The sequence below is a fragment of the Apaloderma vittatum genome, unplaced genomic scaffold (assembly GCF_000703405.1).
Source record: "Apaloderma vittatum isolate BGI_N311 unplaced genomic scaffold, ASM70340v1 scaffold20722, whole genome shotgun sequence".
Lineage (NCBI taxonomy): Eukaryota > Metazoa > Chordata > Aves > Trogoniformes > Trogonidae > Apaloderma > Apaloderma vittatum.
This window is the reverse complement of record NW_009702174.1, coordinates 5,697-66,704: the sequence shown is the minus strand read 5'-3', so window position 1 is coordinate 66,704 and position 61,008 is coordinate 5,697. Positions and strand designations below refer to the sequence as shown.

General features: G+C 36.9%; 1 protein-coding gene across 1 annotated transcript; it reads right to left on the bottom strand.

Moving 5' to 3' along the window:
- Positions 1 to 356: 356 nt before the first annotated feature.
- Positions 357 to 44,901, bottom strand: LOC104281463 (steryl-sulfatase-like; the record flags this gene model as incomplete). The annotated part of the gene is made up of 6 exons (XM_009879461.1): positions 44,756 to 44,901; positions 42,966 to 43,087; positions 40,231 to 40,353; positions 33,815 to 34,238; positions 24,416 to 24,552; positions 357 to 494 (listed from the first exon to the last, which is right to left on the bottom strand). Coding segments are annotated over exons 1-6 (1,090 nt in total), but the record flags the coding sequence as incomplete, so codon positions are not given.
- Between the last annotated feature and the right edge of the window lie 16,107 nt (positions 44,902 to 61,008).

Below are 61,008 nucleotides of genomic sequence, written 5' to 3'. Positions count from 1 at the left end.
CTGGCTCACAAATCATATTTTTTTCCTTTCTATTCTGCTATCCAGCCATTTTATTAAAGTGCTGTGAGCTGATATCCTTCCAAAGCCATATATCAACCCAGTTCAAGAGTACATTTGCTAGTGTTAGAACTCCATAGAGCCCTGGCTGAGCAGGTACTCTGATTGAGCTGCTGTATGCGACAAGTAAATCCCTATATTTACTGCCTACATCTGAATTTAGAATGACAGTCATGAAAAGTTTACTACTAAAGAATATACTTTTGACCCTGGCCACAGAGTACATTACAGTTTTGGAGCAAAACCAAGGAGACGATAGCTTCTGAAATAGTTTTTAAAAATCATCCGAGAATATTCACCTTTATATATGCCATTGTATCCTCCATGGACTTCTCCAGAACTGGAAATTTCTTCAACATGTGCCCCTTGGTCAGATGTAAAGTACACAAGAGTTTTCTTGCTCAGATTATATTTCTCCAGCACATCAAGAACCTGTCCTAAAAAAAAAAACAACAAAAAAAACCCCCACAACTTTAACGTCTTCCAATGGCTTTTTCATTAGCCTTGGCACATATAAATATTTTCACCCTTACGACTTTTCAAAATCACTTTCCATATAAACATTATTATACATAATGATTGGCACCATGTAGCATACAGGAGGGGACAATTGCACACGGCTTGTTGCAATCAGAACCGAGGTTTGATTGCTGCAGGGTTTCTTGAAGTATAAAATGAGAAGATTTGCGCACATTGGAGAAAAGGGCTGATCCACAGAGAGCCACTGACCTTTGGAAGCAGTTGCTCTCAATCAAGGAAACCCGTCAGCAAGAAGAATCAAACAGCTGAGGATATCTGAAAGAGTCTCAGCATGCAGAATAGAGGTAACAGTTTGGGGATAAAGCTTTGCTGCCTAGCAACCTATAGAGGCAGCATGGCAAAAATCTCAGTGTGAATGTTAGAATAAGACATCCTCAGAAAAAAGAAAAGAAGTTTATGGATGGAGTGCCTCTGGAGACCACATGGTTTTATTATCAGACCTACTAATTAATTCCTAATTTCTCATCATTTAAGAATAGACATTGAATAAGCTCAAAATGTTCAAGGTAATAAACACATACACAGGCACATACATAAAAGAGGACTCCACGTGGATATGCCCTGTCACTCGAAGGCACTATCGGCTCACATTTCATTTTCATGAAGGGCTCTTCCTGCTACCTTGGCATTGTGGAGAGCCTTGCAATACACAGAAATTACATTCAAATCTATTTAGACTAAGTTCTTTAAAGAGGGTTACTGTATGAATAGAGGTGAAGCCACCCCTTGTAACTTACATCAATGAATACTATACTGATTAGGAATCTAAAATCATTGGTCCTGGATACTGACCAAAGCATAAGAACATAATTCTTTGCATAAGCCTGCAAATGAGATTTAACCTTTGTCCTTTAGGGATCTCAGAATGTATAAAGATAATACTGTTTTCACAATCATTTCATTATTTATTTATTTATTTGCACTTAAAGATCCAGTCCACTAAAAATTAATTAATGCCCAATTATTGTGTCAAAGAGGATAAGGACTTTGAAATTCAGAACCTTCTTTATTGACTTTTGGATCATCTTTTTCTGTTGTCATGCTCTTTTTCTGGATCAGGAGTAACCTCACCTTATCATTACTATTGCTACTTGTCTTTTAATATTATATCATTCTAAAAGTGCCTTATTAAAAAAGGTTGACTCTCTTCATTTCTCATGGGCTCAAATGACTGGGTCATGAATAAAGGAACATCAGCAGTTAAATAAGTGATACCTGTTGGTCTTTTTTGTAAACTAGAAGCAATGAAGAAATATAAGAGTGGGAGCTATATTGTTTATGTAAATTTTGAAAGCTCGTGGGAGCTGAAATTTCCCAACAGAGCTGAGGAAAATCTGTTACAAAGGCTGACATTAAAGTTGGTGTGTTGAGGGAAAATCACACAGATACATCTGACAGGCCATTCACTTGCTATAGAAGGTGAACTTGGTGCCAGAAAAGAAAGGCGATTTCCCATCAGCTTCTGAGATTATTCGGAGAACGTACTTGCTAAGTAATTAGAATATTCCTTGGAAAGGTGGTAACGATGATAAAAAAAGTATTTAGATAAATTAAGACAGTATATGTGGGTATTCAGCAGTATAATCTCCAGAGTTCCCTTACAATCTCTAATGATCTATGTTTTAATGATTCTATGATAATAATAATAAATGGGATTGCACAAAAAAAATATGTGCAAAGACATGCGCAAATGCATTTTTCTACCTACATAGTTTTCCTTGATGAAATTGGATTTTCAAATTCTTCCTGTATATAAAGCAAAACAAAAACAAAACAAGATTTCCGCTCAGTATATCGCATTAAATGATCTCTGATGATCAGAGATATCTGCTGTTATTCTATCTTGCCCATACTGGCTTCCTAATTAATCTGAGATAAAATGAGAAGCGATGAAAAATGCCTTCGTATCACATATAATTAAAAAAATCAGTCATCATTATGAAAACTGGTTTTTTTAAACAGAGTTGAGTAGTTTGACTTGATCTGAAAAAAAATAATCTGACAGTCAAATGTCACCCATTTCAGAAAAATCGTTCCAATAAAATGCATAGAAAGTCTCATCTAAAGTTTTCTGAATTCAGTGGTAAAACTTCCTTTGCTTTCATCTGCACTTTTAAACACAAAGATGATTGGCTACATTAGGGTTAATTAACAAATGCTAAAATGACTATTATAGTAAAAACATTTTTCATTACAGATGGAGTAATAGTGGTAATTCAAATAACAATATCTTCAGAGAATGGCAGTCACAGTGCACTTGCAGAAAAGAAACAAATCTTCCATTTCTATTTTCATCTTGAACACTGATAACTTCTAGAATTAAAACTATAAATAAGCAATAAAGTATGTGCTACCAGGAGATAAGCCCCATTAAAGTTCATTTGAATGAATATGGCTACTCTTAAGTGAAGCAATACATTAACTTATTAACACTTCTAAATTGCAACCAAGACAGAAGAAAATTGCAAAGAATGCATTGTGGAGCTCTACAAACAGATATCTTTCATATGCAATATCGTATCAGTTTTGGAAACAAGTACTACAAAGTAGGCAAAATACATCCTTTACTGTTTTCATATAACAATTCAATTTCTTTTTTACTCCAACACATGCATTCTTACTATTTCTGTACATTTCACAGAGACTTCAGAATTAAGTTAAAATTAATGTATAAATGAACAAGGAGGAGTTTCATCTAAACTACTCTATTTGCCTTTGAAAGAGGTGAATCACAACTGCAAAAAGGTCTTTTTTAGGTGTTGACTAAAAAAGAGAAGACAGGAAACTAGCTCAAAACTAACTGCCATCATACTAGATAACAGTAAGATGAATCCAACCCAAAGTGCTAGACATGCACCTACATAAGCAACACACTTTAATGAGCATGGTGAACAGATAAATGATATCTGAGTAAAAGAAGATGGTAAAACTGTATTGCTTCACCCATGAAATATGATTGGAAGAATATCATACGTCACGTGTTTTTGAATTGCAAGAATGGGTCTTTGTCCTTGTTTGAAAAGAACCAATTCTGTTCAATGATTTTTACTTTTCAGCCCAGTCTCTTCCAAGAAGTTGCACTTTCTGAAGTTAGCAGCATGTTTTTTCAGACAGTGTCTGCTAACAGAAGTGATTACGCCTGATGTGCAGACTGGTGTGCAGAAAGGCTCTTGCTTGTACTTGCTTGTAGAGTGATCAAGGTCACTGCTGAGTCTTGTGTGCCATGCTGGGGGTGCCAGGAAGTGAAAGGCATCACAAGGAAGTAAAATGTTGCACCTCCAGTGAGGAACAGACAGGACGGTTGACCAACAAGAGTGTTCCCTTCCATATACGTCATATTCCGTACAAAGCTGAGGAATCATGGGAGTTAATCCCTCTTCTTCAAGGGTTGGCATCTGAGGAGGACTCTGCCCGATCTTCTGCCTCTGATCCCTGAGTTCCTGAATCCAGCTCCTGTAACCAGCTCCCCTCTGCCACTGAGCCTGGAGCTTCCCTGGGCCCACCTGCTCTGCAGCATCAGTAGTGATTGCTATCAGAGATGGAGTCAGGTTCAATATCGGATTTGTATGTATTTGTATATAGTTCATTATTTTTGTTATTTCCTTATTAGTCCTTTATTATTATTTTATTAAAGCTGTTTTAGATTTTTTTTCCAATCCATAATTCTCTCTGCCTTATTCTATTTCCCTGCCTGTTTTGGGGAGGGAAGAGGGTTAGAGACCATCTGTCAGGGTTCAGCAGGCCGCCCTGCTCTAATCTAGTCTTCAGCAGGCTTAGTATCTCCTTTGAGTTCTACTGTATTGCAGAAAGTAATACAAGGTTTAAAAGAATTTTTTGGATGTAAAAAGTTCATAACACAATATGAAACTGCAGGATAAAAAAGCCAAAACACCAGGAAAACTGTAGCTCTGTTCAATCAACTATAGCCCTCTATCCCCAGTGTAGGAAATTATCAGTAAAAATGGAAGGATTCTTGATTTAAAAGACTCACTTGAAAACCATATTCTAAAAAATTAACAGCTGCACGGCTCTCAGTGGATGGTAACATTTACATTCATTCTGATTTGAATGGAACAGATTTGGAAAGACAACATTTCTGAACAGTAAAATCAATCTAATACTGAAGGAGCTTCATAATTTCTGAAGCTATTTAGCAACTAGAATTTCAGATCAACTTTCTCCTAGTATTGCCATCCTAGGAATGTATACCCCAATGTAGGTGGCTAACGCTGTAGCAGACAAAGGCATTAGACCATTGGACACTTTTCTTTCATTTCTTTTTGTTAAGACACATAAGAGATTAAGGACAGCATTAAGACGTTACTTATTCTAATTAGAAGCCAATTTTCCAAAAGTTAAGTAAAACTTCATCCAAAGAATACTGAGGACTGCTCTCTACATTCTGCTCTCCACTCTTGCTTTGAGCTATGTTAAAGACTTGTTTAATTTCTGAAAGTGAAAACATCAATTTCCATGGAGTGATAGCCATGTGAAAATTATAAGAGCAACTGACTATTCTTTAGAAGGAAATCAAGAGTGCCGTGTCACTATTCAGACAGCATGAATGGTAGCTCAACCAGCCTCTCTGATGCTGAATGTAATTTCTGGAGCTTTGAACCATGTAAAGCACCTACTGTACTCATCTACATTAAGAAATAGGTTTCATAAAAAATGACTACTCATTTGAAAACAAGATACAAGCACTGAAAAACAATAATGTGTTTACAAATGTGTTCGTGATTTGGAAAATTGTTCAAAGGTTTAGTCAAGCTAGCATATGAACAAACGTATTTGATTCATAAATTATCCTGCTGCCATTTCAAGTTAATAGGACAGAAATGCTATTTGTATTAATTTGAAATAATTTAGAGTCTTGTTGAAATTATGAATAAAAAACTCTAGAATACAGCTCTGTGTAATCTAGGCATTAGGACAAAATAATCTATTTGTGAGGAAAGCTTTAAAACAGTTTGCCAGATTCGAACAATAGGATTCAGAAGGAGGGTTGAGGATCTGTCTCAGGACAAGACAGTTGATGATAAAGCAATTTCCTGTAAATACAACATTATTTTTCCCATTCCAGCAGAATTTCACATGCTTCTGTCATATACAGGAGGTTACAGTGGAGACAGTTACTGAACAAAGAGTTATCTAGTAAAATCAGCTATCACATCTCTGCCCAGAAGGGGCGATTTGGGGTTTGTGATGGTGGTTTTTTGTTTGGTTTTGCTTTGTTGTTTGTTTGTTTCTTTTTTTTAAAAATTCTTTTCTGTTTCAGAATTCCCTACTGACACTAATGTTCGGTTTTGAATAGCATCATTAACCAGAATCACAACTAACTTGTAGTCAGCTACAGGGTTCACCTTTGGGTGGCAAGGCATGATTGTTTTGAATACATACATAAACTGCTACAAATTAACCCTATGTGCATAAGCATCTGGAAGCCTACATTTCTACAGAAAATATACTGATGCCATTCAACTATATAGCTATTGTATAGTAAACCTCTTTGGACCCTCTTCCTGCTAAAGGAATTTAATTAAGGTAATTCCACAGTTCATAATCTCTTCAGGGATCAAAGGCTAAGATTTTCACCTTAGGAAAACTTAATGTTGCAACTTCGGCACACTAGCATTCACAAGCTAACAGTCATTTTAATCTCTGTGTTGTTTTTGTCTGATCAAAAAAGACACTTCAATCTTTAAGCAGTCAGATAGTGCTCTGATTATGAAATCCACAGGCTAAAATCTCTGTATAAAAACAAGTTTAGTAACTAAGACCAAGACATCCCTATCTTAATTTTAGCTTTTGTACATTTCAGGTTATAAATATGCAAATGTTGATGTGTTATGCTCAGAGCTATCCAGTTTACCCTTGATAAATATGCAAATCAGTTTGTCTCTGCAGTGGGGAAGTAATTATCACTTTCAGACCTAGTCATTGAGCATAACACTTGAGGTAAAGATGGAAAATAATAAAACCATTGACAGCAATACAAGAAGTGGCTGCACATACGGTGAACAGTACATAAACTCTGCATGCAATTTGTTTAACATTCAGAGCTAGAACACAGTCACTGGAAAGTGGAAATTCTAGGGCAAAGCAATAGGTTGAGGTTACAGCACATTATCTAGCCAATCAATAAAACACATCAACCTAAGAAGACAAGTGATTCTACATAGGGCATTAGCATATGAACCTCAGAGGTGAGAGTGAATACTGTCAAGTATCTTTGACCAGAGCAGAAAATAAATGCATAACTAATTAGAAAAAGTACAATAATTCCTGCAGGAAGGAAGTGGAGTGCAGATTCAGTGGGAAGTCTTAAATCAGTCCTACTGTGCTACCAATCCTATGGAAACAGCCTATACAATGAAGTCTTCTCCAAAGCACTAAGCTGGAGCTCAAATGTGCTAAGTTCCTACTACAATAGGTTAGTGGGATATTCAGTGTCAAAAGAGCATTCTGCCAAACAAGTAGCATATGGTTCTGAAAAAGCACATCTATGTTAGTGTTTTAATTCAGATCAGGAGTGCATATTTACAGTGAATCCAGTCATGGAGAGTTAATATATATATCTGTATGCATGACAAAACCCTCTTGGATTTCGTGACCTGCATTCCTTTCAGATTAAACTCAAGGATGAACGTCATGAATGCACTCACACTGCCAGTAAGCGTTCAGTCTATGGGACCACAGTGGAGCTGGTCTGAGGTGGTCTCCCTCCGCCTTCGGAGATAGCTCAAACTTGCCACTGTGGGCAGTTCAAAATATGGTAGGACTGACGAAACCTACACCAAAAGTCTGGTGCTAGCACAATTAAGCTCCACCTGTGCATATTGTAGATACGTAGAGGGTGGGATTTACATGAAGTGTACACATCTACATCTGACATAGTTACTAGGAACATTTTTTAAAGGTAATGAAGTAAAAGAAGTGTTTTCAGGCACAGCTCATCTATTTCAAGATGAATGAATTTGGCCCCAAAAATTCTGATTTTTTTTCAAAATGAAGTAAAGTTAGACAATTTTCTGGGATTTAACTACTCGCAACTACCACTCAAATCAGTAGCTGTTAGGTCCAGATAGCTTGTAGAACATCAAATGCTTTTCTGTTGGATTCCTCTAGACACAATGTGATACAAGAAAAATCACTGTAAGCTCTCGGAAACGGGAAGTCTTTTTTTAAAAAAACACAACAAAGGATTCTTGATGCAGAGTCAGCTCAGCTACCAGTGCGAATTTGCTTTCTGTTTGGATTTGGATTGCCATGTAACTGTAAACTTGTAATTGGCTTGTGACTGTTTATACAGTCTTATAAGTATAATGTGTCTTTCAGACCCTCAGGATAAATTTCCCACATAGTGCACAGCAGATTAGGTATGCACTGCTTAGCAACTATGAATAAATCAACCAAAATTTGACTTATCATTTTGTAGAAGTTTTTCCTAGAGATGACTACATCTCTTATTTTTCTTATTCTTATAGGGTTCAAATTATTTTGTAAACGTGAAATTTGGAATGATACTTTATATATATATATATGTGGATAATGAAGCACAGAGTTAAGATGTGGTTATGAAAGCTGTAAAAAACTGTAAGTATAGCTGCAATACAGACAATGCAGGATGGAAAGTTTTCTGTATTTCCATCAGTGCTGCAACACTAATGATGGATCATTAAAGGTCAAAAGTATAACTATTCGGTGGCTATCTCCTTATTACTATTTAAATTAGCTAATAAATGTATTGCTTGAAATTCATTTTTGGACCTTACATTTGTTGAACATAAGGCTCTGTATTTCTAATGTAAATTTTTAGCCTCCTTAAAATGCTAAAATATGATTCTACGGTCATGCAATTTTAGGAGGGTCCATTGCATTTGCATTTTGCATGACAGCTGTGATAACTTTTGGGGTAAATTTGCATCTTCATTCTGCACACATCTGAGAATAAGATGCCATTTCACACATACAGCTGAGATGCATAATGCAAAAAATGCTGTCTAGTTCCCTTCTCTGAGATCTCCCATGTTTTCCTTCGAATTTTAGAAGGAGGGGACCTAGGCACCCCTTAATGACAATGAAACAATGCTATTCATTTTTGAATTAAACTGTTAGGTGAAGTTGAAGCTTATCTTACTTGATTATTCCAATGTATGCTGATGGTGATCGATTCAATAATTGTGGAGTGATAAAAAACTCTTCTCTGTATCTTAAAGGTTTAAATAATTATTAAGATCAGACTCATCTTTAAACTGAATATATATATATGCTCTTAGAACCAGATGAATAATGCCAACATTTTGCCAGATTAAAGTATGAAGAAATATGAAGAATTTAAAATAGTGCAAGTAATTTAATACCACATTTTAATCCTCTGCACTTCTCTCAAAATTTCAAAGTATTTGTCAGGGTGTTTGTTTCATTTTTATAACTTGTTTTAAACAAAATTGGAACTGTGAGAAAAGTGGTTGTCGTTAAAGCATTTCTTGCCTTTGAAGAGCCAAACTTTTCTAATCTTCGCACAATTTTGGACCAGGTTATAATGTTTGATATAAATCATATACCATAAAGTTAAAAAGACTTTTACCAAGATTGAATTAATTTTCCTACTGAAATCCTAATTCTCTCAATTTCCTGTTTCTCTGATTTTAATTCTGCAAATCTAATCTTACATGGTAGTAGCTGTGCTACGTTCATCCCCCAAACTACTACGACTCACCTCCAAAACACAAGATGCCTGTTCTTCCCTTTGACGTGACCATCATCATGCACATTTGCTAGTTCATCTACTTCTCTAATTGCTTTTCAGCAACTCAGTGGCTTTTGTACCTAAGTACTACTAGACACTTGAAGCCTACTATGCAATCACCATCTCCACACCGTGCTAGCTGTGAATGCATCTCTGTACAGACACTGTTAATACGGATAAGAAAGCAAGCCTGACTGTGAAAATTGTTCTCAAGGGAATTTTCCACTAATGAATGCAAGCTTCAATCTGTCTTCTCTAGATGACATGCTGGACTTAGTAAAAAACAACAAATAAATTGAAAGCTACAAATCTTTCTTTATGATTCAAGGTGGGGTGGTGTTTTTTTCAAGTTCTTTTTTTTTTCTTTTTTTTTTTTTTACCTGGTAAGTATGTGTATTCAATATGAGAGTATCTATGCTGATTTAAACTCCAGAGGATCCTTTCAGAAGGGAAGGCAAATAATTTTTCAGGTCATCCTCACTGATGATAGACGACTAGCTCAGGAGATTGCTCACTAGCTTATGAAATGGGACTTTGATTCCTTAATTCATCTAAGTGCTCTTGAAAAAATATTCCCAGCCTATCCAGAAAGAGTTTTTATTAAAGTTTCTGAGTAGTAGTCAGTGGCACAGCAGATGTCTACAAGAAAAAAAAAAAACTGCTTTATCTGGTCCAAGGCCTGGAAATAGAAATATGTTACCCTCATTTTAAAGTATTTTGGAAATATTTGAGGTCCCCGCTTAGGCCAGGACGCATTTGATGCCCCCAACACATGGTGGGGTCATGAGATCATAGAGCCCATTTCTTTGCTTTTTATCTACCTAAGTCTTACTCAGCAGTAAAGTAAGTATGTGGTGTGAAATTACTAATATAATTATTAATATGAGTTTGAAAGGGTTCAACAATGTGAATGCTATGTGCCATTTGGTTTGTAGTGGGAAGTTACAAAAATGGACCTATGAGACTTTCCTGTGTGAAGGCAAGATAGATTTCTGGAAGGTATGCTTTGCATACAAGGATCACAGTGAGATGTGATTTTTAGGACATATTGAAGACTGAATTTGAGATGAGGAAGGATCATTCACATAGCAACACCACAGATCTGCTGAAATATTAACAGAGATAAAAGGAACAAATTAACCTAACTACAAATAGATAGTGTTTGGGAAAGACAGGAGTTATTGCCAAGGTAAACCTCCCAAAACACAATAACCATAGGCAAATAACCACTGGAAGGCCCCAACCAGCACATAGAAACTTCTGGGAATAGCACTAATCATATGGATAGAAAGGCAGGTACAGAGTTAGTCCCTCCCTATTAATGTATTTATTTAAAGGATTAGGTCTTTCTGAACATACAGTATCAAATCTGTGGAAGTTCTATATAGACAGACACCCTTGAACAGGAAAGGTTTGAAGTCTCAACATTTCACATGAGCCAGTGTTTCAGTATCACATTACAGATGTAATTTTGTGCCTTATTAAAACAACACTGTTAAAAAAGTCATCATAGCAGCACTTTGCCCATTACACCATGCTAAGGTGTTCAAACTTTTTCCTGTGGGATGTGCTGTGGTGGATAAAAAGAGACTTACATTATGTTTCACTCTGTCCTGAATCATGTCTTTTTACGTTGTTGGAAACTTTGGCCCCACACAGGACATTTAGCTCCACAGACATCTTCTTACCTTTGGCTTTACTTTTCCCTCTACTTTTTTAAGGAATTTGGCACTGGTAGGGTGTTTCTCCCTGTCTGCAGGCTTCTGGCAGTCACGTCTGCTTTCCTCCTTGTTTTTTTTTTTTTTTTAATTAAAAATAAATGAACAAAAACCAGATTGTTTGGAAGGTTGTGGTGCAATTTTTTTTAAAGATTCACAACATTTTCATACAGCATTCATATAAAGTCAGCCCAGTTCCACTGACTTCAGTGTAGTTAGATCATCCTACGCAAAAAGAAGACCTATCTCATCATGTTTAAAAAGAACAGGTATTTATTAGAGAATTTATCATCTTGATAAGTCAAGTGACCACTTTCTTTTCCAATCAAGTCCCTAAAAAGTGCCTTTTTAAAAAAAGCAGAAGTAGCTTCAGGGACCTGGGTATCTTCCAACTAAAAACACTTTTATATTGCTACATCAAAATCCTGGTCTTAATTCAACCTCATTCTCTTTGGATTTAGGAAGGTATCTCCTTCAACTCTTAGGGAATAAAAACTAATATATGACTTTCATGGAACTGAGAAATGTTTATATATAAAAAGAAAGTTTAAATTAAATAAAAAAATCTGTTAGCTCATCTAAAAAGAGACACGTTCCAAAAGGAGGTGTAATATCAAAGTATGTCAAATTGATATCATCCTTTTAATCTCAATTGTAGGACACTTTTGTTCCTCCTTCTTAAAAGCTAGTCCTTCCAGAACTGCTTAACTAATGATGTTCCAATAAGCTATTATCAACAGGGACTGATCATTGTAGGAGATGCCAAGCACTGAAAGGCAGTAAAGTCAAAGGAAAAAATTCAGTGTGATCTCCCGTGACAATCTATTGGCAAGAACTAGCAAAGAATAAAAGCAAAAGCAAAAAAAAAAGAATATATTATCTATTTGTGCATAAGAGGAGCTGACAAGAAAAAAAGGCCAGATTTTACTCTTAGATGAAAGTGCATCTCTCTCACGTCAGGAAGGCAAAAATTTATTTAAAGGTAAATAAAACTAGTATTACAGATACTGAAATACATTAAAGTTATCCTGACTTGGATTGTTCATATCAATACAGGAGAGAGGAACCTGGTGCTAAGCTTCTGGTTTTGGACCATGACACCATAACCATATTTATATATACACTACTGGATGGGCCAAGATCTTTTTTGATATCTGGGGAAAAAAACCAATCTATCAAATGAGAAAGAAGTCTAATCTTCAGAGATGGTAACAGACTTTCCCCTGACGTTTTGTTAAAATTCATTTCATTTCTTGGCTGCTACTCCAGTAGCTCAATTATGTATGAAAGAGTTTTATAAACAGAACAGGCCTATTTTCAAACATTGGTTATCAAAGCATCTGATATTCTCAAGGTATTGCATTTTATCTTTTTATCCACTGTTTCTTTTGTTTAAAAAAATGCTATTTACTACTTAACACTCATTGCAAACTTTTGAACACATTCATTAAAGGTTTCTTATCAACCCCAGTTGTCAGCAAGAAATTGAATCACAGACTTCCTTAGCTGACAAAAGAAATTCTAACTTCAGATTTACAAATGTCAGAGCTGAAGAATCACAGAATTCTACAAAATTATCACCCCAAAAAATGCAATGACAATGGCTCTCTTATGTTTTTTTACATTATATATTATTGAATGTTTCTGAAAGCTTCAGTGATGTGATGATTTTACAAAGATCATAGAATTATAGAATCACAGAACGTTTTTTTGTTGGAAAGGACCAGTTCCAATCCCTCTGCTATGGGCAGGGACACCACGTTGCTCAAAGCCCCATCCAACCCAGCCTTGAACACCCCCAGGGAGGGAGCATCCACCGTGTTTCTGGGCAACCTGTTCCAGTATCTCACCACCTTCACAGTGAAGAACTGTGTCCCGATATGTAATCTAAACCTGCCCTCTTACAGTTTAAAATCATAGCCTCTTTTCCTGTCAATACACGCCCTGGTAACAAGTCTCTCTCCATCTTTCTCAGAAGCCCCTTTTACATATTAAAAAGCTGCAATAAGGTGTTCCCGGAGCCTTCTCTTCCCCATACTGAAAACCTCCAACTTTCTCAGTCTTTCTTCACAGGAGAGGTATTCCAGACCTCTGATCATTTTTGTGGCCCTCCTTTGGACACATTCCAAGGTTCATGTCCTTATTTTGTTGGGGGGCCCAGAGCTGAACGTAGTATTCCAGGAGAGGTCTCACCAGAGCAGAGCAGAGGGGCAGAATCAGCTCTCTCATTCTGCTGGCCATGCTTCTCTTGATACAGCCCAGGATGTGATTGGCCTTCCAGGATGTGAGTGCGCTTTGCATGCTCATGTTCATTTTTTCAATCACCAAACTGAACAGATAAATTATATCCGTTCAAACTGTAAATAATGAAAATAAATCATTTATTACTTGCTTAAGATGTGCTCTCCTGTTCTGTGGTGTCAAAATCATCTGTACTCTGGATTGGAAGCACTTTGATACCTTTCTTACAGTCATATACTATACAAACGGCTATACTTTTCACATTGCCAAACCCAGTATTTTCTATAAATTCGCTAGAAATGCTGAGACATCTTGAGCTACTCATTTATTTCAAATTCTGGCATTAACTTATCTTTCAGTTTGCAGAAAGACAAAATTCACATTGCTTTTCTGGGCCAGGCCATTATCTTCTCTACGATTAAAGCATATTTACATTTGTATTATTTCTTGTTTGTCTGCTTTGTCTTTAGATTGTATTCTGGTTCATAAAGGAAGTAAAATCAGTTTCTAACCCATAAGCCTAAAGAGCCTAAATCCTTTAGCATCTTAACACAGAAATGGCAGCAGTACTTGAACACTATGTGAACTGTAGTGAACTGTAGTTCACTATGTGAACTTTAGTTCACTATGTGAACTAAAACTAAGTGTGGCATTATAGACGAGTCCATCTCGTAGTTTGCTGAAAGGACTCTTGCTGATAAAAGAAGATGATGTTTCTCTTTCTCCTCCTTTCTGCTTTCCCTGCAAGCTGGTTAGAAACAAGGAGCAAAGGGAGGGAAGGATGCTCTGCCTCCCCTCTTGTGGTAGCAGCAAGCTGCAAGATCCACTGAAATACAACTTAATGCTGGTCTAAGGTATGGATTTGATTATCCTGGAGTCTCATCATCTGAAGCAAGCAACTCAGCCCTTAGGGGTCAGGTGTTCCTTTGGATATCAAGCTTACTATTGTAACATAAGATCTGCTGGGTGTTCTCAGCATTACTACAATGTGCTTTTCATGAGGCAACGTTATAAAGAAATTTCCACAGGTGTGTAAGGAGAGGGAATGATTGGAAAAGAGAAGTGTATATACAAAATACAAGAACTAAACAAAAACAAAGAGAAAATAAAAAAGAAAGCATTTAAAATAGCAAAAAAATATACCCTGAATACACTAAATGAAACATGGAGGGAAAAATAACATTAAAAAATGAGAAGTAGGAAAACATAATAAAGAGTCAGCACTAGTTTTTGTTAAACAGTATCCTAAACTGAAACATAAATGCATTATTTTACAAGCAAGTAGTGAGGGAAAAAGCTGGAGAAGTGCAAAGTTAACACTTTACCAGCCTGCCTTTCACTAATCATAGCCTCATTACTCTAGTACTTTCCAGAAGCTTAAAAAATTCATTATCTACCTCATTATCATATTTCATTGTTATACGCAAAGCCACAGGAAGTCTTCTGTAATGCAAAATACACAACTGGCTTCTGGAAGAAATAATGATCTTTTTAGGTATCACCAGCCTGCCTATTATATAATGTGGTTATTTTAGCAGTCAAAGCTACCATTGAAAAAAAAAAAAACAACCACAGTCAATGAAAAGCAGCCCAGAGAGATTGTAGATGCTCCCTTCCTGGAGATGTTCAAGGCCAGGTTGGATGAGGCCTTGAGCAACCTGGTCTAGTTAAGGGCATCCCACACCCTTTCTAATACACTCCAAGATGCCATTGACATGTTGATGAACAATAGTTTACAACACAGAGCTGAAATTGCCACAAGCTTTACTGTATGATTACTGTTTTCACTGTGAACTAGTTACCCTCTTTTTCAATGGTATGATCTCAAAATAATTAACATACATTTCAAAAGAAGAAAGAACAAGTTTTATATCTTTCTCCAAGAAACAGAAGGGATGATTTTAAAAGCGCCTCTAGGATTCTCAGTATCATCACTGAAACTGATAGGTGAACAGTTTTACGTGAGAAGCAGCCAGTTATGAATAAATGGTGAAAGGCTGGAATATAGTTCCTGAATCATCAGAGAAACTGCTCCTGTCATTATAGTTCATACAGTGGTGAAGACAGTTAATTATCCTTAAAAAACACCACTTAATCCCCAAGACGAGAAGAAAACCTGAGTTCCTGAGTCCAGGTGCACATTCTAACCATTTACAATCTCCAACATGGATTAAGGCCTGGAAGGATAAATGACTTTCTTTTCCCCCTTCTCCATCTGCATCCATCTGAATTAGTCCTAATCCTTTACTACAGATCCAAAGCTGGATTAGTGAGTGTCTGGCAGCAAAGCTTTACCTCAGCAGGTAAATCTGAACATCATTTCTGTGCCTCAGTTTTTCTTCTGGGAAACAGATTAATGAGATTCCTCTACCTTACAAAGACTTTGTGAAAATGCTTATTTGCAAATCTGTTATATGCTCTGGTGAAGTAATGCCACAGAAATGACGAGTGATGTCAAAGAAATATGTCTTCAAAACTGAACTTCAATAGTGGATGTTAAATAAAACATGAGAATCCATATTTAACAATGAAGAATACACATACTGTTGAGCAGCTGCTCATTAAGGCGGCACTCTGTGATGAGGAGACAGGGTTCCAAGGGGAAAAGAAATGGCATGTAAACATATGCTTAAAAACTGTACTATAAGACACAAGCACAGGAAGATTGATTTTTCCTATCTTTGAGTACTTGACATCATAGTCTTACAATGTTCACTTGTGTGTGTTTATACGAATTTATGGACTGTATCGGTTATTTGAAGGTACTGGGTAATCCACTACAAAAGTATCTGAAGGTACAGGGAAGGAGAGTGTGTGGGAATGCTTAAATATTTTAAAATCCGTAACAGTTTTAGTTTGTCTTCTCCTTTGTTTCATATTTAGGCTTCTTCCATACAGATTTAATTTCTACCAGCAATATCCTTCAACTAACTAGCTCAGTTGCATACTTTACTAAAACCATAATTACAAACTCCACAAATATCTACACAGGTATTGCTTTCAGTGTCCAAGTGTCGAAGAAAAAGGACGGTAAAATCATGTTCAAAAGTCAGTGCTGAAGGTTTCAGGTTCACAACAGGACATTCCGGCCAAAGTGAGCAAACTCTGCCATTCTGGGTGACTGACTTAGTAAATTCCCGTAGAGTTTCTTTGGGACAGGGCAAATATAATTCCTCTTATCGGCTTCACACAGTGTCTGTGTTAAAAAGGTTGGCATGCAGAGGCACTCCACCAGTAAAATCTTCAGCAGCTTCCTTTAAACTTCTTTCCCAGCCTGTATTTTGGAAATCACCTACAATTTGGATAAAGTTAGCCCCATTCAGTTTCCTCATTGCAATCTTCATCCAAGTATATATAGAAATCACTGTACATCAATTTTGGCTTAAATCTTTGCTATGTTCTACCTTAAGCAAGGAGAAAAACCCAATCACACAATTCATATGTGAAATCAAACCTAAGGGGCAAAGGTTAAACAAAAGGTTGATAGTCCATTTCATTTCAGAACTTCCAACCCTCATTTCTTGGAGAGTTGCTCGGATTCTCTTATCCCTAGCTCACCTACAACAAGATTCGAACTTTCTCCTACTAGTCAGCTTGTCTCAAGAACAGTGCTAATATTTTCATCCATTTGAGCATTCTCATCCCAATGTTAACTGTCATTACACAGTTTTTGTATCAGACCCCATTTTCAGAGGTTCAAAACTAGAAGAAAGCCTTTAAAATTTTGGAAGTTAACAGATTACATTTTTCTAAAGTAAAATGCACAATGCACTAACACGTTTTGTGCTGACAATTTAACTCCTGCAATATCAGATGCAAATGAAATCTGTGCAGTAGCTGGCAGCAAATTTTGAACAACACAGCACTACTACCACAAGCTGCATTACAGTGAAGTTTTCCATCATGGAGTGCGCGTTACTGAGATATTATTTAAACTTGACTGATTAAAAAAATGCTGTAGGAATGGCTGCTGAAGATGTGATTTGTAATCTTGTAAATAATGTTCTAAGAAGGAGATTTGCTGTGTACAAAGATGTAATATAGAAAAAGGAAACTGGATTTAAGGAGGATTAGGTAGCTCAGGAGGCTTATCATAGTAGAAATAGAAGTCTTTCATCACTTAGTCACCTCTTAAATCCAGTCCCGTGCGGTAGTGACTGAAAGTCATTGCTGCTTACTGACATATGAAATGAGTTTGGGGTTCAGCCCAGCTCGTAACTGTAAACCATCCACATCATAAAAGGCAGAACCACAAATGTTTTAATCTGCACCCTTATTCATAATTTTCCCAGATCTGACCTAAAGAGTGAATGTGCTTCAAGAGCTTAACTACCATCTCAGCTGAAGAAATAGTGTATTGATGTTAGGGTAAGAGCAGGATGGCAGAGCAGGGTGGGAAAATGCTGTTCTAGTCACAGAGTACCTGTATTGGCTGATGCTGGCTGAACATCTTTCATGATAACAAAGCCAGCTTAAAAATAAACCTTCTAGACTTGAGATGTATAGCAGTATAAACTCAGGAAAGCAAGGTCAAAGAATGCACCATGATCATCAGGCATCACACTCCATATTTTTAGTTCCATCTTTTAAGTTTTCAGGCTCAGCTGACCTTATGTCACATTCATAATGGCTGTATAAAATGATCTGATCTTGCTTATCCGCCACTTCTGATAATGCGGCATCATTCTGCTTTGTTTCTCTTTTAAATTGACTTTGCACTATTACAAATGACTACATCAGGCGAAAAACCATGATAAATTAGGCTTATCTCTGCATACAGGACATTTTTCTGGAAAAATAAAAAAGGTTAAAATAAATGACAGATGATTCTTTTTTTTTCAAAGCAGCATGACTTTTTTCCTTTCATATTACTTATGATTATCTTGATTTTTATCACAATACAGAATTCTTAGAAGACCTGTGGTATATTTTTAGATTGATCCTAACAGAGTAAGATCCTAAATAGAGAAAAAATTTTACTAAAGGTCTTGTGGGTATAATTCAGTTTTTTGTCTCCTAAATATTTTACATTTTTTCCAAACTGAAAACACTCTTTACATCTATTATTAAAGTAGTGGCACACCTATTACTAAAAGAGGAGAAAAAAGCCACAGGGGTCAATAAAAATGGTCTATATTAAATTAGAATGGTTTCCACTTAGACCCTTGATTCATATCATTCCAGAGTTGAATAGAAGTTAAAAGCAGAGGATGTGATCAATCCACATATATTGCATATTATCTATTTAAACATGCACACATTCATCAGATAAAAGGCATATAAGCATTTAGGTTTTATCATCTCACATTTAGGCACTGTAGGAATTAAGAGCCATAACATAATCCTGCATATAGGTATTGATATAACCTCTTTTACAACACTGAGAAATCTAATTATGAAGCAAGTAAATCAGATGTTTCCACAAAGGTCTGAAGGTGACTTGGGGGAGATTTTGCCCTTCCATTTATCTTTGAAAGCTCTTTGTGAAGGTACACATTTATAGACAATTCTTAATCATAAGAGCTGAATTAAAGAAAACCAGTGTGAAAGTGGTCTGATTTTCAGTTAGTCCTACCAAATTGTACCCTAGCTGGTCTTTCTCAGTGAAGCATACTTCAATTCTGCCTTGCTGCATTTCATTATAGGCCACTTATTGCCCCAGAGATTTGTGTAGCAGAGTACCACAAATGCTCTGACAAGTCATAAAGGCTCCTCAGGTAAAATTCAATTTATTCAGATATCCAACATTTCAATTATGTAAGTACTTGCAGCTAAAAAAAGTTAGGCACTGTATTCCTTGTAAGGAAAACATATTTAAGATATCATTAGCATCCTCAAAATGTATCATCACTGTAGTAACACATAATCATAGACCTGTTTGGGTCGGAGGGGATTGTTAAAGATAGATCATCTAGTCCAACCCCTCTGAGCCAAGGGAAGGGACAGTTGTCACAAGTCAGGTTGCTCGAAGTCCCCTCCAACCTGACCTTGAACAGTGGCAGTGCTTCCACAAATTCTCTGAGACACCTGTTTCAGTGTCTCACCACCCTCATCATATACAATTTCTTCCTAATATCTAATCTAAACCTATGCTCTTTGACTTGTCCTGTCGCTACAGACCTGGGTAACAAGTCTCTCTCCATCTTCCTTAGAAGTCCCTTTTATATACTGACAGGCTACAATAAGGTCTCCCCAGAGACGTTTCTTCTCCAGGCTGAAAAAAACACAACTCTTTCAGCCTGTCTTCACAGGAGAGGTTCCGGACCTCTGAACTCTTTTGTGGCCCTTCTCTGCACCTGCTCTAACAGGTCCACATCTTTCTTGTCCTAGAGGCTCCAGAGCTGAATGCAGTACCCAGGTCTCACAGGAGTGGAGTGGAGGAGAAGAGTATAATGAGAGTATCTTGCTTCTGTTTGCTTCAGTTAAGAGTTCCTTAGTTTCTCTAGACTTACTTTTAAAGGTTATGTCTGGCTTGATTTCAAAATACATATTGACTTTAGTGAATAATTTTTTTGTTTCTTCACCATCTCACAGGATCACAGAATGGCTGAGGTTGGAAGGAACTTCTAGAAGTCACCTTGTCCAAACCGTGTTGCTCAGGCAGAGCCACCTGGAGCCCAGGATTATGTTCAGATGGCTTTTGAATATCTCCAGGAAGGGAGACTCTGCCACCTCTCTGGGCAATCTGTGGCAACGTTCGATTATCCCCAAAGTAAAAACTCTTTTCCTTGATATTCAGAAGCAATCTCTGTTTCCCGTTGTGGCCATTGTTTCTTGTCATTGGGTACCAATGAGAAAAGCTTGGCCTGTAAGAATGTCCCTCAGTCTTTCTCCAGGTGTAACAGAGCTCTAGTCCCATCTCTCCCAGCCTTTCCTCACAGGAGAGATGCTCCAGTCCATTAATGATCTTCATGACCTTTTCCTAGACACTGTCCAGCAGCTTCATATCCCTTTAACACCAGAGGGATACAGAGTCACTCTCTTCATATGTAACTCAACCAAACCTCTTAAGATATTATACACACAAATTACATGTAAGGTGCACTGGGATTTACTTCCAATCCTTTGCCTCTAATTAACTAACATTAGATGATGATAATACTTTCTTGACATTACTTGATCCTCAGGTTAGAAGAACACAGAAGAGAGGGAGTTAGGGGTTTATTTTCCCAGCTTGAGGGGCATTCACATAATAAAGATATCCAGACAAAGCCTTTGTGCCAAACTACAATTTATGAGACTTTTACACTTAAGCCATTCAGTTGTGATTGTTACACAAATTATTAAGAACTGATATGTAGTTTTGCTACTGTTAACAAAACAATAAATAGTCATTTGCAAAAGCGGTGTTGAATTAGCGTGCCTTCACACAGCTTGCATTCAAGTCTACAGGGGGCTCCAAAACTCTTTGCAGTGATCTGTTTTGGATTAAATTAGTGTAATGCAATTTACATCAAAAACAATTTCTGAACATATCCATTTCTCTTCTCATAACCAATCAGGAATGAAAGAATGAAGGAGGGGAAGAAGGAAGGAAGGAAGAAAAGGATAATATTGTGTTCATTCGTCATTTCTTTTCTCCATTTTTAGACCCTAATATTATTTCATCTGCTCTCATATGAATTATAATTAATAGCATTAATAAGGTGCTTAGCCTACATTGAAAGAAAATTAATGTTATTAGCCAGAGAACAACTCTCTAAGGCATGTCACATGCAGTGACATTATAGCTGTGAATGCTTTTTTTTATTTCTGTTATACACATATCAGTATGCAAAAGCCGTAGACGTACATGGTCCCAAAGCTTATGCAGAGACTTTGTATTTTGTATTTTTACATGGATTTTAATCATACTCTTCAGTATTGGTTTAACAAGTCACAAACATGAAATTTCAAAGGAGTATTTTATTCATCTGTCTTATAGTTTTTTCTTCTCCTAGCATGGAGATTGCCTTATAATTGAATTATTGTCCAATTAGGTAACTGATTCTCAATAAATAAACAAATTAAAATAGAATTGTCTTTTATTTAGAATTCTCAGTCTGAGTGGACTTCTGTCTAAAAAGGCCGTTGCTTTTTCTCTTGCAAATGGCAATCTTTTTTTCTGACCCCAGTTGATTTATCAAATCAGGAAAATATTTAATTTGCATTTCATGGTCCAATCTTAATAAAACTTTTTCATTGGTATCTGACAGCCCTAATTTTTACTTTTAACTTCTCTTCTACTTTTTTTACTCAACCACAAGGATTTTCCACAGCATTTCCCAGTCAGCAGATAACACAGTCTCTTTAAGAATTGAGTTAAAACTTGTGTCTCATTTTCTTCCAGATGCCAAACATTTCTGATATTATACTATAAAGCAGTTTTCCATACATCCCTTTTTTTCTTTCTATAGTTGTGTTGTCTTTAATTAGAACATTTTGCAGCATATTGTTATTTCTGGGCTATTTTGTTCTTACTGCTTTTGCAAGTTACATTAATCTAGGCATAAATAGTAATTTCTGTCTAGTGAATGATAAAACCTCCTTTGTGGAAAGCTTATAGTTTTTGCTTTTTCAGCTTTTACAGACAATTTGGTTTGACTTTTCTAGTCTAATGTCTTCAGTGGCATTCCAAGAAAATACTGGTTACTGACATTGGCAGTATAGTGAATAAATCTCCTTTTTCTTCTATAGTCAATGCATTAAGACTGGAATTTTCAGTGGAGGTTAATGGAAATAAGTACTCCCTTTAATAAAAAAGAAAAAAGAGAGAAAATGGAAAAAAAAAAAGCTATATTATTCCTTCAGATCCTCTTGGAAATTCCAGCTATTCTAATAATGGAGGAGGAAGCAGCAGAGGAATTAAACATATTTTCTACTTCCTGAAGGAAATATGCCATCTGTCAATAGTCTTACAAAATATAAGCAAATCCAAGTAAGCAGACCCCAGCAGAACCAAAAGTTGATGCTTGTGTACTAGCAAATGCCAGACAGGGATCTGTTTCCTGATTAAGCTAGGTCCACTACCCTTGATGTTCCTGTAATGAAATTCAATGGACAATACATGAGAAAACTCATGTATTTCCTTTGAGTTTGTTTGAAACCCTTATATAAGCATGACTAAATTTTTATCTCTGATTTATCCAAAGCTTTTTTAATAATATGCTTCTGTCCTACAGCTGGGTTTGTTTGACACATCTCCTAAGAGCCTTTGGTCATTCTGGAAGAGAGCAGTGGTTTTCAATCTGTTACCACCTCTGCATCATTAAATAGCTTGAAACAGCAGCATGTCAGCTGCCTTGGTTTCAAACTCGCTGCTTAAACCCTGGAGCTGCTCTTCTGGAGGCAGCAGCAAAACATAATGGCAGCAGCAAATGGCCAATTAGTCTGGAATAAGCTAAATATTATCACACAGAAATAGAAATAGCAAAATCAAACACTGACAGTAAGACCAGCTAAAGCTCAGTAGCTTACTACAATGTGGATGCAAACATTGCACACAAAAAAATAACAACACATGCATATTTTTATCTAATGCAAGCACTGGATGGACCATATGCTGGTAGCCATTGACAAACGAAAAAGATTCACGATGTAAAGAAACCCACTGCTGGAAAGAAACCCACTCTCTCTTTACAAAACTCGTTTTACAAAAGACTTTTTTTCCTGTTATGTCACAGAATCACAGAATCTTAGGGGTTGGAAGCGACCTCTGGAGATCATTTAGTCAACCCCCCGTGCCAGAGCAGGTTCACCTAGAGCAGGTTGCAGAGGATGGCACCCAGATGGGTTCTGAATATCTCCAGAGACAGAGATTCCACTACCTCTCTGGGCAGCCTGTGCCAGTGCTCTGCCATCCTCAAAGCAGAGAAGTTCCTCCACATGTTTAGATGGAACTTCCTATGTCGAAGATTATGCCTTTTACTTCGTCCTGTCACTGGGCACCACTGAAAAAAGGCTGCCCCCATCCTCTTGACATCCAGCCTTTAAGTATCTATAAGTATTGATACGATTTCCCCCTCAGTCTTCTCTTCTCCTACACTGACAACCATTGCTAAGTGTATCACAGCTTCCTACAAGCATTTTCCCCATTTTTGCAAATACTGCATTATAAACATTAAAAATCACTGAAAGTGCTGTGCTGCATTTTGTCCTGTGGCTTCTGCAACTACACTTCTTGATCTAAAATACGCAAAGATATACACACGATGCTTAAGTGCACAGGCTTATGTAGTATGCACCAAAGCTGAATACCTCTTTATAGCAACTTAATAAGGCAGCAACAATTTCCTGAGGAAAGGCAATTTGCACTGAGTTGTAGTAAGAACTGAATTGACTGGGGGTATACAGGAAGCTCATCTTTAGCTCCTTTTACTGCTATTCTCCAATATGATTTTCAAATATGAACCGCTTGTTGTTTTCACAGGTGATTACCTCTGGAATCAGAGGGTCACTTCAATACATCTAGAGATACAGGAAGCCTGTTGAAAGATGTAATGATCAACTGTGCTCCAGCCTCAGAGAGAATGGTACGCTCTGAAGGGAAAATTGTTTGGTTTTGACTGTTTTTCATAAACAGAAGCGGTCTTCACCTGCGTGATTTCACTACTTCAGACAACTCACTAAAATAATTAGCAAATTATTTTTGCCAACAGTGCACATTTTAGTCACTTTATTTGAAAATATTTTGGTATAAATAGCATGTGGTCACTTTTTGCATTAGGATATTGTTTTATTAGGACAGCCTTCATGGGCCAGATGGTAAACAGAATCTTATGAAATTGGATTTAACTACTCCACTTCAAATGTCCACAGTTACGGTGTTCATAACTCTGCTAAGTCCATACTGTATAGAATACCTTCATAGTCAGAGAAGGCAGCAAGGATTTGTAGGGCACAATAAATTTGGTGATGAAGTAGATATTACAAGAGGTCATATTATTGTGCCTTTTAAATCACTGTTTCTTTCTCCTAAGTAGAAATGACAAGTATGTCAGATACACTGTATCAGATATATCCATATACATACAGATATATTCAAATTGTAGAAGTCTGTGTTTGGTGGATGTGAATTTAAGTCTGGCATGTATTCCCTTCGTTGTTGTTAGAACCACGTGTAACATACCTACACTCCAGTCCATTTCCTCCACTGCATCTCCATATAAACCATGTTTGCTCTTTCCTTTGAAATTTTTTGAAGCATATAGAGCAGTATGGACGTGAAGATAAGACAGGACAAGAAGAAATGGTGCATCTTTGTTCCTGAAAAGAAAGAAGAAAACAAAACCCCAAACCCCTATTACATATTATAACAAAATTTCTACAAAAAAAGTTGTTCTACAGTAGAGCTCAAAACCAAACCAAACTAAAACCCCCCAAAAGGAGAAAGAATACTGTAACTGATTACAGGGTAATCCTGAATGCACACAAAGAGTAAAAATTATATTCTTAACTGTATATTCAGATGAAAAGAAAAATAAATGACAAAATCTAACTAATTACTGTTTGGTATATATATTGAAAGAGGGACTTGTTGAAAGCCAGGAACCTAGCAGTTTCTGTCTGCAAGCACCTCTCTTCATTTTACAAGTACCTATTTTAAAGCCTGAATACAATTGTTCAGAAACATACCTTCAGAGCTACATATATATGTGAAACACAAGGTCATATGGAAGCTAATCAACTAGATTATTATGAGGACAAGGTCCAAACATTCCATAATATCATTAACTACATTAAATCAAGTATACTAGTACTTTTGCTCCTTCTTTGTCAGGGACTAATGTATACGACCAAATCTGTTGCCACTGTTTAACGTTCTGTGTGTGTATCCATGTGATCAGTGCATAACACTATGAGTATGTTGTACCAAAGAATAAATAATCTCAAAATACATACTAATATAAAGATTTTTCCTCTCACAGTAGTGAACAGTCTCTATCGTCTTCAGCCTGTTTCCTGAACTGATACAAAATAGAGTGCAATAAATAGACACTGTAAATTCTGCTGTTCATGTGATCTGTCAACACGGTATTTATGATCATTTCCAGCAGGCTGTGAAAGCACAGCTCAAGTAAGAACTTTTCCTTATGCATTATTTATAGAAGTTTAGTTAAAATTGTGCAGTACTAGCCAAATTTACTGCTATATGCTCCAATAGCATTTGTAGTACATTATACATATTGTAAATACCAGTTGAATCACAAAAGCACTACCCAGAAAACTTGTCTGGATCTCACCTTAAAGCGCACAGCTGATTTCAGAATATTTTGGGGTTTATTTACCATATTTTTCCTTGCCAATCTGTGGTGGATAATATCTGTGATTCACATCAACACCAGCATTCTTAAGGAAAAATAACTAGGTCTAATCTAGCATATTTATGATTCATTTTTCCTCTCTCCTTGGTTGGATCTGTTTTCACACAAGTTGCATGGTTAGAGTTTTCTTTTTTACTGGCATGTACAGCAGTACAGAAACACAAAATGAGAATATTTTATCCAGATTACTCTTTTGATAAATGTGTTTCTGACTGAGACGTTTTCTTCATATAAAGTTTCTTATTTTTTAAAAAGTGACAAAATAAAGTACAACGTATTTCAGGTGAAAAATCGAACCAAAATTATTTGGATTCCCTTAAAATATTTGCACAGTATTCTAGTATTATAAAGTATAGATTAAAAAAAAATAAAGACAATATATTTCATAAAAGATATACCTCCCACAAAGTAGGGTTTGTTGCTATTTGAGTGGTCATACATGTGAGAACCTTTCATTACTAGGCAAAAACTATCATGAGACTTCTGAGTCAATAAGACTGAAAATATCAGCACTTCAAGTAAAGAAAGATGTATACTTATGAGTTCAGTATTTAATGTGTACATTAATGTAACATTGACCTTTCATTTAAGAACATTTCTGCAAGGCAGATGATTTTTGTTTTACAACTTGTATTCATGACTGCATAGGATTATCTTCGGCTTTTTCCTTAAACACAGTTCACTGAATTGACAGCAATATACAAATTCGGGGGTAAAACATCACAAAAAATTACTTTATATTTATAATGGCATAGGTACAATTTACTTTTCATGCAGGCTGCTGTGTTCTAATGTCACAGAGATAGCGAATACTTCTAAATGTATACTGTATAGCTAAAAGTATCAAAAGACTTCATTATAAATGTTATTTTCAAGAGATAAAAAAAATGGAACTGACACAAAGATACAACTTTCATGAAGAGTCATTGAATCAATGATTGATATGGAAGGGCACTACATCATTCTCTCCTTTGCAACTCAAATTGACAGGTTCTGATTGACAGCTCGCTGTCAGGTGGAGAAGTGTCTCACCTATTAATATCCTATAAAAGATCACAGGCAGATATTTATCTCCTGCCAAAACTCTTTGAGAAGAATCATAACTGACTACCTTTACCATGACCTTGAAAATGGAATGACAATATCAGCTAGTAGGCAGGAGAGAAATTTTACAGTAACAGCTTAACTCCTGAGCCACTTCAGTAAACAGCTCCTTCAAAAATGTATTGCCACTATCTCTTACACAGTTCAAAACCAAAGAACCTCAGTTTCAAGAAATCTGAGGCTCACTTACTCAAATATAGCAATTTTTTTAATCCTAACATGAATCACACAGTCTTTTCAATTTACTGAGTAGTCAGGGAGATTACACACATCTGACATGAGACATTCTTTAATGTGTGTTTAACTGATCTTGACAACATCTAAAAGCATCACATTGCTGGTGACTCCTCTGCATTGCACAGTATTTTAGTGTGAAAAGTCTACATTACTCAGGAATTCAGTTCAGGCTTGAGCTGGAAAACACAGTTTTAAAGCAGGCTTCACACACTAGTCTTTTAATTTTTTTAAATGCCATTTTTCTCTTAACTGCTGCACTGAAAACTCCTCGGGCAATTTTGTTTGGCTTTCTGTGCACTGATGCTAATCTAAGACCACTGCAGCAGAGCAACAGGTCGGGCTTGGAATTTGTTGGCCTGCACCTGTCAAACCAAACTGAGATTTCAAGTATGATTCAGTACTGAAAAGGAGATGGGAACACTCCATGACAGTGATCCATTTTACTTCTTCACAATAAAATTCTAAATTAACTCTTAACATGAGGTACAAGTACAATCCTTCTGAACAACTATTTTGTCATAAAGTACACATTTTTAACCTCTTAGACCATTATATCTACTATATCAGTGAAGGTATTTTGATTCACAGCAGATGACTGTGAAAGCAGGTATACTTGGCTTTGCCTGAGATGGGCAAACACTGTGCTGTGTTAAAATTGTTAACAATTGTTTCTGTAATCCCCAAGCTCATATAAATTCCAGCTAATTCACCTATAAGACCAATATAGCCTGCAAAAAACTATTTGAAATACATACAGGGGTAAAATATATTACATTTTATGAGGAAAATTATCTATGATTTAATAAGACTTACTGGATGTGTATGAATATGCCACTTTCACGTAGTCACAGCACACCAGAATCACAGTTAAGAAGAAAGAAAACAAAAATACGGAAGTGTATCATTTGAAGATATACTTTTGGCAAAAATAATTAAGTCTGTTGGCAGATGCAAACCTAACTTTTCATTTCCTTTAACTCTTTCTTTACTAAAAACATTCTTCTTATTCAAAATCCCCTCCAGTGGATAAACTAATGCAATTCTTATCCCCTGTAGCTTACTCCTGTACTTCTAGATTAGATCACGAATTAGTGCTCTTTGTGATGGGACTGGCATCCAGCTGGCATCCTGTGACCAGTTGTGTCCCCCAGGGCTCAGTACTGGGCAACATCCCTATTGATGACCTGGATGAGGGGATTGAGTCTACCCTTATAAGTTTGCAGATGACACCAATCTGGGGGGGAGTGTGGATCTGCTAGAGGGTAGGAAGGCATTGCAGAGGGACCTGGACAGGCTGGGTCGATGGGCTGAGGCCAATGGGATGAAGTTCAATAAGATCAAGTGCACGGTCCTACACTTTGGCCAAAATAACCCCCTGCAGCGCTACTGACTGGGCTGGAGAGCGGCCTGGCAGAGAGGGACTGGAGGGAAAGTCCTGTGAGGAGAGCAACGAGGGAGCTGGGGGTGTTTAGCCTGGAGAAGAGGAGACTCAGGGGGGACCGTCTCACTCTCTACAACTGCCTGAAGGGAGGGTGCAGTCAGGTGGGGGTCGGGCTCTTCTCCCGGGCAACCAGTGACAGGACGAGAGGGCACGGCCTGAAACTTCGTCAGGGGAGGTTTAGGTTGGATCTCAGGAAGCCCTTCCTCATGGAGAGGGTGCTCAGGCACTGGGATGCACTGCCCAGGGCAGTGGTGGAGTCACCGTCCCTGGAGGTGTTTAAGGAGAGGCTGGATATGGCACTTAGTGCCATGCTCTGGCCGATGTGGTGGTGTTGGGTCATAGGCTGGACTTGATGATCTCAGAGGGCTTTTCCAGCCTCAACAATTCTGTGATTCTGGGATTTGTGAACTGACTTCAGCAAGCCCTCTTGCTCCTGCAGAAGGAAAAGGGAAACCTTGGCTTAGTTGTATCAAAGTAGGACTTTGTCCTACAAACTGGATTTTGTTTTGTTCTGACCAACAACAGGGCTAAACTGTTTGTTTGCATGAATGAATCCATGAATGAAAATTTCTGTCTTACTCTTTTAAACACAGATCTCTTCACATTTTTTCAAAATCAGAAGAGATTTCCAGACCACTTGGAGAAAACTTGTCAAAATCAGAAAAGATGATGAAAATGCAATGAGAAAAGGGGAAAAAACCTGAAAATATGGAAAATCTGACTCTTTCTAGAAGATAGAAGTAGGATGTGTTACTACCACATATGCATTTGTGAAATGGAAATTCCATGGAAATAAACAAGATACTTATGACAACTCTAGCTTATGCCTATTTCTTCCTTTAAATGATTATGCTACACGATTAATATATGTTTTAATTTCCCTTCTATATAACCTTTTTTCTCCTCTTCAAAAAATACATTTTTGTAAGCATGGGAAAAAAAACCCAAGAAATTTCTCACCTACTGCAAATTATACTCATTACTAAATTGCTCTCCCCTACAAAACTCTGGAGTCCCTTTTATATATCAATTTTTCTTTAGAAGTGTTTCATCTACAATGTGGTCTGTCATGCACTGCAGAACTTAAATATTTCATTTACAGAGGTTTCAAGGACTGAAATAGAATAGATAAAAGAAAATTTAAAAAAATTAACTGTCATCTCAAAAGTCTGATTATTCTGGCTATGCAATTTACGACTGAAAAAAAATTGCAGGAAAATTGTTCAATTTCATCTTCAGCACAGCTTTTGAACATAAACAAGTTTTTACGTAAATACTGTGTTCAGAATTCAGATTTCATTAGGAATAATTTTTAAAAAATATTACTATTAATTGTGATCACAGCTATATGAATTTGTCAGAGAGATATTCTGTATCATGGAGGGGTACTTTTGTGTTGTTAATTCGTGATATGTTAGAAGCTGGTCTCTGGCATTTTCCAGATTTGGATTTTCTGTGCAGCTGGTCATTAAAGGACGTGCTGAAGATGTATGAGTGACAACCATACTGAACTTAAGAGGAAATAATTAGCATCTATTTGACTTTCAAATATACTATGATGTTCAGAGAGTGTTCTGATGGATTTACAATAAGTACACACATTTGCTCTTAGGAAAAAGAAATTAGAATTAACATATACTAAGCTGACCTGCCCACTTATAATTACAGTGAGCAACTAAATTAGTATTTGTTTTCATATACTGTATCCGACACTTTTCCTTTCCAGTGCCATTTCTGAGCACTGAATCTTCTATTTTCTCTCTTTCAGTCTACCTAGGAAGAAATAAAAACATATACCTGAACTAAGGAAGAACAAATACAGTATCACTTCTCAAAAAACTACATCAAAGTAAGTATAACAGTATACAGCTATATTACGAAGAAATTTTCAGAAGACTTGAAAAAATACAAAATCTAATGATTACATACCTGGTAAGAAGTCATAAAGCTAGCAATATGACTGAGAAATAGCTAGAAAAGAGAATGGCTGGAAGACCATTGCCTGACCTCTGAGGAAATTATAAAGGTAATATAGATAATAGGTATAATAAACTTACATGGAAGAAACATTTATGTTGTAATTGTTATATAACTTTATATATTCTGATAGACTTTATAAATAAATATAGCATAAAGGGGCAAATATTCAGTGCTGTTGAATCACAGAATTGTTGAGGCTGGAAAAGACCTCTGAGATCATCAAGTCCAGCCTATGGCCCAACACCACCACATCGACCAGAACAGGGCACTAAGTGCCACATCCAGCCTCTCCTTAAACACCTCCAGGGACGGTGACTCCACCACTGCCCTGGGCAGTGCCCCCCAGCGCCTGAGCACCCTCTCCGTGAGGAAGGGCTTCCTGAGATCCAACCTAAACCTTCTCTGACCCAGAAGACTGAAGCTTCATCCCTGGAGAGACAGCAAACTACTGGAGATAGTCCAGCAGAGGGGAACAAAGATGACTGGGGGACTGAAGCATCTCTCTTAAGAGGAAAGGTTGAGGGAGCTGGGACTATATAGCCCAGAGAAGACACTTTATCAATGTCTATAAATATCCAAAGGTGGCTGAAAGAAGGATGGAGTCTGACTCTTCTCAGTAGAGCCTAGTGACAGGACACAGGGCAAGGGGCACAATATGGAACAAAGAAGTTTCATTTAAATATGAGGAAGAACTTCCTTTAGTATGAGAGTGACAGAGCACTGGAACAGGCTGCCCAGGGAGGTTCTAGTGTCTCCTCTGGAGACTTTCAAAACCCATTTGGATGCAGTCCTGTACGATGTGCTCTAGGCAATCCTGCTTTAGAAGGGGAGTTGGACTAGATGATGTCTACATATTCCTTCCAACACTGAGGGTTCTGTGATTCTGTGATCATACATTTATTGTAAAGATAATTAGTGAATTAAAACATGATGATAGCTGATGATTATTAGTTTGATGGTAAAATACATATTAAAAACCAGTGAAAGCCAATGACTCTGAACTCTGGTATACTTGTGCACAAGGATTACTGATGTGCAGGAGAGACCTTGCTATTTATTATATTATCTAAGCAAAAGAAGTCTGTATGACAAATCAAGTCTTGAGTCAAACGTGTAGCTAAAGGAGGGCTCAGGGAGACTGCTCACTGAAAGAAGTGGAATGACAAGAATGCTGTGGAGTCACCGTGGCTTCCAAAAAACTGGCGGCCCTTCACTTATGAGTGTCAGACATCTGACTGCAGCTGCAACCTGGTTGCCTCTTGACAGCCATTCTCCTACGAATGGCTGGAGTTGGCAGACTGGTAATAAAAGCAATGGTCTACGGGTACACTGCAGTTGACACGTATGAAATACATAATGTCAGAACAAGTGTGTCAAAGCAAATATTGATTTTGTTGCCTGCATTAATATCTGCGATATATCAATTCAGCGAATATTAATCTAATTAATCCTATGCCCAGATGTAAGTTTTGTGGTCATATACTTTGCATGTGAACTCACTACAGGGCACATTAAGACTGCCCAAATGCCTTAATTGCTTCTCAATACCTTAATGTGCTTGGATATCCTTTAATTTAACACTGACTCTGAGTTGTCTGGGTTATAATTTTCACTATAATTGCAGCATTCCTGTAACAAAGTTTATTGTAAATTACGAATATGTGCTATTAACCTTGACTTCAATTTAGCATCATTTTTGTCTGGAAACTACACTGAGAACTGGGGCCAAGTGCCCAGCTGATGTAAAGCCACTTACCTCTAGCTAAGTCAAAAAAGCTATGCTGACCTAGATAATACATTGTTTCACCAGCTCTGAACACTGTCTAAGCTGTACAATAACACTGTGAACATTCTGAATATTAATAAAGTTAAAAGAGTTACGAGTTTTCTAGCATTGATTTCCAATCTTGAACTCACCTGTTTTGGGGCTATCATTTTATTGTCATTCTACTGAAAACAATGAAATATTCAGAGATACCCAAAACGTTATGAATCACTACAGGCACATTACATACTTGTAAAATGCAGAAGAATCTGCCAACATACAGTTAATATACTCAAGAGTCTTTTAAAATCACTAAATGCTTGGTCACGAAACAAATAACCTCTCAACAATTTTCAAAGGAGAGTATGTGTTTGTGTGTGTCTGTGTGTGTGTGTGTGCAGTAAACAAAGTATTTCACTGTTAAATTAGTTAGACTAGATGAGCAGGCACCCTTATATATATCACCATTGCCAAAAGGAAGATGTTTATTTGTAAAAGCTCACAAGAATGTTGAATGCTGGGAAGACTTACTCACTTAAAGAAATTTTATATAAAAACCATTTTATTTTGGTATGATGAGTAAAGATGGCTGCATCAAATATTTATAATGAAATATATATAGTAGATAAAATATACTATATTATAGTAGAAAAACTGCAGTGAGAGATCAAAATTTTAGATAAACATTTTTCTTGCTAACAGTCTTAATGACTTCTGCATGCAGCCATAAAATCCAGAAAACTTAGCCTCTGACTCTTTGGTCTAAGTTTTCATTTAGCAATGACACCATGGGAATATATTCACAGGAACTATCTAGGACATACTTTTCAGAATAGTAATTAAGGGACCTCTTATGTTGTAGAACACGTTTTTACTTCTGATTAACTATTTTTAGAAATGGTGCAACCTGTTTCAAAAGGGTTCAAGAAAAATACCCTGCGGTATTTTCAAGTTAAGCAGATGAAATATTTTTCCTCCAAATATATTGTTTTATATTTCCGAAGATAGAAATGCATAGTTTTAGGATTTGATCCCATTAAAAGCTCTATGGTGACAATTATGCCAAAGCAGCTAATTTTGCAAAGATTAAGAATGGCATCCAACATTTACATGACCCACTGTGATGGCTGTTTAAAAAATCATTGCCTTCAAAATAACATTTATTTTCTATCTTCTCCAAATCAAATCTTTTCAAAATGAATCTAGCATAAAAGTCAGAGGCATCTAAAATGACAGTATCTTAGAAAAATTGACTTATGAATGTCACTTAATGGATGCATCAAATTAATGATCAAGAACAGCTTTCCCATTCCAGAAGTCATGGATTATGACTCTGCATTGTGCTTTCACATAATTAAGTCACACCACAAGAGTTTTTATATTTGAAGTTACATGAAATTCTCAAGAAACACCATTAAAAAAGCTGGATTTTTAAATGTTTTTTTCTGAAACATGTAGACATAAAGAGGTTTTATTTTTATAGAGAAAATAATGACATACCTGATAAAAAAAAATAGTCACTTTCACTGAAAAGATTTTCAGTCATCTTTTAAAGGAAAAAAATTATGATAATGTATATAGTGGCATTTTCCTTGTGCCCACCAATTCACTTTCTTTTCCGGCTTTTTCAAAAGCTTTGTCACTGAGAAATGCCAGCATAAACAGTTAGAAACTTACCTTCCTATAAACTGCACAGCTTCCTTTGTCAGTCTCTGAGTAAGGTTCTCATAGGACAGCGGTTGCTGGATAATCTGATGGTCCCTCATTAAGAAACAGTTCAAGTGTCGAAAATGATAAAAGAAAAAAATCAAAAGTGCAAGTAAAATAGCAGTTATTACCAAGCAGTAACCCAATGCTTGGAAAGGTACTTTGAGGAAGCCAATGTACTGCACTATTGCCAAAGAGACCAGCGTGATTCCAGCGATTTGGACTGGGATCACAAGGGATTTCTGAACCCCTTTTAAAAATACGCTGCCTTGGCCAGGTTTGCAGTCTCTAAAATTAGTGACCACAAGCCCATAAAAGTAATCAAATCCATGACTGAGGGGGTGGTGACAGAAGTCATTACTGCTTTCACAGCTCATCCCAAGATGCCACTTTCCTACAAAGACAGAAGAACAGGGAGTATTTTTGTAGTTAAACCATCAAACTTATAATGTGTGCTATTGCAAACATGAAACTGTCACTATCTGACTGATATCTCCCCGCCCTCAACATTTACTGTGTGGATCCCTATTTTCTGTCTAATCTTTCTTTATGCCTTCAGTGAAGACTTTGTTTCATGTCTGCCTCTTCGTTTAAGCTACAAACAGTTTGGCACAGCTCCTGATGGAGACCATTAAATTCTGAGTGGGCTAGCAGGTCACCGAAGAGCAACAGAGCCCTAACAGACAGTTAACTTTGAAAATGAAGTTTTTGTGCATGTGTAGTTAAGAAGTCATAAGAAAAAACGGGTTTGTAGCAGCTACTGCTTTCTCCAGAAGGGAAAACAAAGAGTAACAAAATATCTCTTCTGATTTTTTTTCTGGCAAATCTGACTAATTTAAAAAAAAAAAAAAAAAGAATGCAGTAACTAACAGGAAATAAATCAAGAATAGTGAATTTCTCTGAAATTGCCAGTCTCCTTCACTGTATACATATATATAGTGACAGAGGTTTTTTTTTTAATTTATATATATCAATAAAAAGAGAGACAATAGTAACAAGTAAATTACTGCCAAATACTATAGCTCACAGCATTTGTCTCACTAGGAGATCAATCTAATTCTGTAATAATGTTGGATGTTGACTGACAGAAGTAAACAATGAGTATCATTTGCATTATAGTAGCATAATCTATGTTCATGATGACTACACTAAGTATCTAGATAATTCGTTCTATGACTAAGGTACAACCCCTCGCCATATGCTTATGCATCACTTAGCGCAACAGACCTAACTGTTCGGTAGCTGTTATTTAAATTCAAATACATAATTAAAACAAATTCAAATTCAGTTATGCCTATTGACATAAATTATGGATAGAGTTATGCTCTTTGGTGTCAGTAAGGATATGTGTCGACTACTTGACAAAATGTGTCACCCTTGACAAAATAGATAAGAATATATATTGCCGGGACAAATTTTTTTATTTTATTTATTTTTTATGAATCCAATACCGAAATATGACCAGGTTGTGGTCTTAAAAGAAATAAACAAAACAGCTCCACAAAACCAGTAACTCCTCAACCCCATAACGTAGCTGAGAGAAATCTGAAATATTTTGTTCTAGAGACTTCAGAATACACACAGTAGAAAGTACCTGAAAGGAAAAAAAGCATAAATAGAATATTCCCCTTTCCTGAACCATCCCAGCTTTTACACATCTCTAAGGAAGAGTCCTGACACAGGAAGCCCTGAGCATCTCCTGTGTCTAGAGAGCAGCATATTCATCCTGCACTTCTGCCTTTGGCAATGACAAATGCAGGTACTGCAGCACCAAAGAGGGTGAAGATAGTGGTCAGTTCTAATTTTTTTAAATAGTACCTAGAAAACAGGCTCGATTAAATTATTGCTCTTTCACAAACGGCAGAACTAAGGTATGGGGTGAGGAAGCCATATGACTATGTTCCCCCACTATCAAAGGTGAAGAAAAATACCACAGGAGTCTAGAGCCTAACTGAATGTCTAGTTGAGTCTGGTTCTTCTTGTACATCTCTGGATGGCCTCGGGTTAGAAATAGTTCTGTGTATCACTGAAGCAGGTATAAAAGTATTTTCAGGTCTGTTTATGTGCCAGTGAAATGGAGGCCTCTAAAGCTTTCTCATCTCACCAGAAGCTTTCCCACTTTCTGTCAGATGGCCCCTCACCTGAGGTGGTATTCTGCTTTCTGTGAGTAGAATGGCTCTTGTCACTGCTTTTGACACGCCTCAGTGAACGTTATCACAGTTCATTAAAAAGGCAGCAATGTGGACCACTGTACTGAATTTTTAGATGTTAAAATGATGCCATAAAGGGATTTCACTCCAGCAGACAAGGACATGTATTCTGGAAAATAAATCGTAGAACCTTAGACTCACAGAATGTTTTTGGTTGGAAGGGACTTTTAAAGGTCATCTAGTTCAACCCCCCTGCAGTGAGCAGGGACATCTTTAATTAGATTAGGTTGCTCAGAGCCCTGTCCAACCTAACTCTGGGATGAGGCTTCTTCTCTAGGCAACCTGTTCCAGTGTTTCAGCATTGTCTTTGCAAAAAATTTCTTCCTACTATGTCATCTAAATCTACTCTCTTTCCACTTGAAACTGCTACCTCTCATCCTATCACTACACGCCCTTGTAAACAGTCCCTCCCCAGCTTTCCTGTTGGCCCCCTTCAGGTACTGGAAGGCGGCTGCTATAAGGTCCCCCTGGAGCCTTCTCTTCTCCAGGCGGAACAGCACCAGCTCTTTCGGTCTGACCTCATGGGGAGGTGCTTCAGCCCTCTGATCATCTTTGTGACCTTACTCTGGACCTGCTCTAACTAAACGCTTCAATGGTTTCTTTTAGGTTTATGTGACCGTCTTTATGGAATAATCTTAAAGGTACATATGTAGCAAGGTGAGCATGAAACAATTCTCATCACGTTAGATAACTGAAATAAAGGTACAGGTATCACGACTACAAATGATCTGAGAGTTTAATTTCTTTTTTTCTCTGTTTTCTCAAAGCACCCATAGTTCAGTAAAAAAATATTGAAAAAGAGACCCCAAAAAAGTAAATATACTTTCAACATCATTTTTTATGACATAAAGAAATTTGTTTCCACTGGATCTCAATAAAACTAGGAGAGAAGAATCTTACAACAACAAATTAGGACAGGGGAAAATATAGGATCTATTTTTATCGAAAGGGTCTTAGCAAGCACAACAAATTGTTCAATGTCAAGATGAACTTGGGCCTCAAAAAAGAGATTTGTTCAGAAGCAACTTAAGCCAAACAAAAAAGACAGCAGGTTAGCTGGAAAAATCAACAGAAGCACTGGTTCAAATTATGTCGGCAGCTGTGACAGAAAGATACAATTGCCATTCTCAAACGGCTGACGAGGTAGATGGTTTTGATAGGCCCTCTGTTATACTGAAAAAACAAGTGATGACTGGGTCTACAACACAGGTTTTCTTTCATTCCTTGTGTCAATAACCTCTGTCTCGAGCTACTGCTTCAACAGATTATTGTAACGTGCTTTAGCCTCTGGGGGTCTTCTGAATCTGAGAGCAGTGCAAAATGTTCTCATCTCTTTGCCAAGTGAAGATTCACAGGATGGACACTTCACACAAGCATCATAAGCAGATTTTGCCAAGCTTTTAAGTGAAATTTACCCTGCTAGTTGCAAATTATGAGTAGCTTAGTAGTTTGACACCTAAGCTTTTTTCTCTCTTTTTCAACTGCAATTTTCAGAGCAATGAAACACAAGTGGAAATGAGAGGCAAGTCCTATTCAGTCAAAAAAATTCATTTGGAACTCAGGTTTTCAGAACCCAGAATGCTGGAAAGGCTGCAGAAATCCATGTTTCCCTTCTACTTTTCCCTCAGACAGTTGAAAAGGGTGCAATATGAAAGCTGAGTTGTATATAATGATAGATACCTTTTGGTACAATTTTGTGCTCCTCAGATAGATGGTAAGAGGCAAGATGCAGAGCAAGATGCAGATGGAAACATATTTTGTGGCCAAAGAAATATATTTATACAAAGTATATAGCAATAATAACATAAAGAATATATACACGCATCATTAATATGGTCAGCTATTAAGCTGTTCTATTCATAACTGTTCTATTAACCCTACTCCATCAACTCAGCCAATGTTGTATTGGACACACCACTACTGTGTGTCCAAATTTTACAACACTTCATTCTAGAGGAAAGATACAAGACACAGTTTATCTGTTAGCATTTTAAACTTTGGAGATAAGATACATAGGGGCACTTTAAACTTATCTGGATGCTAGACAGCACACTGGATAACAGCAGTGAGGAAAAGTTGACCTTTACTCAATTGTAATTGAGCACAGTAGTAGTCAAAATAAGACAGACATACTTTAAGTGGATTTTTTTGCATTATGAATAGCTATTTTCTACAAAACATCAACATTTATTGCTACTCTCCAGGATCTTTAAGTGGTAAAATATTACATATTCGATGCATCTGCCTTTTCTGAGTAAATCTAGTTTTGTTGCCAATCTTCTGACTGTGTCTCTTCTTGACAGATCTATTGGATGTCACTTTTTTTGTGTCATATAGGAAAAATGATGGGGTAAAAAAGTGTATACATAAAGTAGACTTATAGCTAAAATATATTTAGGGGCACATACATCAAGAGTAAGCATATATTCAGAGGAGGGAAAAAATTAAAATGCATTTAGGGAAGAAAAAAATGTCCTTAGAGAGTAAAGCAGAGAGAAACTTCACCAAAAAAACTCGAAGTGACAGTACATGCTTGAGGAACTGAAAGGCTTCAAATTACCCTTATGCCAATCCATCACTGGTGCAGGATTTGACAATTAATTGTTTGGGAACTGCTGAGTTAGAGTGAACCCAAGCAAAGACTCTCTGACCTAGACCAATATGATGTGATAAGAATACCAGCAGAGACAGAAAATGGGCTAGTTGGGAATCAGAGTCTGCCTATCTAGTCTTCAAATCTACATAATTTTTCTTTTTGTCATTTACATATGCTTTATCCTTAATTTTAATGCACTTCTTGATTTTTGGAAGCCTTCATTATACTCTGAGGATATGGTAATATTACATCTTATGGTTTCATAGCTATCATTCAGGCTACTTGGAAGAATTGTTCATTAAGCATCATGGAGATAACTTTTGGAGATCTAAGTGGCAAGCTGTCATGTTGCAGTGAAAGTAGTTAAAAAAAGAACATTAACTAGGCCAGCCCTAGAAAATGAGTTGTATTACAGTGCTTGTTACAAACAGAAAACTGATTTTTTTGCAGTCTTTAATTGACTATGGAGCAATAGGAATTAACTCCAAGGTGAACACAACAAATTTTGAATTTTTTTTTTGCACTATGGTTCAAATACATCCCCACTACTTCTGCTAAGATTTTCTGGTTTTGCGTTTTGAATCTGTCAGGACATCAAAGTATTTTTTACTTTCTAAGACTGGGGTGTATCTAAGTAGGAGTTTCAGTTAGGAACATTGACATTGGTTATCTACATAATACAGATATTTTTTGAACAGTGGTGTAAATTGTTAGCCTTGCTAAACACCCTGATTTTTTAAGCAAAAATTACTCACAAAATTGCAAGCTTTTGTTACATCTAGAAATCAAATCAGGTGCATCCATCGTCTAAATTAATATAGTAGCATTCCGGTACGATGTTCTCTAAACAATTATTTTCTGGCTATTCCAGTACGGAGATACATTCTTCTAAAATATAAGTAGTGTAGAATAAGTCAGTAGCCAAATTAGGAAAAAAAACCCCACAATCATTTTTAGATGTTACATCTTCATGATTTTCACTTCAGTTCTGTTTAATATTCATCTAGTGGGATTCCCTTTACCCATCACTGGATATTTATGCTGCAGTTAGTTGTCTGGACTATCTTTAAAATGAGAGAGAAACACTTTTTTATACTAAACTTCTACCACAGGATGAGATAAATTTCCTAGAAATGCCCATTTTTGTCTGATAATTAAGAAGAGAACCCAGACAATTAGCCCAGATACAACATCTGCTTTATGGATTTTTGGAAACTGATGAAATGAATTCCACCACTGTGCTTACTTGTACCCTGTGATCGATCCTTAACTGTCTCACTGTTGTAATCCAGCTCCTATTTATATGGACAACTTTTCAAGAGCTTTATGAATTTTCCACTTGTTTGTCATGTTTCTTGAGTACCTTGTACAATGAGACTATAACTACAAAAGTGAATTAGACATACTTACCTTATTAGTGTTTCACATATGCATAGGAATGTGCTCGGCTTTGTGCCAGAAAAATAAATTCATTATACTGTGGGGGAAAAAAGCTTAGTGCAGACCCTTAATAATGGCATGTTAATGTACTTTTGATTGAAATGAATGAAAACTAATTCTGTGTATGTATGTAATTTTACCTATTAGAGCTGTTGCATAACCCCTCTGCTTCAGGAGTCTGGAAAAAGTTATTTCTTCAGAAGGAAGTCCCCCAGAAGAGGCAGAAAATAAGAAGACACCAACTCGAGAGAAGGCAGCCATTCCTAAATATGATGAAAGTGAATAAGACTTAATTAATATAGTGAAACAATTTCCATTCATTCCTTCTTCATGCACTTTTTTGCTTCAGGTGCTATCACTTAAGTGACATACTAACATCAGATACTAAATGCTGCAAATGGCAGATACAATCATCTATTTGGCTGAGTGAGATATTTTCTGTATTGACAATACAAACTGAGAAGTGGAGAAATTCTCTTCTTATAACTGTGGAGCTAGACATCACATAAACAGCTGCAGCCCCTTCTGCAGATGTTCTAAGGTGTAATGTATATTAAAAAAGTCAAGTTGCATAATTTATTTTTCTTGCACATGGGGAAGGATTGGAGCTGAGGACTAAGTGAGATCACTCCCAAGTTCTACTCTCAGAATTTCCACTTTCCTCATATGTGGTTTTCTGTTAAGGCGTAGAAATGCCTTTAAGGTTATTTGAGAGAAGGCAGCTGAAATTGGACAGTCTAAAGCCAGGCATGTAAATATCATGAGGTAAAAAAAAAGAGCAAGAGAGAGTCCGATTCTGGAAACAGAGTGGCTAGGGCACTCAGCTTTGATGGGAGAGGACCAGTGCTCCAATGGCATGAAGACACATAGTTCAATGCACACAGAGTGCACTAAAGCTGCAGCATCTAACAAGACAACATCTAAATAAAGCACAGGGATTTCTATACACTAAGAGTCTGAGGGACACAAACTCGAGCTTACGAACTACTCTCAGGATGAGGAACTTGAGAGCTCACATTCATGAAAGTTAGATTACTAGCATTCCAGATGAGAGTTGCCTCTGAGTACCGACAGATAGAACACAGAATATCTATGCAAATCTGTGCAGATGTATCTCCAGGAAGCCTGAATTATGCAACTGCATGATTACAGTGCCAAAGTTATATGACTGATGTAGGCAACCAGAATCTTCCCTCAGTATCTCTTGTGGTTAGATGGAAAAAAGACTCATTAGACAGGTTTATTAAAGAGTGCTCAACTTATTTTTCACATGTTGACTTCAGTATTTCAACCTAGCTAGCTTTACTGATCAACAGTTTAGGTAGTTTTAGTCATCTATACACATATATACTTTATTTATTATACATTTATTCATATCCCTCTGATGTACTTCAATCTCTTATAACTGAAATCAGTGTAATTCCCTTAAATTAGAAAAATGAAAGTACAAAACCATGATTTTTAAATCTTTTTTCATCATTACCTTTCAGTTTGTGGCTCAGAAAATATTGCATTTTAGAGCATGTTTCTTCAGCTGTATTAGCCAGAGCTTTAAATTTCTACTATTTTTTTCCACATCCTGATTCTACTGTCCTCTGTAATAATCCTTCCCTAGTTCTTCACTGATGTTCGAAAACAGTCCATGTTTAGCAATTTTGTAATTTAATTAAGACAAAGTTCAAATTTTGCACCTACATGGAAATGATTAAGTATAACTGATAGCAGGTGAGTTAAGAAAAAGATCAGTTCAAATGCTAATTTTTCAGAAGTAAGAACAAGGACTGTAATGGCAAGTGACCTGTGGCTTTACCTACAGTAAATATTAATAGTGATATAGCTGTAACTGGTATATAAAATTTTCTTTTGCAGCTGAATGTAATGGAAAATTTAGCAAGTTATATTAGCTGGCACTTTTGCAGAAGCTTGTTACTTGATTTGAATGAGCACGAACGTATCAAGTAGGCTCCAGAGTCTTGCTTTGCTTTCATTCCCAGAAGCAAGGACAGGATGTTTTATCACTAATGAACAAGTGATCTGATTAATGTATAATGATCCTTGCTAAAAATGATGTTAAGGGAATGTTAAAGTTGCATGGCTAAGCACTGAGGGGCTAAGTCCCAGCACACTAAAATAAACAGACTGGATCTTCACAGACTCAAATGGGCTTTGGATCAGGTACTTTCAAAGTAAGAAAAGTTACTAAATGCATGTATTCATAGGATACTTAACACTGTGTATGGGTAGCTATAGAATAAAAATACTTAGAAAAGAAAAATACTTAGAAAGAAGGGATTTTTTTTGCTTTCTTCTTCCAAGTTTTTAGAGCTGCTGTAATACCTTAATGAACTGTCCTTCCTGCTGCCCTCTTCCCCCACAAAAATAACCATTTGTCTAAACCAAAAGGTTTTCTAGAAACAGAAATGTTTCAGCAGAAGGGTTTACAAAGGGTTTTTCCACTGTATTTTTCTAGATGCATCTCTGTGATGTTCAACACTCAGGCTGCCCACCGACATCCTGGAAGCAGCCTGAATTCAACTGGGGAGGCAAGGAAAGAGCCCAGGGTCATTCATACAGTGGAGGAAGCAGATGGAATTCATCTCCTCCTTATACTAAATAAACACAAACAGATTTTTTCCTCAGTGTTTTAAAAAAATCTTTTTGTCACTAAAAAAAGATTTATTTTTGTGTTAACTCTTCTGAAATGTGGGCATTTCCCTATATATGCAAGTTGACAAACTCTGCTGGGCTTGATTAGTCACTGAAACAAGCATCCAACCAGGCAATGACAAAGATAACTAAAAAGGCCAGAGCAAAAAAAATGCATAGTTTACTGCAAACAAAATACAATATTCAGATATAAATACTGGGAATTTACCTGATCGGATAGGATATCGCCCTGTCAGGAAAGCTGCCCTGCTTGGAGTACAAAGTGGGGATGCTGCTATATGCTGAGTAAGTGTCACTCCTTCCTCTGCTAGTCTGTCAATATTAGGGGTTCTAGAAAAACATAAGCAGGGGAAAAAATTAAAAATACACAAAGACATTTATTCAGAAATGGACAGGATGAGGTCAAGGCATCCAAGGCAAAAACCTTGGTGGTATTGCAATTCTAAATACTGTTGTATCAAAAATTTTTACATTAGGTGTCAACGCTGAACCGAGACACTGTGGCATTGAGACAAAAATCTTTTTGCTCACTTTCATCTACTCTCCATGTTCAGTATTAAACTGTGACACCTGGATGTATTGTATTGCAATCCTTTTTGGAACTGTAACTTCACAGCTTACACAGCCTTTCTGCTACATCAATGGGGAGAGAAGAGACTGGGAAAGGCTGTGCTTTCCTACTCCCTTCTTGCTATCACTTCTGTCTTTCCCCAGAAAGTTTTCTGTGGTAGGAGTACTGCTGTGTGGTGGTATCAGTTATTAGGGGATATTCAAACCATTATGACTCTTGTGTTAGGTTCTATATTAATGATGTTTATATGTCTGACATAACTATGTCAGTAATATTAGACCCAGGAGCACATCCTAATTTCCATATGTCCCATGGGCAACTTGTCTGTGACCTGGGTCATGGTGTAGATGAAAATTGGTTCCTGCAGGAAGAAATCCTGTGCCCTTGATTCTGCAGAAAAAAAAGTAGGAATGTAGACTGTCTAGGAGCTGCACCATGCTCTAATATGTCTCTGACCTGAGATATTAATGACCATAACTCAAAACACAGCAGTGCTTCCAGCATCTAAGTCTGAAAAGTCAGAAACATTAATTTTCCAACAGACTTCTTTGCTATCTATAACATCACATACAGATAACAAGCACTATGATGAAATTTCTTCATACTTCAAAGACTTAATTCTGAATTCTCACACTAGAGAACATAGATCTTGGAGCAGTTCTGGACTTTGTGCAGGGAGCAATTCAAGCATTTTTGTTGTATATACTTTTTCCTGTTTAAAACTAGAAGCTGTAACTTGAGGTTTGAGGTTGTTTTTGAGTTATGAGAAGTGGTTTTTTTCTAACTAACTTCAGCAGAAGAAAGAGTATTTAACATTCGACAGGACAGTATTTTTAGTCTGAATGTTTTATATAACTTGATCAAAGACTTCGCACCACTGAAACACAATGACTAGGTACAACTATGCAATTTACACAACCATCGCACTTCAGCGGGTAATAAGGATCACACTGGGGAACACTCCTGCATTACTCAGGTATATTAACATTTGTCTTAATTAATTTATTGACTACAGCATGAAGATAAGGAAGGAACAAAATCAGCACTTTATTTCCACTTGGTTAGTGACAGGCTTGTTTTAAATCACGAGTGCTACAAAATATGCTTAATTCATAAAATTTGCGTCATGTATATTTTAAAATAAAATTGTTGATTATAGTTGGCTTTTCTAGATGTTCCCTTATTTGGTTGCTTGCTAAACTATCTGCTTATGATTCAACTTTTCAGTGGGATAAATACATGAGATAAGTCTTCTTATTAAGAAAAGTAAACAAAGATCAAATATTATATTCTCTGGAAAGGTTATTAACTTTGGTTTCATACAAAGCACCTTATGAAATCTGTAAATGTTTCAGGGGTTTTAACATTACAAATCCATAGGAAAAATGAAATATAAATCTATGACTCCCTCAAACGTAACATCATACCTTAAGGTTTGGTTCCCGTAACATCCCAGGTCTCCAATACCAAGATCATCAGCCATCAGTAAAATCATATTGGGATTTGAGGGACTGTTTGTTTTGACACCGTTTATGGCACGTTGGCAAATCATTAGAAATAAAAGGAGTCTCATCTTCTTCCTGGTGTGTAAGAACAGGTAGAAAACATAACTGATAGGCTCTTTTCATAACCTGACTGTTAATCTAATTTAGTCCTATTATTGCCATGGATTCTATAGTAGAAGAAAAAAAAGAAAATCAGAGTGTATATTTTAATTTGGCATTTTTTTCTCAAGAGTTTTTTTAACATTATTTCCTCTCCCATATTTCTTTAAAATAAAAATTCATCTTATAGTATACAGCTAATTATTCCTTCCACCTCTTTACAAAGATGAAGCCTTTAAATAAAAGCAAAGAATTAGTCACAACCTCAGTGACAATACTTTTGCATACATAGATGCACTATACAGCCATAAATCATGAGAGAAAATAAGACTAATTTTCTAAGGTATAAAAGTGCTTTGAGAAACACAGAATCCGAAAACATTTAGGGTCAAAATTTCCGAGGTTCATTGCAGAAAAAAAGCTCATCAATTCTGCTGTTGAAGTAAAAGACTGAATTTCTCTTTAACAAGGGGAAAAAAATCCAGTCAGAGTTTCTTGACAGTAATAACTATTATGGAAAAGGAGATTAAGAGATGCATTATCAAATTATTGAAAGGTTTAAGAAACAGCTTTTAACAAACATTTTAAATATTAGGGCCTATAGCAAAATTATGTTATTTGATATCGTATCACAATATTCTCTAAATAATGCTTATGCTATATCCAACTTAAAGCAGGAAAAGAATGTATTATGCACAGTATTACATACTGTTATATGCTTTCTGATAAAAGCACAGTCTATCTGCAGATGTGCATGCTAAAAATGTTATTTTACCTAAAGAGGGACTTGTCGTATCTCTGTTTTAAGCTGCATTGACTATGTCCTGGCTGAATCTGAGTGCCTCTAGGCTGTGACGGACTGTGCCAGGCACACACATCAAAAAAAGCACAGAGACTTTCTGGTATTTGCTCCTAGTAATCTGATTTTTCTGGATGCAGGCAGCCTTTTTCAAATGCAGATGAGGCATGAGTCACACCTGCACTCTGGATTATGCTGGGACAAGAAGGAAAGTGGAGGAAACCAAGACTGAGGTAGAAATTTACAAGTGAAAGAGTAGGAAAGGTAACTAGAAATAAGAATTTCCAGAGAGAACAGGGACAGCAGGTCAAGATAGAAAAAAAATTGTAAATCAGTGAGTTAAGGTAGATAAAAGTAACTGGAGAGAAGATAAAGAACCTAGAACTAGAAGAAGTGGTACAAAGAGACTAGACATCAAGGGAGACAGATTCATAAATCAGTGAGGTGTAGTGGGTAAAAGAATCTGTAAAGAAGGTCAAGTAGTCAGAACTAGAAGAGCTTGCACTGACTTCAGTAAGGAGCAAGAAAGGAACATTGAGATCCAGCTAGAAAAACAAGTGCAGGTTGAAATGGGGGAACACGGTAGAGGGTTTAAGAAACTGAGAGAGATAGTACAAGAGCAGACAGGTAAACAAATTAAGGAAAAGAGGTGAGAGAATCGGGAGCGTCTGGGATGAAAGAGCTGAGGAGTTATGATTAAGGCAGATGCGGAAAACTGGAAAGAGCCTGGGCACATGAGACTTGTGATCAACAAAAGTGAGATCAAAATAGGGGTGATCAACCAACACAGACTGGGACTTCTGATCCCCAGTCTTCATTATAGTCAATCTGTCAGAAAGTGTAGGTGCAAAGAGGATTTTAACTCTTCTAGTGCTTGTTCACATACAGATAAAACATTAATAAGTATATTAGCTGATTTGTACTGTCTAACACCTGCTTTATAATGCATTGACCTAATTTTGATGACAACAGTTCTGGTTTAGACTTCGTCCAGTGACACCCAGAGACCTCAGCCTTACCACTGTAGCAACGGATCATCACCTGGTTTACTCCACAGGAAGCAATCCACGTCGTTTCAGACATGGAAAATACATACACAAACTTTAAGACTAAAACATTAAACAAAGTTCTGCTTAGTGGGATGCATCTAAGGAATGCTTCATCGAATTACCATACTAATGACGCTACGCAGCACCTGCCACAGGGTAGGTTTTTATTCTGCACAATAGAGTTACCTTTTTTCCCTGAAAGGATAAACAAGTGTGAATTGCTTCCCATGCACTGTAAGAGAACAATGAACACGCTGACCCCGAAGGACAGGAACAACCTGCCGCTGATCTGATACTCCTACTCCACTGTTCAGACCATGAGGGTCTCAAAGGCCCTGGTAACAGGGTCGCTGGAAAAGGCGATATACGTGTTGGTGACGCTACACAGAGAGTCGTACGGATGCTCACAGGACCTGTACATTTATTACACAGAATTACTGACTGTCCTCAGTTTTACTGTATGCTTTACATCATCCAAATTAAACGCAGAAATATATGCTTCTGCCACTAATAGACCCATCATTTTGAAGGTACAAAGCTAGCTGGTTTTGCAAGTTTTACAAATAGCAATTTTGAGGTTTAATTCAAGAGGTACAAACAAAACACCCTGTATTTTTACTAAAAGATGTGGAGTTATGGAGAGTACTCATTTTGAATACGTGTGGGTTCTTTAACCACTAACAAACAGAACAAATTATTTTTTCTTTTACGAAACAAAGCTACTGCTACAAACCAGAGTAGTAGCTGGATTTTATTTTCCAGAATGAAAAAAAATATATAAAAAATGAGTGCAATATTGTAGAAATTAACTGACAACAATTTATCTGAATTGTAAGGCCTGTGTAGACCAGTTTTGAAGTCTGTGTGGAAGTATCAGCAGGGAAAGAACCTATTCATCAAAATACCTAAGAAAATTAATTGCCTTGGTTAAACTTTAAAATCTTAGTCTGTATATGTTATACAGCCTTTTCATATAATACTTTAATTAAATCTACACAGTAAAGTTAATAATAACAATTGTGCCCAATATCAACTGCATCATTGTCGTTTGCCAAGTGGCTAAAAATCTTATTGTCTGGGTCTATTCCTGCAGATGTTAGCCTCATTTAGTACCTCCATTTCTCATTTTGCAAATCAAAACCAAAAGAAAATTATTGAAAGATGTCTGTGAAAAAATATTGCTGGATATTCCTCCACTCTGAAAGAGTATCTGTAGACACTCTCGTGCATTGGGCTATCTGCCTCCACCTGATATCACGTCCCTGAAGTGAAATCAGCAAGAAAATGGGGGGAAAAAAAGTCCCAACAACTCTGATTTCTCTGGCGTATTCTCTCTGTAGCAGACCTTAATGCATCTTGAAGGGATGTGCTTGGAAAGCAAGAAAAATTAGATGGATGAAATTGAGTGGAACGGACAACAGCAGAGAAATTCAAAGTAGTAAAGAGGGAAGTACATGAGAAGAACGTAGGTCTGAGAAGGATGAGGCTCGTCTGTGTCACACCAGAGTTTTTAATGGTGAAAAGACAGGCACGTGCAGATCTAACACGAAAATGATTACGCCGAATCAGATGAAGCTTCCACTTAACCTAGTATTTGGTCTCCAACAGCAGCCAACCCAAATGCTTGAGGAAAGAATGTAAGCAACTCAGCAAGTACATTCTTTAACTAGAGCACCTTTCTAGTGTTTGGCAGTCAGTATTTGAGGTATTTTGGACAGGAGACCACTGTACTGAATAGCTCCCTGTGGATCATTGTATGTTCATGAATTTCTTTTAGTCCATCTTAAACCAATTAAATTTTGGGTTGTTTTTGAGTTTTTTTGCATTGAACCAAATTGATTCACTTTTTTTTTTTTTGAACTTCCACTACATCTTTTACACGTCCCTTCAGTATGTTTCAGATCTGACGGCTTATATTTTAGATTCAGGTGGCAACATTTTTCCTTAATTGCATGTAGGACACATTAGTGCAATTTGTAATCTCTGCTTCACTCTCCCTGTAATATAGTAGGAATAATAGTACCTTCTGTGATTCTGTGATCCTTTCTTCCCAAAGGGGTCGCTAAGTTTAACTGATTTAAGAGCTTATTTTCCTACAAGAGCCATATAAAAATTTAGATTTCATACATGCTATTTCAAACTACAATACATTAATCTTTATATATGAACCTGTATACACACCTATACAGATATGTTGATGTACTTTTTCTACATATCTTCAAATTACATTTTGGGGATTCTAATGCGTATTTTATATTTGTATTAAAACAAATTAGTACGACTGTGTAAGAACAAATGGATGAAAACAAATAATAGATATAATCCACTATTTGTGTATATTTCATATGGATTTACTGAACACTTTTTTAAGTTTTAGCTTTCTGCATTAAAAAATGTTGGAACATCACAGAGAAGATACAGAGTTTTCTTTCTTTTCCCCCTCAGGATAATTGTCTCAAGATATAGCTAGTTTTTCAGTCTTATCCTGATTACTATAGACACACGCATCACATAGGAACATCACATAGAAACATAAGAAGTTCCACCTCAACATGAGGAGAAAATTGTTTACTGTGAGGGTGACAGAGCCCTGGCACAGCCTGCCCAGAGAGGTTGTGGAGTCTCCTTCTCTGGAGACTTTCAAAACCTGCTTGGATGTGTTCCTGTGTGGCTGCCCTAGGGGATCCTGCTCTGGCAGCAGGGCTGGACTAGATGATCTCTAGAGATCCCTTCCAACCCTGAACATTCTGTGATTCTATGATTCTATGACTTAAAAGAACAATGATATGAAACTCTTTCAAACCCCTCTTCCCAACTGAAACATCCAAGGATTTTTACTTAGTTTGATTAATCAATTTATCTGTAAACTATTTTTTAAACATAACAGAATCCTTTGAGAATATGTTTAATATACTTTACCCTTGAAGGTATAGTGTTTTCTGATGAAATAAGCAACATTTAAAGATATTAATCTCATTAAAGAATGCTGTGCTATCCTTAAGCAATATGTCAAAGAAAAAAAAATTACCTTGCTTAACTGAATTCTGGAACTCCAAAAATTTCCTTAAGCATTATAAAAGTTACAGTGTAAACAAAGTAGAAGACAACTCTGCTCCCCATAAGATTCTGCAGAGAAAATTCCCCAGCTTCATGGGAAACAAAATAGTAGTTTTTAAAATTGTAACAAACACCAAAGTAATATTCTATACTAATAATAATTTTTATCAGATTAAGTTTTACTCAAATCTCTCAATTAATTCCTCCCTTACAAGACAGTCATATATGTTGCATCTTTTATGTCATATGTCTGAGAAAAGAGAGTTAAAATCATATGCTTTTGGCCTACTCCTAATGCTAACTCATTTAGACGAACAAACAATACTTCATATTTGCAAGAAGCTAATACCGTGAAAAAAGTCATCCTAACCGATTACTGGTGACTCAATCCCTGTAATATGATTGCTTCTAAAATTTATTTTTATAGCATACAATCACTATTTCTTAATACCGATTTTCAAAAATGTTGTTATTTTTCTTCTCTTCTGAGAAGGTAAGATACCTTCTCAGAATCCTCTCTAGCCCTCAGAGCCAGATGCACTCCTCCTGTTTCCTCAGGTCCAGGCACATTTCAAGTGCTTATTAGTTGTTGTGGTGTTTTATTTCCTCAAAAGTCTAAGTAAGTGACACAGGAATCTTCTATCTCACCTATTGGTTAGGCACTTCGGGTTCAGTGTCAGATCAGGATGAGTATTTGTTTCCCAGGTGGGAACTGATCTGCATTCTGCCCTCTCACGGTCTGGGCAAAGAGCCGGGTCTGTCTGTATCTGTAAACTGTTATCTGTGTCTGTAAAAAAGCTGGAATGCTTTTCTGAAAAGTGCCTTTAGATTTCAATATGCATCTTCAAGTAACTATGCACTTAAACGAAAATTGTTATTTAATTTATTATAAGTTGTATCATTGCAAAACCCCTCAAAACCCAAAAAACTCCATCTGTCTCCCCTGAGTTACTCACTGGAATCCTCTGGAGTCTGTCAAGACCAAAGCTTTGCATTTTATAACATAATATTATTGCATTTTCCTCTGTCTACAATCACTTTTCTAACCAAAGTGGTTTACCAGAGAAATTGCAGTGAAATGGCCAGTTAATTTTTCTTTGCTATCTGAAGCTACCAAGTAGAATATCAATAAAATGATTCAGTACCTTATACTACTTCCAAAAGCATGTTTCATTTAAAGAGAAAAGAGGTTGCATTTGCATTAATTTGTTCTCAAAGTGTGGGATTATTATTTTTAAAACAGCTCTTTTGTTATTTATACTTGCATTCTGATAACACTCAAGGGCTCTCAATACAGCTGATTGTACCAGATACGAAACTGAGAATAAAGGCTGCATTCAGCCAATATTAATTTCACCCATGTAGAAGCTAAATGCCTACATGGCCCATATCAAATAGGCACTTGTGGTGCAGACCAATCCATTCGAATTTATTGAAGCTATGCATCTAGTCTCAGCTAATTATCTAGGCTTCCTCTCTAATTAACAGGAAGAGACAGGCACCTTAAGAGGATGATTCATCCTTTTTAAGATTGGTATAATGAAATGTTGGAAGTGATGCTCATGATCACTTTCTGCAGACTTGAAAGAGAGCGTAAACACCTAGTTTAGACTAGTTGTATACAAAAGGAATAAAGTTACATGAAAAATCTAGATGGTCAGTTGCCTGTGTGCACTCAGCATAAATTATGAAAAAACAACTTTGTGTCACTGCACTTTTCAATTACCATAATGTGCTCTACCAACCTTACTGGCGGAACAGTTTCTTACTCTGTGAGTAATTCCACTGAAATGTGAGAAAAAGGGACAACTCTTCATGAGTTTTAGCTGTAAAATTTTGCTCCCAAGGAGGTATATAAATATTTTTCCTTTCTAGACCATATAGCAATCTGATGAATATTCAATCTTAAATATTTTATTCTTTCATTACTCTAAAACAAGAGATATTTGATGTAAGAGTGATTACATCCAGTTGTAAGGATTATTTATAGGAATATTGGTAATTGTCTGATTGAAGTCAGCTACAGTCAATCCTGTATTCAGGTTACAGTCACAAGTCTGATCAGACAAATAAACTTTCTCTCTGACAGAGTTCTAATAGAATAGAAATTACATTCCCCACCATTCTGAAGCCATACAATATTTCAAGGAAGCTGTCATCAGAGGTGACCAACAAACCGACCGTGAGCTCAGCCTGACTGGGGTTCCCAGTCTGTTCCCTGCTGCGCTCTTGGCTAAGGGCTACACACACACACAAGTTAACCAAAACAGACTGCGACTGGCCAGTCATTACTCGATCCTATCACCTTCTTTCATGAGGTCCTTGTTGCAGAAGAAAAGACACTTCAGCTCCTGACATATGACAAGAACAAGTCTGTTAATGTATATGGGCACTGTCCGGTGATACACATGGACAGTGCACGTTTTGGTCATGTCACTGGCACGCACCTACTCGCATTCTCAAGTTCCCCTTGCTCTCCTGACCCCCATCACACCATGGGGACACATTCATTCTCATTGCAGGACAGTGATGCACATGCTTCCCCTGTCACATAAGGGGTAGGGGAACACAGAGTAATGGTGTACTTCTCACACAGCATAGATATACTCAGACAATTTGATGGAGGAAGGGGTACTGCAAGCAGCCTTCTCACTTGTCCACAAAAAGCTGTTCAACCTGTCCCATTGCAAAGATGGAAAACGGCTGTATTAGAAGGCACATAAACTAACTGAGAGAAAATGGTTGTGTCTGGACTATAACTTATGAACAATATTTGCGTTCTTTTCCAGAAACACTATTAAAAAGAACGTATTAGAAAAAGCATTAGAGTATAAGGAAAAAATATGTCTCCCAGTGCACCCTTAGCAAATTTGAAGATGACACTGAGTGGTGCAATTCATATGCTGGAGGGATATAATAATGTTTTTACAATGAGGGTAGTGAGACACTGGCACAGGTTGCCCAAGGAGGTGGTGGAGTCTCCATCCCTGAGACAATTCAAGGTCAGGCTTGACGGGGCTCTGAGCAACCTGATCTAGTTAAAGATGTCCCTGCTCACTGCAGGGGAGTGGACTGGATGATCCGTAGAGGTCTCTTCCAAGCCAATCTTATGATTCTATTGTATATTTATCAAACTAAAATATCCTCTGTATCCATATTTGGATTATCTCAGTTTACCGAGCTATCAGAAACCAACATTACTTTTTCAGGGTAATATATTGAATGTAGGTGTCAATGTTTTGGCAGCGGGGTGGCTGCAGGATGTGAGGGCTCTGTAAGAAGAGGCCAGAGGCTGCCCCTGTGTCGAAAACAGTCAGTTCCATCCAATTCTGCCACAGACCCACTGCAGGACACAGCTAAGCCCATGAGCCAAGCTGGTGAAAACTTGGGGAACCCCAGTTAAGAAAGGGCAAAAAATTCTGGGTGGGGAAGGAACACTGAGGTCAGGTTGGTGGAGGGCAGAGAGAGAAGACGAGAAGGAGAAGACAAGGTCAGGGTAGTAGGAGGTGCTCCACAATGGAGCAGGTATGTGCCCAAAGCAACTGTGGCTCATGGAGGGCCCACGCCACAGGACAGGAAAAACGTGAGCAACAAGGTGTGGCAAAGGGAAATGGCCAATAACTGACTTTGTCCTCCTGTGCCACCTATTCCTCACCGAAGGAACTGAGTGCAGCCTGCAGCAGTAACAAGACAGGAGATGTCTGGAGTGAAGATATGGAGACTAGAAATGCGGAGGAGAGGAATCTGAAGTTGAGCCAGGGAAAGTGGGAGGAAAGATGCTTTTCCTGAATATTTAAATGTTTGTCCTTTGTTGCGGTTTCCCAATACCGCAATCAGTAATTAAATATTTATGCTACCTGGCACTAAATTAAGTTAAACTCTCCAAGTCGTTTTGCCCACAATTTACTCAGTAAGTGATTTCCCTGTCTTAATTTCAATCCATTAGTCTTCACAATTCTTGTTCCTCCTGTTTTCTCCCATCTCATTGTGGAGGGGGAGAAGGAAGTGAGAGAGTGGCTCGTGGATATTTGGCTGTTAGCCAGGACCAACCCACCACACTTAATAAGAAAAGGGATGAATGGATCTAATGGCAAATTACATTCATTGATCACCATTACCCAAAAGTTTCTTTGCTGTGATCCAATCCATCCAGATTCTAAATGTGAGCCTTCTACTAGGGGTAGAAATGGAAAAGCTTTTTAAGTAAAAAATAATTCAATTTGAGATTAGCTGACTTACAGTGTTGCTGGTATAAGCAGGAGGCTCACAAGAAATGAAAAAATAGCTTCTCCTTCCTCTTTGTTTGCTCAAGTAAGAGACATTTAAAATAAATATGCGTAGCTTACTGAAGACAGAATTCCTTCTCTACAGTTTCTAAAACAAAGGAAAATGTATTTTGTTACTTCTGTCACACAACTAATATTCAGGGAATGCTACATCCTCACTCTGCAAATAGTCATGATCATGTCTCATGAGAAATTGGCATTTTTTTGACAAAATTATTTCTAGTGAAAAAAAAAGATATTTTAAAGCCCAACAAAGTCTTCTGGAATGGAACAATTAAAAAATGAAACCGTCCTCCTTCATTTCTACACCTTGAAAAACAGTCTATTTAGCACTTAGAAGGTGAAATCAAACCACTTCTGTTGTTCTTTTGGGCAGGGAGATATTTGTACTATGTTTTTTTTAAAATATGTTTAAAATATTTTCCCTCAAATTCTTCATTTTTTTAAGAACCAATGGAAAATAAGAACAAAGAGAACAGAGTTACCCATTCAATATTTTTATTTTGCCCCAATTAACACGATGGAAAAAAAAGCTTCAGAAATATATATATAGAATAGAAAGATGGTAAGCCATTTTCTAACCACCTCTAAATGCACAGATACTCTAATAGCATTATTCACTGTAAACACTAGAAGTATAAAATCAAACACAATTATTGGGAAAGAGAATTGGAAACAAAAGGCATGGATCATGCAATTAGGAGGTCTTACAAACCAGGAAAATATTTGCCCTAGACAGAACACTTGTACAATTAGTAAAAGAAGGATTATGAGCTGCATAGTGATTATATAGCTGCCTGACTTCAAACCGTATAGATCAGAATCTTCTAAAAAATGTGCATGCCAAAGGGCAAGGACATTTACAAATTAAGGCATATACATTAGCTGACTTTTTATCCCAGTTCCAAAGATTTCATAATTTCCTAATTTCAGTAAGTATACAAAGGAACAGCTGATTTACACCTTCATCAAGAAAAAATAAAAATTGTGAATATATTTAGCTTGGCAAAATATTTGAGGAATGGATTTAAACATGATAGGATTAGGCAAGAATTAGAATGGAAGTCTTAATTATAAGGATATCTGAAATAGTAACTAATTCTAAAACTAAAAAAAATCTGCCTACAATAAGAGGCTAAGCGGGTCCTCAGAGTCTAACAGAAAAAAATGTATCTTGAACAAACAGCATAGAAATGTATATACTGTATTATTGCAATGCAGGAAAACCAGCAATTTAAGGCACCAAGGTATCCAGACTCCTTCTGCCCTGTGTGAGGAGAAAACTTGCTCCTTGTCTGCCCCTTCCCTCTCCCTCTCATCCCTTTTCTCTAGTTCTTTCTTTCTCTATTTCATAGGGACTCTAGGAAACTTGTAAACTCTTGCTGTTAAGTCAGAACACCATTACTTTGCACATAAGAGCTAAGAGGCGAAATCCTAACATGACAAAATAAATGAAAATTATCATTAGCTCAAGACTATAGTAATTCACTTCATTTTCACCTCAGTTTGTATGACATTTCAAGAGCATGTAAGTATTTCAGAAAGGCATTTTTTCCATTTTCCTGCTGTACACATTTTCTTGTGGCACACCAGTAATACCTTCCTCTTAGTATTTGAACGGTTTCTCAATAATAGCTCCAGGGGTCTCATTATCTTTCGGCCTGGACTGGAGCATGCCACAAGTATGTTTGAAATTAATAACGTGTCTTTTCAGTCATATCCAAATGTCTTTAAATTAAGAAAGGACGTTTTCCTTTGCTCTATGCCTTTAGGTACAACACAACCTTATGTTTTTAAAGGATGGATTCTGTTCATCAGTGAAGAAGAACTTAACACTCCCTCTGTCCAACATGCATTTTTCAGGGCAAATAGTTCACTGCTCTTATTAAGACAACTACTATAATATACAACATACTCTGTTGTCTATTATAACAATTATATGAACTGGAGATGTGACACTTATTACACCGCTAAGAGTAAATTTTGTAAATGACTAATCTATACCAACAGCTTCTAATTATCTTAATCATAATTGCCAGTCCTGTCAGCAGGGCAAAACAGAAAATAACAAAAACAGAAGAAAAAAAAAAGGTAGCTTATCGACTTTGACTTCCAATCAAGTAAATTTTCTTGCACTAGGGATTCTTGCGGAAAGCATCTTCACTTACACCACCACACAATGATGAATCTGCCTAGTTTAAGACAACGTCAGAGGAAAACGGGTCTCTGAGCACCGTGTCCTAATATTTCCTCACGGGTATGGCTGATCAACCGATTCTTTTAGCACAGTAAAAGAAAAGATGAGGCCATTTTTACACCACTATCTTTTAACTGAAAACTATTGTCAGGGATGTAAAAAAATCCAAGATCACTATCACTGTGAACTTGAAGTTCAAACTTTTATATTCACAGCACAGTATCAGAGCCACAATTCTTGTTAAACACTTAACCCATCTCAAATGTCTTCCTCCAGTCCCTCTTCTCATGCTAAATCTCCTCTCATACAATCAAGAAGCCAGCCCCAAAAGCTCTTTGGCTATTCTAATCTTCCTAAACCATGCCCTACCCTGTTTCAAATCCCTTCCTACTCAAGAATCCCATACTAATGTGAGATTGATCTAAACTCGGGCTCAATACCTCTCTGACGCAGCTCCTCAGTGCTTCCAGTTCAGCTTGCTATTATCGCTACCACTCTGCCATTACCGCTCTTGTTGCTGTCGCGTCTCTCTGCTTGCCTCCTCTACAACTCCTCTCCCCATAATATCGGTTCTTCCACCAGCGAGGAGCATACAGCACTCACTACTGGCTCTCCTGGCATCGAAGCTGCCTCAGCTGCTGGTCTGACAAGGGTTGGACACCTGGATCCAGGTCTGCACTTCCTAAAATCTGCCTAGAGAGCACCCCAAGGGCAGAAGCAAAAAATATGTTTGTGACAAAACAGGATGTATGGTATCCATATTATTTACAAGTCATTACAAAACTGCATAGCAAGCAGTATGTGTGGTCAGGTTCTGTTCTGCACTTGTTTTGGTTCAACAGGCTTCCCCTCTTTCATATTCCTTCTTCTTGTCTCAGCGTGGTTACCCAAATGTAGTCTTTCTGTATAAGCCTGGCAGACTCAACCTATTCAGAAGTGATGACTCTTTATCTTTTCTTTCTCTATTCTTCCTTGCCATCCTGCATCAGCGATTCCTCTTACAGATACTGTCCCCTCAGCAGTGTTTACCCACACATAGCAGGTTGGATGTGTATGAGATTACAATGGAAGAGATTAGATTTATTTAGTATCACTTAAAAAGTTACAGTTAAATCTTGCAGGTTTCCACCTTTGAATCAAACAGATTTTGTCAGATTACATACACTGCACACAAACCTGAGTCATTTCAAAACCTCAAGCTTATTTCAGAAGCTACCCCCTTCCAAAACTATTTAACAATTCATTTCCATTTGACTCTTGAAATAGAGTCTGCAATCAAAATTACATACACTTTTAACATTACTTTTTCAACAACCAGAGTTTAAGTGGTAAGAAAAAAACCCCTGTTGCCCAGCTGGAAAATGTTCTAGTTCACAAACATCCTGCTTTCTTTTTTTGTTCAAAATGCTTTCACAATTCAAGTAAAGGTTATACACTTCTTAACCCCTTGCAGTCAGGAAATGTTCTATTCCACTGCAGTACTTAATAATGAAGCGCATTTTGTTACAAAATAATTTGCCACTATAGTTGACAGTATCTTACAGACAAGAGTAGACAGTATAACCATCTTACATAAAAGACACTACATTAAGTTAATGAGGAAAAGACAACACTGTATATGTTACTACTTCTCATTCGTGCTCATTTCCTGCCATGAAGAATTTGCTTTGAGCTGTGAAAGAATATGATGTCCAACTACATAGTACCTCAATGTTCACAATAAAACTATAAATAAATGACAGATCTGGGGGAAGGAGGAGCACTTTACCTTGCAGCATGGAATTGTTTCAGTTTCTGCCTCTAGATTTCAACCAAGATTGCTGCGCACTTACTATCGGTAAATGGGTACAAAGTCCAGCCACGTCAACTGAAACAGAAAGGTAGAGGAGAAGAAAGAAAGAGAACACTGAAAAAGAAAACTCCTTGTAGGCAACACTAACAGTATTTCTTGAAAAGACACTACTTCACTAGTAGGAAAAAAGTCTCAACATGTTTTCATAAGGTATATATACACACGCCTAACAAAAACACTTGTTTTAGTTTGCTGCTGGAGATCTCCTGTCAGGCTTTTCAAACGCCAGTGACTTTGCATCTTCTTTTTGGGAAACAAGGGCAGTGCCTGAATCTCAGGTATATTTCTGCCTTCGGTACATGGAGCGAGGCTTCCTGCAGAATACCCACACAGTGACTTCTGAAAAACTGCATTCAAGCACCTTTTTAAGCACAATTTCAGATCAGTGTTCTTCAAACTTTTTCACTGGATGTACAGCACTATTTAGAGATTTTCTTTTCATAAATACTCTACACCACAGCCCACCCTGGTTGGCTCACCGCACCTTCTCTTTGAAATTGTATGTGCTCCCAGAAAATGATTGCTCCCAGGAAATGCCAGGAGCCTACTATGAAAAATCATTCGTTACACTTTGAAAAGTGCTAGCTAGTTCATGCACCATCATCCTCTCCACCCCAATCTATGGATTTTTCACAAGGAATCTTGATCAGAAAGAAAAAGATGAATACCCAAAGATGTGTGACAGCCGATGCCAATGAAACTTCACAGAATCCAAGCCTTATATGCAAAATGTAAAATTTTACTTTTCTTCTAGGCAAAATATTGAAGCTAGTGATGACTGGGAAAAATCAAACTGAATCAATGTTTTTTGAACATTGTCTACATTTTTGAACAACGTCTACATTTTTCTGTGGTTCAAGAAATCAGCACAGTTTCTTCAGAGCTTTTCTCCTGCTTTTTTCCTCCCTCTACTTTAAAATAACATTTTGCTGTAACAACTTTGAAACAACATTAAATTGCCAATCTCTCCTCTGTCTCAAATACAAATAGAAAATTTCGGCTCTGCCTTAAACCTTTTAAAAACTCTGCACCTACGTCTTGCAGACATCGCTCTCCTGTAGGAGGAGCTGACGCAGCTGCCTCTTCAAGGTATTTTGGGCCAGTCTTTGCGCTCTGCTTTCTGAAACATTTTTGGATCAAGTATGAAGGTCAATTCCATAAAATCTACCCCAACAGAACTATACCACTCCAGATGTTGAAAGCATTAACAAGGGAAAATAAAGATGATTTTAAAAAATCTTGTCAAGCTCTCTAAAATAAAGATCATACTAGTTTTTAATCATTTTGATTAATCACATTTTTAAGTAAATATTTTAGAAGGTACTGAGAAAAAAAAAATCCTTTATATAGACACAATAAGCAGTACGAGAGATTCAAGACATGAGAAGCAACATCCATCAGCAAAATAAAAAAATATTTGTACTTCAAGTTTCTTATGTACATACACTGTAATTCTTCAGAGATGCATAATAGCTATTTACTTACAATAAATTTTATTAAAACAAATTATTATTAGACAATATTAATTCAAAAACTTGCAATCATGTAAATTAGTAGTGATAAAACAAGGATATGCATGCCAAAATATAGATGGATTGAATGAAAATAAAACTTGCTGTTGTTAATTAAGATCACAATTCAAGGCATTTCATACAGAAAACCAAAATGCATGTAAGAGACCTATTCATTCTAATTAAAACAGTGCGCAAAAAATTACAATGAGTTAATGAATAAAACCCAAACATCGTTCCCCTCTCCTATCCAAATCTGAGCACTGAAGACTTGTTGGCCTAAAAAAGAAAAGTCAGTAAAAAACAGATTTTGGGAACCAGGCTGCCAAATGTGGTCATTAATACAATACACATTCCCTATTGCTGAGAGCAGCCACTACTCTAACTAACACATGCAACGTTTTTGAAACAATACAACACAATTCATTCTGTAATACAGCTTCTTGCAGATAATTGTCTCACTAGGCTTGCAAGATGATAATTTTTCATACTTAAAAATACAGAAAAATCCTTCAACCTGCATGAAAAGGTAGTAAGCTGTTCTTAATGGGCTAGACATGTTGCCACTGATCTCTTTCAGTGAAATACAATACTGACTATTCTTAAGTAGTAAAGATACGGCTAGAAGTGATCCATAAATAAAATTTTAAATTGGACAAGAGGCAATAAAAGTTTTCAGCTTTTGGCTTGGTACAAAATAGGGAACAACCTGACTGAGCAGCAGTAAAAAATATTAGTAAGAATTACAAATCATTAGCGAACAAAATAAAACTATGGCCAAAAAAATGCTGTATCAGCTCTTACGTTAATTCAAAGGTATGCTGTATCTGGGACTAAGAAGGCAGTCTATTAGTAAAGGATGCCCCTTCTATTTGTTGCTGATAAAAACTACAGCTACAAAAATGTACCCAGTGTTGGACTTCTCTAAGAATACAGAAAAACTAGAATCCTGAGGAGTAATCAAAATGCTAAGAGCTTCAGAATGCATAATTTACTAAGAAAGGTTACAAACTTATACTTGTTAAAAAAAAAAAAAGTAGAGGAAGAGTAGTATTCAGATTCCTCATACAGCACAACATTTACTCAAATATTTAGAACATTTTATACTAGTGTCTGTACAGACATTTAAAGCATATACAATTCTACCTCAGAGAATTAATCTAGATCTTTAATATCTCCTGTGGTCTTACCTAAATGTGAGCACATGAAACAGAAATCTAGGAACCTTTCAGTCTTGCAGTGTCATTGTGAGCAATCATTAACCTTATAGAACCCAAGCTGAAATGTTTGACATGCCCTTAGTAGGTGGAGCTCCAGGAAACAAT